Genomic DNA, 72,089 nt, shown 5'->3' with positions numbered 1-72,089 from the left:
CAGATCTTTCTCCCAAGTCCCAGACTTCCCTTTAAAACTTTATAGGGCTAAGCTATGAAAGACCATGGCTAATTAATTTTATTTGAGCCCAGGTGATGTTAAACATTTTTCTCTTTATACTCGGGATTTGAAATCTAAAATTAATTTCTGCTAGTATTCACTGACAGGCAGAAAACAAAAATGTAATTAGGTCTTGACAAAATGTATACAAGGTAGACAATGTGACTTTTTGCTTAACATACACACACAATTTTATAATCCACAAGCTATAGCTTCACACACCCCTGGAATCCTTTTGGACACCTAACTGTTGCTGGAATCTCAAACAGCTGATACTAATGATAGCCAAAACTGGTTAAAAGAATGCACCACATCTTACAGAAAAACCCCAAATCGTCAGGTGAGCCAGGTCTTTGGAAGCTCCGGGTCAGAATAACTGCATTGTACTATATACCTAGTCACAAGCATAAGTTCCATAGGGAAGACTGAGTTGAGTTTTGCATGCAAGAGGGACTGAACCACTTCGTTACGTATGAAGATAAGGTATAGCATTTTCTTTCAGCACAGAATACATTTTCTGAAAATCTACCTGATTTGCTTGTAAATTATGAGTTTAATTTACTGTAGTGGACTTGAAGAAAAAAAAGTCAAGTGTCTTTAAATCAGTTGAATCTGAGATTTACAAATACTTGTGCACTAATCATAATTGTATGGTTACTGGAAAGTGCAAATACAAGGGAGAGTTCTTGGGTGTCTTGCCTGGGTATTTCCATATGTTAATATACATGGACTTCTCACTACACTGGCTCTTAACAGAATAATGTGTTGAGTTCAAAAGCTGCAATCTTAAATTAAGGCCTTCCATCATACCGGCCCAAGGTTGTTTTTTTGGTTTTTTTAAGACAAATTCTGTGTACGATGACAGTCCTTAGAAACTATGATGCTGCCAACATCAAGGACGAAGCTACTGAGAAAGAGGAAACAGAGCATTCTCAAGAACAGGACCAAGGCTTCAGAGTTTACTCCACCAGAGACTAAAATTTTCACAAATATTTTCAGAATCAAGTGAAAACTCAATTCAGTTTCTCTCTCCTACAGCTGCAGTAAAAACCACAAGAAAGACGACAAAGAAAAAGGTATAGAAAAAAGGAAGAGGAAAATCAGAAAATGAATAGTACAACAGAGAAAAGAGAACATTCACAAACACAGTTTAAAAAAATTCACGTGACTGACAGATGGGAAGGCAAGGAGGAAAATTAGGTCTAGCTGTTTAGATTTGATTTCAAATTCTTTGGGAGACACTCATAACTAAAATGATGGGCACTATTATAAAAACTATAAGAGAGAAATATTAGAGGGGCCATAGATAAAATTGTTCTAAAAGGCAATAAAATTATCCAGTTTTGTCTTCTTGTCTCTGGCACCAGCAAATACAATGGATTATATTCTAAGGCTGAAATTTATCCTCATGCAGGAGGCCAACACAAAGCCTTACATGTCTCTTATTCCCCATTTTAAAAGACTTAAACTGTACCTAAGTTTCAGAGTAGCAGCCATGTTAGTCTGTATCCGCAAAAAGAACAGGAGTACTAGTGGCACCTTAGAGACTAACACATTTATTTGTGCATAAAGTACCACAAGTACTCCTGTTCTTTATACTTAAGTTGTCACATGAAACAATGTGCAGAGCATCTTTGTACTGAGGTGAATACTATGTGAAGTAGTATTTTCTTTAATTAGGTTTATATTTACTGCCTTTTCATTTTGTCTCTCCCAAAGTTCTGTATTCTATGACAATATTAAAAGGCAGGGGTGACGAAGACCATGCATGTAACTAATAAATTAAGTTTTAGCAAACCAAAAGTTGATGAATTTAGTTTTTATAAAACTGAAGATGTAAATTAAATGAGACCTCAACACACACTGTTTCAACAAATAAAGCGAACAAAGTATCAAGGAAATAAGTGCAGTTTTGTGTTGGGTTTTTTTTAAAGATTTTCTTTAGTTTAGCAATGCTTAAATTGTGATTGCAAAGTTGCTTCTGTCAAGCCTATGCTTTCCAACTGCTGTAGTGCAGTCCAGGACCTGTTTGGATTTCCAGAGGCTAGCTGACCAGTTACAGTAAAAGGAAGCAACTTTTTGCATCTGCTTCACATCTGCTGGATGTAAAATTTTGGATGGCAGTTGAACTGGACGAATAGTAAACACATAGAACAGAACCAAAGTTCAAAGTGACCTGGAGATGCTAGCCCAGGCAGCATGGGGATACTTGGTACTAATAAATATAAAGTCAACGAGGAGAAAAAACCCAAAAGATTCAGAGAGATGTGATCAAGCAGCCACACCCATCATGCTAAAACGTGCTTATTTTTATTTTGTCATTTTAAATGTTAGGACAATATTAACAAAGTGCTATTGTTATGCTAGGGAAGGTGCAGAATCAGGATTGAGAGGTTGAGCGTGGAGATGCCTATCACAAGGTCTGTATTTCAAGAAATGATTCACACTACAATCCCATTTGAAAAGCCCTGCCATATCTTTTTTTAAAAGTAAACTAAATGCAATTTGAACAATGTAAAAAAACCAACCAACCTTAGATTCTTTTTTTTTTTTTTAAACTCCACAAATCAGGAAGCCAGAACTCATAAAGAACATATATGGAGGAGTCATACTTACTTTATTCGCATTGGAAGAGATAGTGTTTTCCATTAATCCTTCTAGATAACTGCTGACACTGACACCTTTCACAGAGATTATTGCTTCTTGAGTCAAAATGGTTCTGAGTAAAAAAAAAAAAAAAAGTTCCCTTTATTTTTTCACATTATAAAAACAAATATTCTTTATAAAAATAGCTCCTCCCCCCACTCTCCAAATGCCCTTCTTCCACAGATCTACCTGGCAAAGCTGTTTCTCTCTCTTGCTTCTGGAATGCTGGAACAGAAAAGCATGTACACACTCCCCCCAATGACTAATTGTTTTGAAATGGGATATGTTGCTGTGAGGCTGGGTGTGCATGATTCTCTGTTCCAGCATTCCAGAAATAAGATACAGTAATCCCTACCCACCCACAAAAGTCCCTTACTTCTTCTTGAATCCTAAATTCTCCATAATAAAGGGTAAAAGGGAGGGTCAACATGGATCTGCAGACGGACTACATTCAAAGAACAAAAGTCACCTTTCTCCCTTATGACAATGCCAGGACATATTCCCACAGAGAGACTCACTAGCAGCACCAATCTTCCAGGAGGGGGCTGTGGAATACTACTAGCTACAAAATGATAACACAGCTCTCCCAAAAGGAGCAGCTAATCTGATCTACAATTACTTTAGTTAGTCTAAAAGAAATCCAGATGCAGACAGGTCTATGGTCTGTGTGCACTCAGGTTGATGGGAAAAAAAAGATTAGAGACCCATGAAATTCCTTTTATTTTATTTAACAATTTTTCATTTTATTTTCCTGCAATTTTGTGTTATTTAATTTTATCTATTTTATCAACATGGGGGAGGGGAGATGGGTCTCGCCAAGGGAGGTCACAGAGCAAGCCTGCCCTGCACTCGCCTGGCAGTGGCATCATGATGACAGAGGGGTGGCCGGGCCAAACCTGAAATGGCACTGAGAAACCATGCATCAAGTCGCAATACCCCAGAGCAAGGTGCTGGGCCCAGCCCCATGGGACAGAAGCCATAGCTGCAGGGTGAGTTTTTTGCTTTATATGTTGTTTTTCATTTTATTTCATATTTGTAAAAAACACAGGACTCTGGAAATGAGACAGTTGAGAGATCAGGGATTTTTATAGCCTTCATTTTAAAATGCTGAAACAGGGGCATATGCTCACTCCCTGAGCAGCTGCTTTGAAATGGACTCCACTGTCCTAGGGAAGGGCATGCAATCTCATAGTGGGGATTTGCAGAAGCAATGCCATTAAAGATAATGTAAATTTATTTTACTCTTCTAAGGTGCAATCTTGAAGACAAAATATACATGTGCTTACTTTTCTGGCTCTTGAGGATGTGGTTTATAAATAAGCCTCTCATCTACTGATACCAGATTTGTAAATGAAATCTATGGAATAAAATGAGTTAGATTCTTATCAAATAAATAAAAAAGCTTCATTAAGAAGATGCAGTAAATACAACTAGAACAACCGAATACCTTAACACTCAAATATCTAATTTTAAACACCATCCTTCAATGTGGTATTCTAATTTAATACTCTAAAATTACAGCTGAAATACTATTTAATGAAACTGGTATAAACATACATAAAAGAAATAAATCCTAAAATTCAAGCTTGCTAAACTACTTTTTCTTCTTATGTCCTTCAGCATACACTGTCAAGAACTGTGTGTGTGTGTGTGAGAGAGAGAGAGAGAGAGAGCGCGCGCTCAGGGGTTTAAACACTGGCCTGATAAGGACTGAACTCACAAGCATCGATTTGAGGGGGCCACTTGGGAATCAGGGGCAAAATCAGTACTTGCTCCTGCTAGTGAAGGCAGGGGACTGGACTCAATGACCTTTCATGGTCCCTTCCAGCTCTATGAGATAGGTATATCTCCATATATTAAGATCACAAAAGGATTTTAACAACAACCATGTACAAACGATATACAGTACTGAGCAAAGTACTACACAGTAAGGTAGCAGCAATACGACAAGAATTTTTGAAACAAGGTGGGATGCTTTGTATATGCTAATCACTAATCATTTCTAGTACAGGTGTTTCATAACAAAGCTGGCAAAAAAGTTCCTTTACTATAATGGGCTATAGGAGGTTGAGAATATGAGGTATGCTATTTTCAAGATAAAATTTTCTCTTTCAAACTGTTTATACAATTTAAACATGTCAGTCAACTAGTGACTTTCTAGTATTATTGATTAAAGAAATTACAATACTTACATTACTTGACTTAAGTTCCATTGTTTTTTCCACAGGGTCAACTACAGAGTGTTCTTGAACGTATGTCTTTGTTCTGCAAGCACCGATGAGCTACAAGACAGACACCCAAGATTATACACGCAAACACACTGCAGTAACTATTCTGAAAAGGTTAAAGATTTGTATTTACTTTTTTCCTTTCATTTCAACATACTATGGAATATCAAAGTAAACATTACTATACTGAATAAAGAGTAAGAAATGCGACTAGCCTTAAAATGACAAAGTTGGTATTTATTTCCTGCTTAAAATAGGTATAATTTAATTCAATTTCTTTAAAAGAACGCCATCAGTTTGAAATCCATCAATTTAAAAAAAAGCTAGAAGTCCCACTGTTCTTCCCTCTGACAGTTTTAAAACCACATGCTCCTATTAGAAAAACATTCTCGCTCATTATGCTGCAAAAAAGCTGCAGAATGATTATATGGGGAAAGGGTGAATTTGTCCATAGATAGTTGTCAAATGTGCAGGGAAAAATAAAATAATTTTTCTATAATTCTTTTCAGTTATAGCAACTGTGTTACTTTTAACAACTGCAGGTAAAACAATTTATACTGAAATGTGATTTAAGTTAACATCCTTTTAAACTTTGGAAAAGTATGCAATAGGCTAAACTATATTATCTACTACTTACAAAAACAGAATTCTGTTAATCATTTAAAAGTAACATCACAAAAAATCAGAAGAATGCTGTTCTCTCAACTAGATGAGAAATAAGTGGCATGGTTTCCCAAGTCCAACCTTATTCTTCCAGACCATAAAACAGGAGCACTAGCTATTAAAAGGAAATACTACTACTCCCTTACTCCCAACCTTTGTCTGTCTCGTCTGTCTTGAACTCGAGGCAAGAACAGTCTTTGACAATGTTTATGTTAAGTGCAACAATGGGATCTGATCTTAATTTATGGGGTATTTAAAACTGATGATAAATAAGGAAGCATGTGGTTCTTCCACTAAGCTAATAAAGAAACTCTTATCATGAGGAAAGCCATGCTAATACATTGGGAATGATTTATGTACCTTTCAGGACCAAAGTATACTACAAAACTTCTTCAAGGATCAAACCATAGCAGAAGAATGTCAGTGTACCTGACAATCCAATACAAATTTGCCATTTTTAGGAACGACACCTTAAGAGAACAGCTGTTAACCAGATTACTGCTGCTGCTTTTCAAGTAACCAAGCAATAAGATACAAGAGTTGTTGCTACAAGGCAAGACATGAAAGGTCATATTGGGCTTTACCCCCACCTGCCTATACAAAGCAAGATTTAGATACAAGAGCAGCTTCTGTGCTTGAGGGCAGGTAAAGTTACTGCTCCGACCTAGTGCCACAGGGACATAAATAATTGTAAAGGAGATAGGGACATGGGATGGCACTAAGGAATGGTGCAGTACGTATGATCCCCCAGGCCCTGTGTTGTCCCAAGAGCTGAATTGTAAATTATATAGTGTTTTGATTATTTATAAAAATGAGATAACTCATACGCACTCTCTCTCTCATCTTCTAATAATGTACTTACTGATTTTACGATAGAAGGCATCCCCCATTCTGTACTGAGCAGTCTATGGCTATGCAACTTTCCACTGGGGTCTATGTGTCTGTCTAATACATCAACTCCAATCACACTAGGGTTCATGGGATTTGGGTATTTCTGCATAGCAGCTGTTGTAACTGTTTCCCAGGGGTGGCTGACAAAATAAATCAAAATTAACACATTTATAAATTACATACATTAGTTTGTCATACTTTCTGTTACATAATGAAAAAGATACAGTTTACAGTTTGCTTTAAAAATACAGGTACAAAACATATTCAGTTGAAACAATACATAAACCAAATAATTATTTGTGGAATACCAGAGTATTGCATATTTCTTAATTACTGGCTTTACTGTAACACAGCAGTTCTCAAACTGTGGGTCATGACCACATTTTAATGGGGTCACCAGGGCTGGCTTAGACTTGCTGGGACTTGGGGAAGCCTGAGCCCCACAACCCTAGGCAGCGGGGCACAGGTTACAGGCCCCCTGGCTGGAGATGAAGCCCTGGGGCACGGGTTTTGACCCCTTCCTTGCCCGGGATGGTGAGGCTCAGGCTTTGCACCCCCACTCTCCCCGGAGCAGTGGGACTAAGGCAGACTCAGGCTTCGCCCCCCCCCCCGGGGTCGCGTAGCAATTTTTGTTGTCACAAGGGTGTCGCAGGGCAATGGTGTTTGAGAACCACTGCCCCACCTGCATTAACAGCCATGATAATTTCACCGACGTCCCAAACCGTAGAGATCTTTTTCACTGGACCGACGGCTGCCGGCGGAAGGGACAAGCCTGCGAGCTCCAGAGCTCTCCTGCAGCTCCGCGGAGCTCGAGGCTCATCCCTTCCCCCTCGCCCGCCTCCTACGCCTCGCACCCACAATTAGCTACGGGCCCCTTGGCAAGAACCTTCCCCCCCCGGCCCTCGCAGGTCCCCTGCCACAGGCTGCTGGCGCTGCTCGGGTCTCCGGGCCGCGGCGCTGAGGGAGCCCCCGAGGCAGGGGCTTTGCCTCCACAGAGCGGCAGCTGCTGTGCCGGCGGGCCCCCCTCGTCGCTCTTCACACCGCCCCGGCTGGGAAACGAGCCTCTCCACGCGGGCCCAGGCCCCACCCGGGTCGCTCATCCCCCGCACAGCGCGCGCGTGGCCCCGCGGCCGTTCCCCGCCGCCCTTACTCGAAGACATGCTCCGAGGTCCAGATCTTCATGGTGCCGGCGGTGACTGGCCCGGGGCAGGCGGTGCTGCGGCCGCGCGTCTTCCCCTCACGCGACGCCCCTGCGAATAGAACGGAAGCCAGAACCGGCGGCGGCCCCTGCGCCTGCGCAGTGAGCAGAGGCGCGTTAGGCCCTGGTGGGGGACGGGGAGGGCACTCCCCTCTCCAATCTTACGCTCTTGCGTCAGCGTGACATCAGAAGCGAAGCGCCACTCGTCGGAAGGACACGCAGTTGGCCACGTGCTGCGCTGGCTCCCCACCTCAGACAGACGCGCGGGCAGGCGACTGTCTCGTGACATAATTGCACTCAGGACGCATGCGTACCGTACAGGCGGGCTAACCTCGCAAGACCCTATCCCCCCGCGTGGGTGTTTCTCGCGCATGCGGCTGCGCAGCCTTGGCAGTGACTCCTGCGGTCACAGAGCGTGTTGTTCCCGCGCTGGCCTGGCGGGGGCGGTGTGTGGAGGGAGGCGAGTGGGGCCCAGCGTGGGAGGGAAGACAAGTCCCTTCAGCATTGCCCTGAGGCGGGGGTGCACGCTGCAGTGTAAGGGACTCGCTCGTTATCACCAGCTCGGGCTCGGCGCTGCAGAGCGGGGCAGGCAGGACTTGTCCCGCCCCCTGGCTGCAGCACAGCTCGCTCGCCCTCTTACACAACCAACGCCACTGGCCTCTCGGGGCAGCGTTATGTGCAGACTCGAGGCAAGGGGGTGTGTGTGACCTATTGCAAAGTTAATGGACTCCACCACCCGTGACGCATAGGAAAAGCTGGCGGTTAGGATGCAGAAGGTTCATTTGAAGCATGAAGGGAGCAGATGCTCTCAAAGCTTATATGGAAACATCAGATTGAACGGAGGCAGGGAAAGCACAATTATGAAATTAAGTTTATACAAAAAGCAAACTACTATAGTTAGTGGCAGCACTTGCTTTATTTCTAAAAGTGAATTAACCATTTAAATATTACCTTCAGGACTGAAGCTATTTTCCCCACCACCTCTCAATCCTGAGCCTTAAGACCCCCACTAGTGTTTTTTTTCTTTCCAGCATCACAAAAAGTTCTCTACTTTAGTGTCTAATACTTCCCACTCCTGTTCATTCTGATAAACTGAATTCCTAACTGAATTAAAAAATAAATCCAGCCATCTCAAAAAAGCACAAGTAGTCAATATAACAGAGTGAGAGTGTCTTCTCTTGGAAGCACAAATTTATTGTTCAGCTGCTTTATAAACTGGTGGGAAAATCCTCCTTGAGTTCTTCTTAACCCATGGATGTTTTATTATTTCTTTAAGAGAGAGCCTCAATGAAGGAGTGCGCTTAAGTGTTTTTGAAATAAGGTCCTTGGCACCATCAGGCACCCATGTGGGAAATGTGAATTTAACCTTGAAATTAAAAAAAAAGAAAAAAGACACAATATTAGCTCCACAAGGTAACAGCCGGTATGATGCAAGTACAATGAATCGTATAATATCACTTAGGAGCCTGTGTCATGGACCAGGACCCCAGTGCACTAGGTGCTGTACAAACAGAATGAAAGGGTTGTGGGGAGATTATTTTAGATAACCTTTGCAAGCTATCAAACTATATGACAAATTGACACAGGAGACACCATTAGTCAGTACAATAGACTATGGTCTCAGCACACTAGCCACCAAGCAGTCATCAAGTTTTTTGTAGTCTTCACAGCTACAAAAACTACTGCTTAATGGGTAATGAGTGATGTAACAATACTACCAAAGCCAGGTAATTCCATGATAGTAAATTAGTGTCTTCAAAAAAAGACTACGAACATGCAAGACTGTTATTGACAGTTAGATTTGGAATGCACATAAGTCTGGTGTCGTCATAAGTTATAACCCAACTATACGCTAACAACTGAATTTCAATAAAAAGTAAGATTCTTTGTGTGCTCCAGAATTACATTGTAATATCTCCTATACCAGATCATTGTCACAGCAGCCACAGAATAGATCAAATCACAAGAACTTTATCTGATATACTTCTAACCCTCATTAATGTGCAAAATAAGATAGATATTTCTGACATAATACACTTCCACTTATCTGCGATACAGTGTGCACATTAGAGTCCCCGTCAAGGACACTAGCTGATAGTGTTCAAGGGATAAATTGGTTGGCTGCTTAATTTTAAAGAGACGTTTTGTACTGAGCAGTGTGGAAGACAGAATTAATGAAGGAGAGTAATCTTCATTGAATAAGGCCAGTATTAGAACCAACTGGTACATTTTGTACCTATATCCCTAGTCTTCAATATATTTATCTACATTTGTTCATCCCCCTCCTCCACCATGTCAATTTTGCAGATAGAAAAGAAAAGAAATCACAGACTCAGTCTTGCTCCCATTCAGATCAATGGCAAAATTCCAGTAGATTAGTATGGGTACAAGACAAGGCCCCAGATCTATATCCAAGATGATCCCGTTTACATCTTCTTGTCACCACTTTTTACCCTAAATTCTGTACAAAAAAGGAGCAGCTGTCTGAAACACATCTAATTTAGATGTAACAGTTTTGCCACATGTATTGCCAGTTGAAGTGCCACAGTATGTTTGTGCTATTTTTAGTAACTAGGTAGCACAATTGACGAGTACTTTGTTAAAAGGGAGTGCCTCGCATTACTATTTAAGGACTCTTGTTGATTTAAGAATGAGTCTATGTGCTCTGAAGGCATCTTTATCCAACCCTGCTCAACTACAGACTTTGAAGAGAGAAATGGTAACCAGGATTTTCTCGTAATGAACAATGTTATTTTGACATTGTTTTGAATATTTTAACTGGGAATGTCAGGGGTCCTAATGAATACAGAGAGGGTATCAAACAGGATGCCCAGTTCTGTGTAATGCACTCTGACAGTGCTTTACCAGTCATGTTTGATGCCAACAAAATCAAAACCCAAGCAGTGTCTGATTCTAAAGAAGAGAATTTATTGGCCTGGTTATCAGCGGTGCTGACAGTTGTGAGTTCCTAGTCTAATCTTTTATATGATTAGGATATTTGTAGGCTTCCCAGAATTTGATTTTTTATATAATTCAATAAGTATCAAATGTTTAAGCTTTTTTCCATTTTTATCAATTTAAATTTTCACAGTTGCAGAAAATTATGGGAGGGTGGGAAATCAGACAATTTAATGACAGATGGCAAGATTCAAAAAGTTAAATCTTTATAACCATTAAAACACAATTTGTCAACATCAGTCAAAATATACAAAGTAAATATCCTTAAAGCAGAAAGTTCTCAAGCAGCATTTTTCTTATTTTGCCTATCTGTAAACTTTGATCAATTAAGCTATTATTTCATTAGTTTGTGCATACCATGAAATCAGCTTTCACTGATTAGAAAAAAAAATCCTTCTAAGGCTAATTATTTGTTTGCCTGTGGGAGTAGATTCTTTGCTCTCAAAACCAAGTAACTTCTTCCATGGATTTAGGAAAGCTTACCTCTGCAATTCTTTTATATGTTTCATTGCGGGTGGGTGCTTCAAATGGTGCATACCCCACAAGACATTCAAAACACAGAACACCAACACACCAAACATCAACATTTTCATCATGGGTTCTCCCATCAATCATTTCTGGGGCAAGGTAATCTGTCGTGCCACAAAATGTTGTCCTCCTGTTTAAAAAATAAATCACCAGTCATTTTCTTGCATTAAAATAAGGTAAATTTATCAATAACTGATTTACTACGTACATCCACACCCAGTTTAAGACTTTAGGGGCCAGATTTGGACCCACTAGAATCTGAGCAGTTTTGAAGATCTTGCCCTAGGTAGGATATCAGCTTTGTTGCCTAGGTGTGGGGAAAGTAGATTAACTTCTGTCTCAATCCTAGGAAGTGCTTTTCTTACCCAGCAATTAACTTTGACCAATTGAGGCCCAAACTTTCAAAATTGTGTATGCAAGATGGGTGACTCTGTGTACACAGTTTCTTAAGTTTCAGTCTAAAGGAATAGTTTTGACTGGGGACTAAGACATAACTCCTGAAGCCAAAGATCTAGGTTAGGTCGAACAGAAGCTACATGAGGGGTTGGACTGCAGAGTCAAAAACATTCTCTTAGTGCTTCATGAAAGACAAGAGGCACTTATATGGCTCCATGACAGTAATATTTCAGACTATAGTCTGTGTCGCAAGAATCGTTGGAAAAAAATAAAGATTCTAATACCTAAGAAAGGCCCTATAGATGGTTTTGCATTCTTTCCTCAAAGTGCCAGTCAAGGCATAGAGATAGCCAGCCTTGAAGGAGAGCTTCTCTCAGCTGTTGGTCCTGGGGCTGCCGACAGACCTCCTCTCTGCTCATGCTGTCTCAAGGACCATGTAGTGGAAGCAAAGCAGGACACAAGGAACATACTTTTCATGCCTTTGTGGAGGCCCTGAGGATTCAAGGACACAACCTTGAACCAATCCTGCTCCTCCTTGCTCAACATCAGTGGTGTCACAATCCAGTGATTGTCCACAGTTCATTTCTTTGGAGACAATTATGTGGCATCAGTGAATCAAGATGAGAGAATTAGGATATTAGACAGATTTTACTAAAATGTCAGTGGAGGAGCTGGAAATACAGGACAGTTGAATAGAGACTGAATCCTTATAGTAGTGGTCTTACCACTGAAAAGAGGAGTCAGACTCACCTGAGTGACGGAGCATGCACGGACCAACCAAAGTCTGCTAACTTCAGTTCCCCTTTAAGTCCTAGCAGGAGGTTTTCAGGCTTGATATCTCGGTGGATCACTTTCTGAGCATGGCAGTATATCAGAGCATCAGATATTTCTTCTACATACTGCAGAATGTGCCTCACCCAAGAGAATTACACAGTCAAACACAGTTTATGTAGTGGTTTTCTATAGGAAATACGACTTAGCCTAGTAAGTTAAATACAAACCTTGTTGTGGCTCAGCAGTGAGTGATTTGGTTTGATATTTACCATGGTTTGAGCATAGACCTGCTAAACCCAGGGGTGCGAGTTCAATCCTGGAGGGGGCCATTTAGGGATCTGGGGTAAAAATATGTCTGGGGATTGGTCCTGCTTTGAGCAGGGGGTTGGACTAGATGACCTCCTGAGGTCCCTTCCAACCCTGTGATTATATGATTGTTTTGATATTGCTTGTAAGAGTGGCTTAGAAAGCTAATGGTAGTACTATATAAAATCAGGGATAGATGTACTGAAACTTTGAAGATTAGAAAGAAGCCATGCCACATCTTGGCAATTCCTGGCTCTATCCAGGAACTGGAACATCGGCAGTCACACAAGACACTTTGTGAGCAAGATATTTCCAGCTAGTTTTACTTAGGCAAGATGATTTGTTCTGCATACAAATGCAGCGTGTTATGTCTACAGTGCATACATTATTGTTCCAAGATGAGATTCCATTCCCCTTCACAAAACATAAGCAGCATCAACACTTTACTCACCGTGGCAGTTCTAGTCTCCTCAAAATGCTCATGTTTTTGCAACTCTTTGTACAGCTCCCCTCCTGGAGCATATTCCAACATCAGGTAGATCCGTGTTCTGTCATGAAAGTAGTTGTAAAATCTCAAAATATTTGGATGTCTAAAAAAAGCCAGAAAGGTCATGTTTGGTAGTTGAAAATCAAACAAGTATCACAACACTGAAGCCAGATGTTAAGCTAGTTTCTTGATTCCCACCACCACATTCCTATTCAGTTGGATCAGGAGTGTTATGAAAGCTTGCACATGTGGGAAAATAATAATCCCATGGTTTAGTTGGTCTAGTGATGAATTAAATGGATCAGATATGTAAAAAACAGTCAATACGTTACTAACAGAATGACAATAGAACAAGTGAAGTTAAGTAGCATTGGCTGCTGATTTAACAGGAGTAGAAGCCATGCTGTAGAAATGGTGCTTGTTATTTCAGAGGTCTGTGGGGGAAAGGTTAGAGAATTCCCCCCAGGGTTAGTGTGATGGATTTGGAACAGCTCTGTGACAATTTATGAATGCTGTATGTGACCTGGCTTTTGGCATGTTTACTGCACTGAGTTTATTTGATAATAGGATTGTCAGGAAATGCAGGAAGCCAGGACAATTGCCCAGATGACAGACTTTCAGCAAGCATCCAGAAATATGGACTTTAATGTTACTACTCCCACTCTTCTTGAGCTACCTGAACTGGTTTAACTATGCTCAGAAAACACAGGAGAGCAATAAGACTTGGGGCTGGATAAAGAGTCACTCAAGAGAGGGAGGGTGAAGCCAAGCTCCAGAAGTTGAGTGTCTGGGATATTAGACCTGAGTACAGTCTCTGCTAAGGACGGCAAGCCTTTAAGGCAAGACAGATATGTAGGTAGCCCTTTTGTTGCTTTAACAAACTTTTGTCTTATGGTTTGTTCATGCTGTTAAGATTAAACTCTACTAGTCACAAGCTCCCAAAAGGGAAGAACTGCAGGTACCCAACCCTACTTGGGCCTATTGGGGTGAGCACATATCATACACAGGGTACTGTCATCTAGGAGTTGGTGGGAGAAGGCCTAACACCTGAGGGGGTGAACTCCGCTCAGAGAAGGGCTCAGAGGCAGTTAGCCTTGTAACTGTGGCAGTCAGGAATTAGGTTAGTCAGAGGCATGCTGAGATTGGCACAACTGAACCACGTTAGAAATCAAGACATCTCAGCTTTCCCAATGAGATCCTCTTTAGTTCACAACTGAACAGTGATCAGAATTAGGACCCTCAAGATTCTAGCCTTAAAATAGATGACTGAAAAAGGCAATGGAACAATTTCTTGGGGGCATGAGTGGAGAGTGAGGCCCACCAGCAGCACACCATTTTGTTTGCTGTATATTTCTTAGAGGATAGCAATTATCTGTGTAGTTTGTAGGAATAGATCTCAGATTTTCCTCACTCATATGACAAACTAATGAGGGCACTTCTACCTTCTTTCCCATTTCTCAAGTTCACCAATTCAGGTTAAGTTGTTTTGAAGTAAGATAATCACGTTTTCCACTTTTCTGTATCACCAAAAAGGCAACCCAGAAGACTGGCTCCAGTTTGTTGAGCTTGCCACTAGGGTGGTCTAGAATGAACTGCTGTCTGGCTTTTGCTAAAATGGAGGGTGCGAAGACTAAGTCAGCCAGGGATACCAGCATTCCTCAGACTGTTAGTACATAAAATAACCAGTGAGTGGAACTTTCAGCACAGGTTCTTACCTGAGATGACTCAGAATTTCTATTTCTCTTCGGAGCTGGTGCTCCAGTTGTGATTTCTCAAGGGCAGACTTGAAGATGACTTTTAGGGCTAGGATGAAGTGGGTATTTTGTTCACGAGCCAAATAAACGGTTCCAAATCTACCTTTCCCAAGTGGCCGCCCAATTTCAAAGTCATCAATGCACCACATTTTCCTGCATGCAGAATAAGAATCAGTATTAAATTATAACATTAGTAATTCCCAGTAATGGAGAAATATCAGTCAAATTCAATCTTAGTGTAAAACAGATGTCACTGCACCTGCTTAGCCCTATCATGAGGGTGTCAATATATTTCTACATGCTTAAGTTTCGTATTTACTACATTTAGATATGATAGAATATAAGTGAATGAGTAGACAAAGTTACTGAAGACAGCCAACGCAGCCTAAAACAGAGCCTTTCCCCAGTGTAAGCCCTCCATGCTAAAATAGTCCTACTATTTTAGCAAAGTAAATGTGTATAAATAAAGTCTTGGTAGACTCAATTCTAATTACCAAGTTACTGAAAAAAAAAATAGAGCTCAGGTTATCAAGGTCATACATGCACCTGAATGTGCAGTGTGCTGAATTTGTATATGCAAATGGACAGCTGGATACTTGACTGCCCATGTATGCTCACATCTGCCATGATTTCACATACAAGTGTCTGCACTTTTGCATATGCTCATTTCTGAAAAATATAGGCCTTAAATACTATTCTCTGCAATGTAAGATATAGTTCTGAATATCTTAGGGGAAAGGCCCTTGAAATATCTGTATCTTTTAAACCCAACTCAGGAAATTGGCAAGACAATTCTTACATAGAAAAAAAGCTAGTAGTTTTGTAGTATCTAGAGGTTTGGGATGATCTGGAGACTTCTACAGCAAACAATATTAATGCTCCAGAAGCAGCATACTGAGATATTTTCTGAATAGTTACCTGGGCAGCTGAGAAACAGAAGTACGTTTGGCATCCATTTTTGAATCATTTTCCTCATCTGTAAAACAAATGCCTCACCTTTAGAACAGAAATTGTGTCTTTCTATGCTGTAGCTTGTACAGTGGATCTGAGAGCTTTTGGATGGATGAATGGGGGAAGGAAGTCTTCACTAAGTAGGAATTCTACAATGAAAACAGCCCTAGGAATGTTTGGACATAGTGTTAGACAAAACGTCACCCACTAATTGTGGTGGCAATAAAGTGCAATTTAAAACAAAAGGATGAAGATGGAAGGGGTGGGTGAGTAATGACCAGAGCGCAGAGGAAAAACACTGATTGCTATTTCATGATGGAAGGGGACTGAAGAAACTGGCATACCCAGGCAACTCTTGCATCCTTGAATAGGAAGATGATCACTGAAACTACTAGCATGTTTAATGTAAAAGTCAAGGGGGAATATCAGACTGTCTTTAAAGGAAAATTGCACCTAATTTTATTAATCAATCAGTCTAAAGGTGTCTGGAGCACAATAAGCAATTATCTCTGGGCCAATTTATGCCTCTTTGTACATGGAGCTCCAGTTGACTAGGAATAAACACTCCATTAAAAAAGTTTCAAAGGCTCATTTGTATCTTTGTAGAAGGTCCTGTGTCTTTTGTACCATTAAATACTGAGAGTTCTTTTTAAGGCTGAACTGCCCTTTACATATTACTGACATTTGTATTGTTTCTGCCTTTCTTTATAAAATAAGAGACCATGAACTGGGAAGCAACACTTCTTTGCTCAGGAACTAATTGAAACCAAGTTATTGACAGGGTGGAGCAGCCTATCCTTGCCTGGTTTGTTGTAGTTTAGCTAGGCTGCTTTTGACCACCTGAAAAAGCACCATTATTTCAGTTACTTCTGCTGTTGTCACCTGGCTTACAGGTTTTTTTTTAAGCAAAGAAGGCATTTCACAAGCTTCTTGGTGCACATAAACTACTTAACAGTGGAAGTTATAGGACTAGGGGCTACATCTGAAGCTTTCAGAGCCAATCAAGTCTCAACCAGATTTTTAATAGAAGTAGAGAATCCTATTTCACTCTCCCACCACCAAAGTCGTCACTGGCCAAATAACTGCTAGATTACTCCTTGACCAATTTCAACTCCACTACCCTGACTATTTTTTTGAAGTTATGGTTGAAATTGTAAGCAGTTCTTTGGCAAGTGGGTGACCCCTTCAGGATGTCTGGGAACTGGAAAATTCCTATTTCCACATAATCTGTGGGATGAGTCCAGCTATAGTCTGAGTAAGCAACATACCCTTAGACTCTGATCCTGCTTTGGCTTTGCTTATGATATTCTTGATTGTTGGAGAAGACGGCCCCTTGCAGGAAAACACTGAAATGCAGGAACTACTCAAATGTTTTCTCATGTTCTTTTGGTCCACATCTGAGCTGCTTACAGTCATTGGCCTTGGAGACAACTTCAACAGTGAAAATCCAAGAGATAAGAACACCATGAGATTAGATTAAAAATTCTTTGGGGCAGGGACTCTCTTTTTTGTGTGTGTAGTCAGTCCACTGCTCTCTTCACCTGGCTGTTCTCCATTTCCCCTCTGATTTAAATGCCTGCCACTGCCCAGCCCCCATCCTAACATCTCACTTTCAGGAAGTTTCCTATTAGCATGGATATAATGGGGTAAGAGAATGAAACTAGAATTCTTTGGCCTTCATGCTGTTTCAGGAGTGGTTACTGATTTTGGATACCTAATTTTAGAACAGCCCCAATTTTTCTGCACCCTCCCTCTGAAAATAAGGCCCTTTTAAAGTGTCCCAAGCTAGGTACCTATAATCACATCAAAATCTTAGGCTATCCTTTGCAAGCTGCTATGTTCCTCCATTAGTCATCATGAGCATTTAGCAATTTTACCCAATCACTTTCACCTGGTAAGATAGACCAGATCTCATTTAATCAGACACATGCATTTCACAAGAGCTGAGGCTTTAACAAGAAAATAGGCACAACAGTCACACATAAATCTGCTCTAACAAGCACTTTATAGATATCAAATGGACTAAAGCTTGGCCAGAAACTAAGCTGCACTTCTGCAGTTTTAGGTAGACAAGTTATTATTTAAGAGCATTTTATAAGAGACTGCCCAAAGGCATTAAAACCTTCTACATGAGTATTTTAGGATTCATTAACATATATACTAAGTGAATACTAAGTTTTATTTCCAATACAATAGCAAAATACACCTATATTAAAACATGGATGCCCACAATTAAGGGTTTTTGTTTGTTCTGGGATCCTTGATAGCTTTTTAATGAAACAGCTAAAGTAAAATAAATAGACCAGATTGGCAGCACTCCACTGGATCTCCATTCTGACCTTCAGTAGATTTTTCTCCATAGATCATTCCCCTCTCTTCCACCCTCACCAGCTAGCATTGGAAACACAAATTAGTTCTAAAAGCACCCTTTATATAGAAGGCCAGGGTCATGTGACACTCCTTAGGTCTTAAAGTCAGACTCCCCACATCTGATTTCTAAACTGTGAAACTGAGGCACAGAGAGAAGCAGTGACTTGCCCAGGGTCACACAGTAAGTCAATCACAGAGCCAGAAAAAGGATCCAAATCTTGTTCCAGGCTTGTGCCTAATGTTAATATAATATAGTTAGATTTAGAAATGGGCCAAGGAATGGACAGCGCTTTAGGGAAGATTGCTTTCATTTATTACAGAGAATACATTACAGATCTTTACACATGCTTTGAATCAACACACAACTTAATGTACTATATAAACCTAAATAAAGGCAGAGAAATTCCTTTTCTGATGAATGAATTAATATTTTGCAAAGTGCTTTGGGAATCAGTGTGACAGGTTAAAAGCTATTGTATTACTCATTATTATTAGCAATGGACCAAAGCCCTGAATCTCAGCATCTCAAGCAGCGTAGGGGTAGGGTTGGAATCTGAACCCAGAACTAGTTCTCAGTTTTGAGGCCAGCCTTGAGTTCTACAGTCTCAAATCCCAATTCTAAACTTTAAGGAATCAGAATCCAATCCTGGATTTGAATGTCACAGTTCATCCCTCACTCTAGGACAGGCAAACCCATGACATCAAAACTGAAAATCCCAGTATCTGTTGATGCCTGGGCACATTTCTAATCACAATTATATTTATATAACTGTGTTAGGCAGCAACTGCCTGGGAGTGAGGAGACCTGGGGCTGTTCCTGTCTCTGCTACTGATTGATGGTGCGACCTTTGTCAACTAACTTTCTTTCTTTGTGCCTCAGTTTCTCCACCTGCAAAATGGGGATAATGATTCTTACCCATCTTTGCAAAATGCTTTGAGATCTACAGGTGAAATAAGTGTTATGATTATAATTAAATGTAGTGGTTTCTCCAAGTGGTCACAACTGGGAAATATGACAAACCGGAATTACCTGGGGAAAGACACCTCTCCAGGGGCCAGTTATAGACTACCTTGTGTATATGTTAAGGTCTTGGCACTGCAAAAACTTGTGCACACACTTGAATAGTCCAGCTGAAATCAATGAGACTGCTCCTAAGCTTAAAATGAAGAATGTGCTTAATTTTTTGCAGGGCCAGGATCTAAGTGCTGTAATTTTAGATAATATATATTTTTTAATATTATTTTTCAGTCCTGGGCAAATTAATTGCAGTATTAACAATCTTCATGATTTTATTACAAACCTTGTGATATTTAATGTTTTTTTCTCAAAGCTCCAACTTCTGGAGATGTTATTTCATGAGAAGCTCAGGGGTGGGCTTTGTTTTGTTTAAGCAAGTTTCTGTTCTTCACAGTTGCAGGGAAAGGCCAGAAGACATAACCCGAATGCACTCGAAAGTGCAGAAATCAAAAGAATGTCACATTTATCATTTGTTAAAAATCCCACGATTTCTAAGACTATCTCATGATTCTTCTGGCCCTAGTTCATGATTTTTGCCTGCCTGGGTTAGCAGTACAGAAATTGCTCCACATAACATACTAAATATTGGCAAAACAGTTTTTAAAAATGCATTCGAAGAACAACATTTGTAAGGCTACCATGAACTGAAAACACCAAAACAATATTTCCTTTCAACTTGAAATGGCTTACACCTGGGCTACAAGCCCATCTTTTCATAAGGACGTTGAGCAGGTGTCACGGAGTGTGGGGGAGTCCGGCCCTGCACCCCTCTTCCTGGGACCCACAGTGACTCTCGGCCAGCCAGTAAAACAGAAGGTTTATTGGACAACAGGAACACAGGTTACAGCAGAGCTTGCAGGCACAGTCAGGACCCCTCCACCGAGTCCTTCTGGGCTTTCAGGGTGCTTGGATCCTAGCTAGGATACCCTGAATTCCGCCCACACAGCCCCAAGCCCAAACTCAAACTGCTTCCCTCCTGCCGCTCCCTTCCTTTTTGTCCTCCTTCCCAGGCAAAGGTGTTGACCTTTCCCCTCCCTTACCTAGCTCAGGTTACAGGCCCTGGCCTCGTCCATCCCCTAAAGTCCTCCTCTGCTCTCCCACTCCCCACACAGACAGTCCCTACTGCATCACAGCAGGGTGTGGGGTGAAATGGAGATATGTATGGGCAGTCCTTTGTTTATGTGAGCTCATTTTTAATTTATGGAATAGGTGCCCAGAGCACTGGATGGGCAATTGTAGTTGTATTTGGTACATATAAATCAATACAGATACCAATCCATTGCTATGTAATCAAGCCATCTATTTCCAGCATTGCTAGAGCACCTATATGGAGCCTGCAGACTGTTGGAAGCTAAGTCTTTCCTATCAAATATAAGCTTCTAACAAGCGAGAACATTACAAGTAAGTTTAATAAGAAAGTCTATATTTGGGTCTCTGCTCCTGACTGCACATCACCTTTATGAGCAGCAATGTTAATACTGAATGAAAATCACCACAGTTGCAAGGAATCTTCTCAGCTCTTCAGCTGAGCTGGATTTTTGCATGGAAAATCCTTCACTTCTTCAAACCCATGGTGCTGGGCTTGTCACTGAGCACTGCTGTTCTTTGTATCTGCATTCTGTGTTGAGGGAGCCTGAATGCCAAGCCAAAACATTCTGTGGAGGAGAGAGGCTCCTTAGACAAGAGGATGGCAGAGGGCTAGATCTTCTTCTGCTTGTAGCACAGTATTGTTTTCTGAAACAATGCACTGTGTCCTGGTTCATGGGCCGTATTTACTCCGAGGAACACAGTCAACTACAGGGTCACTTGTGTAATTCCTAAAGCTTTGTTCTCTACTTTGGGATGGGGTCACCAAGCAAACAGCCTATCTCATTGCACAACTGTATTTTTCATTCGTGACAGGGGAAGGTTTCCTGAAGAGTTGTCCTCTGTCTCTACCTGGCATTAAGCAGCTGGCACTAGAGTTCCAGCACTCAGCAGTGGGTTTTATTTGCTGTTCACAAATGGGAGAGCTACTAGAAAGGTATTGGAATTGGGACAGAGTATGGGAGTTAGGTAGCGGACATATATTAAATGGATATTGATCACCTGAGTGATAGATTCCTTCCATGTCAGGTATCTGTGATGCTAGAAATGCTGGATTTCTGAACAGATATATACAGATACATTTCATTAAAAATGATACTAAACGAATGTTATTTAGGTTTCAGTGTCAAGAATTCAAAAGTTAGGAAATGCCAGAGTTAGTATTGCCTCTTGATTGTGTCCAGTCTGTGCACTGAATGAGGCAGGAGTATAGGATCATGTCATTGATGACAGCATTACAATGTAAACACATAGCAGGGCTGAACAAAGGTTAGATACAGGTGTTAAGGCTTAATTTAGTTTCTGAAGCACACTACAATTAAAATGTGCTATAGAACATAGTGTCATTACTGTTTCTTATGCTGTTCCTGTTTATTGCACTTTACTAGCTCGAATGTCTGATGTTGGTTTTGCACATGTAAACACATATAAAACTGCAATCATTACTTAGTCATTGAGGACTTTGTTTTATTGACATAGTTTCAGTTTATTAAAACATAATATATTTAACAAAGTATAAGTTAGCACTTTAATAGTGCTTTACATATCCAAAGCACTGTACAGATATTAACCACTGAATCTTCCCTCTAATCTAAAATGGTTTCATGATATAGTTAATTAGACATTCGGTCTTCCTAATGCATAGAGAGTACACTTATAAAGTTCCCAAGCTGGGAGGGGTTGCAAGTGCTTTGAAGGATAAAATTAAAATTTAAAATGATCAGGACAAACTGGAGAAATGGTCTGAAGGAAACAGGTTGAAATTCAATAAGGACAAATGCAAGGTACTCCACTTAGGAAGGAACAATCAGTTGCACACATACAAAATGGGAAATGACTGTGGAAGGAGTACTGTGGAAAAGGATCTAGGGGTCACAGTGGATCACAAGTTAAACATGAGTCATCAGTGTAAACACTGTTGCAAAAAAAGCGAACATCATTCTGGGCTGTATTAGCAGGAGTGTTGTAAGCAAGACACAAGAAGTAATTCTTCCACTCTACCTCATGCTGATTAGGCCTCCATTGGAGTATTGTGTCCAGATCTGAGTGCCACATTTCTGGAAAAATGTAGACAAATTGAAGAAAGTCCAGAGAAGAGCAACAAAAATGATTAAAGATGTAGAAAACATGTCCTATTAAGGAAGATTGAAAAAAATGAGTGTTTAGTGTGGAGAAATGAAGATTGAGAGGGGACATGATAACAGTTTTCAAGTACATAAAAGGTTGTTACAAGTAGGAGGGAGAACATTTTTTCCTCATTAACCTCTGAGGATAGGACAAGAAGCAATGTGCTTAAATTGCAGCAAGGGAGGTTTAGGTTGGACATTAGGAAAAACTTCCTAGCTGTCAGGGTAGATAAGCACTGGAATAAATTGCCTAGGGAGGTCATGGAATCTCATCATTATAGATTTTTAAAAGCAGATTAGACAAACACCTGTCAGGGATGGTCTAGATCAGTGGTTCTCAAAGCCGGTCTGCCACTTGTTCAGGGAAAGCCCCTGGAGGGCCAGGCTGGTTTGTTTACCTGCCGCGTCCGCAGGTTGGGCCGATCGCGGCTCCCACTGGCCGCGGTTCGCTGCTCCAGGCCAATGGGGCCGGCAGGAAGCGGAAGCCAGCACATCTCTTGGCCTGCGCTGCTTCCTGCAGTCCCCATTGGCCTGAAGCGGTGAACTACGGCTAGTGGGAGCCACGATTGGCCGAACCTGCAGACACGGCAGGTAAACTGGCCAGCCAGGGTCTTTCCCTGAACAAGCAGCGGATCAGCTTTGAGAACCACCAGTCTAGATAATATTTAGTCCTGCCTTGACTAGAAGGCCTCTCATGGTCCTTTTCAGTACTAAGATTCTATGATTCCCTATTTCAAGTTCCTTGTATTCCGGTATATCACCATGTATGGCTTCCTTTCTGAGTCCAATCTTGACATGTGTCCAAATCACTGCAATTATCTTTCTTAAATCAATTTCTTGTCCTAGCCATTTTCTTATCACTTCATTTTATTTTCTGCAGTTATGAAAGTCTCAATATTCCCTTCAGCCAGTTCATTTCTACAGTCAACATCAGTTTTCCTCATACTCCAGTATTCTGACTGTACATGAGTATTGCCATGACAATTGTTTCATTACACTGATTTTTATTTGTATCTAAATGTCTTTAGATTTTCAAATCTTACAGAGTTTTCTAAATGCAACAGCAGCTAGTCCAAGGTTCTTTTTTATGTCATCTTCACAATTCCCATTCTTTGATACTAAACCTCCAATGGGCACAAATTTTTCCACTGTTCTATTTCTTTGTCTCCGACTTTTATCTATGCCTCTTCCTCGTCTTCCTATTGCAAAAGACTTTGTCTTTGCCACGCTGATCTTCAGTCTGAATTTCCTGCCTTCTCAGTTTACCTTGTAAGTTATTCTCTGTAAATTCTCCTTGGTCAATGCTATGAGGCCAATATCACCTGAAATCTGTGCTTATTCACTGTCCTCCAACATAACTCATGTCATGTCATGTTAACTAGGTGTACTTCATTTAATTTTTACTGTACAGCATTTGAAAACAGATTTGCCTATCAGCCACTAGAGGGCATAGGGATGCTGTGAATCCCATTGACAGAGCTACAATGATGTTTTTGGAGCACTGATAACATGTATAAACATTATTTATACTGGCTTATTCATGATCATTCCAGACTCTACCCACAGCAACTTTTTGGTATTAGCCAATTTGTTTTGTAACCCTGCTGGCTGGGAGTTGTTTTATAACTAGAAGTTATAAAACAGCGTCTTTCATTACCTTCTCTGACAGTTTCCTCTTGTTACACAGCACCTATTCCAGAAGATAATTGCTTTCTGTTGTCCGTTCTGGCCGGTCATTCCTATATATTTCTGGAGTGAAACAGAAGTGATTTATAATCATAATAAAACATATTCTTACACACAAAAATCCAGCTGTAGCCACAAAAAAGGTCTCCCAAAGATTGTTGACGTGTGCTTTTATCAGCATTTCCCTTCACAGTTATAAATACCACATGAAATAGGAAGTGACTTGATTTGTGCAAAAATGAATCCAATATTTTTTTAAATGGGAAGAATATTACAGGCCATTATTATAGTGCACTCTCTAAATGGCCGAGATAAGAGATCCAAATGTATGTCACTGGCTGTTTTCATTTCTGAGACTTAGGGTTTTAAATAGAAATCATATGAAAAAAATAAACAACCACCAAAAACAACAGGATCTCATCTTTAATTGTTCTGGGACAGATTCTGCCACCCTGACTTATGCTGAGTAATAACTTCATCCGTCATTTCAATGGGACTATTCATAGTGCAAGGTATTAATAGACAAGAGTAAGTGACAGCATGGGGCTCTTACAGCTCTTGAAAGGAGCCAAACTGAGAGCTCTGGAGAGTGAAGTTCTTTTTCCCCAGAGTACATGTAGCATGGGCAGCAGAAGTACAAGCTTCCCCACAACAATGAGCCAATATGTCTCAAAGCTGCATTAGGGAAGAAAGGATATTTCAGTCTCAGTGGCCCTGTCTCTCTGGCTTCTCTGCTGAGACTGCCACAAAAGGCCTAAGCAGTGCCAACTGAGATAGTAGCTGTTTCACATGGACAACCCTCAACTAGGAACTGACTGATAACTATTAACCTGTGCGGCATTGATGACTTATCACTAGTTGACACGGTTTAGGAAGGAAATTCCGCATGGACTGGTTATTCCAGAATTGTCCAACATGAAGTTTCTAGCACCTTCTTCTGAAGCATCTGATACTGGCCATTCCGTTGGGAGTCTTATATCCAGTTATTAAGCCGGCTTATTTGTTATGGTCCTGTTGATAGTAAGGGTCAAATACAGCAGTCCTTACTCAGAAAATTGCCATTGTGCTCAAGTTGAGTGGAGTTTGGGGACTGCCTGGCTTGGCCCTGAGAAAATACCCATTATAGCTGGACCCATATTTAAAAATGGACTCAGCTAATGCCATTTAAAAATGCTTTTCCTACTCAATATGGACCAAATTAAATTCACTTTAAAAGGTGCTCTAAATTGACTAGGGACCTAGTTACACAGTTTAATACACAGATACATAGTTTACAGGACCTCATTTTTTGCTAAAGGCTAGGTAGGGATAGAGGGATTGGATTTAACACACTTTTGCTATGTCCAGACAAAAAAAACTAGTTCTTGTCAAAACATATTTTCTTAGATCCTGATTCTGGGAGGTATTAAGTGTCGGAGTTATCACGCTAACTGCATGTCTGACCTCTTTGGGTCTTTGGAACACCACCCCTACTGCCCTAGGTTAGAACGCTGAGCTCAAGCAGCAGCTGGTGTGAATCAGCATAGCTCCAAATAAATCAATAAAGCTAGATAGATTTATACCAGCAGATGATCTGGCCATTGCTCTAACCTAATTCCTCCCTTCTTCCTGTGTCATTAGGGACATATATTGCCTTACTTATACTGCAATCCAGCCTTTAAACAGTGTTGAAGCGCTATAGAATTAATCTCTTATTTCAGAAGAGATATTATAGGTTTGCCAATTTTGGTTGGACATATTCCTGGAGGTTTCATCACATGACGTAATCTTTAATTGAAGATTAATCTTTAATTCCTGGAGACTTCAGGACAATCCTAAAGGCTTGACAACCTATGATATTACCTTGAATGGGAGAAACTTGATAACAGTTTAAAACTGATTTGGAGATTTGGTCAGATTCCTAGCTGGTATAGGTCAGGATAGTCCACAGACTTCAGGATTCTGGCCTGGTATCTTCTTAAAGTGCAGTTCTAATCTGAAAAAACATTCTGTAAAAATGACCTTGTCGGGCTCCATGTTTCCTGTACGTCAGTGATTTATGTATCACATGCTCAGTTTACAAGTGACAATAATGTTTTTCCTAACTGCCAGCTTTGCAAATTCAGCCTGGGCTCTCAGCATAAAGTGGGTCTCTTTCCTTCTTATTTATCTTCATCAATAATGAAAGGTCTGCAGACCACACTGGGCTCTCAGTTACCGCTGCATAAATCTGCTGCCTTTGAATGATGCCCTCTGACACATGTGCAAATCCATTGTCTTCAGTGCGGTTGCACAGAGATGACTGGAATTTTGTAAACAATTCTGTTGATGATGCACAAGAGCTCAGTTCCTTCTCTTAGCCAATTGGTGGAGCCAATACAGCTAAGAGGTAAAAGTAGCAAAAACTGAAGCCAGTAGATCTGATGTTGAATGCACTCCGGGGGCAGATCTGTTGAGTAAAGAGCTATAATTATTTATTGTTATTTTTCAGAGCAAAACTGTACTTTAAAAGATTCTTCAAAACCTTCTGCCTAGAAGCATTTGTGATCCTTAGCAATTCCATGTGCATATTTGCATATGTTGCTAAATGAAGGTGAAAGAAAATGGTAGTCTTCACAATTATATCAGTTTAGTTTGAACATTGCCAGAGGGACTAAAGAAAAGTAGAACAGATAAAAATCATTATATACTATCAAGTCAAGAGAAGAAAAAATGATTCAGAATGTCTTATGAAACATCTCTGGTTGAATTTTAAATTGTTCCACAGGATCCTCCAAAGACATTTGATTTGAAAAAAAAGCAGCATGTTTAATCTGTTCCATCCACTCACTTGTAAATTTTATTACATTTCTCAGATTTTTTTATGTTTATAAGTGATTGGTTTTCTTTTCTTTTCTTTTTTTTCCATTTCAGGCAATTCAAATTGTAATTCTTACCCTCCTTCTCCCCTGAACCATCACATTTTATTCAACGTGACATTTCACTCAAGCTGCCTCATTTTCCTTGCTTGAAGTGAGCACTAGGTTGCAATGAAATACATGTCAAAACTGTTCCAGGGAGCCAAATTCTGTGCTGGAATGCAGGTATGTGGTCTGAACATAGAGGTGAACCAGAGCTGTACACATGCTTCAGAAGATGGTTTTGTGGTTATTCAAAAGTATGTGTAATAGCTATTAGTCCATTCATGGCTCTTGTGTGGAAAATCAATGGCGGGGGGGCAGGGGGAGTGGGAGAAGTAGGAGGAAATCTCTACGAAGTTTTTCTCATCGAGAATTGTTGCTAGTCATTCCACAAGGAAAAGGACAGGACTTGCCCGCAAAAAACAGGCTACAGGACTCACTCCAAACACTGTGTATTCCAGGGGATCAGTCGGCACAGGGTCATCTGAAGGAATGGCATCACAGCTGTATTGGTGCTTCCCTTCCAGGGCTCCCACAGCCAACAGCTGCCCCAAGGTAGCCTGTCCATGGAGTCCACAGGAGGTTTTCCTGTAGAGGTGGGTGAGTCCTTACTTCCGTGTGTGTGTGTGTGTGTGTGTGCGTGAGAGAGAGAGAGAGAGAGAGTGATCCACAGATAGAGGGTCCCCTCTGTAAGTGGACCAGGGAGATAAAAGTAGGCCTTTTGTTAATAGTTCATAACAGGAAATAATAAAAGACTTTAAAAATAACCAGAAGCCACCAAAATAAAGAACCAAGCCCTGGAATGACCCTTAGTCATGTCAGTTGCCACATCTATGTCAAGAAAACTATTCATGCAAGTAATCTTTACTCCTACAAGGAAGGGCTGCAGCATCAGAGCTTAATACTTCCCTTGAAAAAAAACATGAATGCTCTCTGCTGTGCATGTACTATCTTGTTTAGATTCCTGACTTCATATTAATTATCTGCAAAGCACCTCAGTGCGTCTGCATACCAGGTAAACGTGATCATCCCAATTTTACCAGGCTTTTCACACACAACACTTTCATAGAATCATAGAACTGTAAGACACCTCGAGTCCAACCATCTAGTCCAGTCCCCTGCACTCAAGGCAGGACTAAGTATTATCTAGATCAGGGATCAGCAACTTTTGGCATGCGGCCGGCAGGGTAAGCACCATGGCGGGCCGGTTTATTTACCTGTCGCGTCTGCAGGTTCAGCTGATCACAGCTCCCACTGGCCGCAGTTCTCCGCTCCAGGCCAATGGCGGCTGTGGGAAGCGGTGGCCAGCACATCCCTTGGCCCGTGCCACTTGCCATAGCCCCCATTCGCCTAGACCATCCCTGACAGGTGTTTGTCCAATTTGCTCTTAAAAATCCCCTATGATGGAGATTCCACCAGCTCCCTAGGTAATTTATTCCAGTGCTTAACCATGCTGGTAGTTAAAAAGCTTTTCCTAATGTCCAACCTAAACCACCCTTGCTGCAATTTAAGCCCATTGATTCTTGTCCTGTCCTCAGAGGTTAAGAAACATTTTTCTCTCTCCTCCCTGTAACAACCTTTTATGTACTTGAAAACTGTTACGTTCCCTCTAAGGGTACATCTCCAGTACAAAATTAATTCAAACTTATTTTATTCGAATTTTCGGAATCAATTTTATACATTCAGTGTTGTGTGTCCCCACTAAAGCACATGAATTCAGCAAAGTGCGTCCACAGTACCGAGGCTAGCATCGAATGTCAGAGCGATGCACTGTGGTAGCTATCCCACAGTTACTACAGTCTCTGCCGCCTATTGGAATTGTGGGTTAAGCTCCCAGTGCATGATGGAGCAAAAATATTCTCGCGGGTGTTTCTGGGTGTGTGCCATCACTTGCTCCTCCCTCCGTGACAGCTATGGCAGATGCCATACTACAGCAGATGGTGCAGCACGGTGCACCGCCTGTCTCCTGGTACTATGAATCCACCACGCATGTCCTCTCGTCTTTCTATCTACTCTTTCACCTAACCATTTCCCGCCTTTTTTCGGCTACCATGAACAGTGCTGCACAGCTTCCGCTGCTTTTTCCAGATTGTCTTTCCTGGGCTCCTGTGGAAGCTACAGAAGGCAACAATTCTCTGCTGTTTTTCGGACATTGTGAACAGAGCCGCACAGCTTCTGCAGCAAATTCTGCTCATGTTTCTGCTGCAAACTCTGCTCTCCTGCTCTTGCAGCTCTAACAAGCTTCCCTACTCCATGAAAGCTACAGAAGACAACATTTACTGCCTTTTATTGGTCATCTTGAACCAAACAGCTTGTTTTGCACCCTTGTTCCAGGATTACCCATGCAGGCACCATAGCGCGTCAAGCATGGAGCCCGCTCAGATCTCCTCTGCAGTTTTGACCATTGTAAATACCTTGCGCATTATCCAGCACTATGTGCAGTACCTGCAAAACCAGGCGAGGAAGCAATGACAATGCAATTACTATACTGATGAGGACATGGACACACACATTCCTAGAAGCACGGCATGTGGCAATTGGGAGATCATGGTGGCATTGGGCCTGGTTCATGCCATGGAATGCCAATTCTGGGTCCGGGAAACAAGCACAGACTGGTGGGACCACATAGTGTTGCAGGTCTGGGATGATTCCCAGTGGCTGCGAAATTTTCGTATGCGTAGGGCCACTTTCATGGAACTTTTTGCTGTCCCCTGCCCTGAAGCGCAAAGACACCGAAATGAGAGCAGCCCTCACAGTTGAGAAGTGAGTGGCCATAGCACTGTGGAAGCTTGCAACGCCCGACAGCTACCGGTCAGTCAGGAATCAGTTTGGAGTGGGCATATCTACTGTAGGGGCTGCAGTATTGTAAGTAGCCAACGCAATCATTGACCAGCTGCTATCAAGGGTAGTGACTCTGGGAAATGTGCAGACCATTGTGGATGGCTTTAATGTACTGGGGTTACCTAACTGCGGCAGGGCGATAGACGGAACGCATATCCTATCTTGGCTCTGGCACACCGGGGCGGGCAGTACATAAACCGCAAGGGGTACTTTTCCATGGTGCTGTAAACACTGGTGGATCACAAGGGATGTTTCACCGACACCAACGTGGAATGGCCGGGAAAGGTGCATGACACTCTCATCTTCAAGAACTCTGGTCTGTTTGAACAGCTGCAGAAAGGGACTTGCTTCCCAGACCAGAAAATTACTGTTGGGGATGTTGAACTGCCTATAGTTATCCTCGGGGACCCAGCCTACACCTTAATGCCATGGCTCATGAAGCCGTACACATGCACCCTGGACAGTAGTAAGGAGCAATTCCCTCCTTGCAGGTGTCCACGGACAGTAGTGGAGTAGTGGTGGTGTCACCCCCCCATAACTGCATGGAGCTCATGGTAGAAGCGGAATGTATGGAGCTGTGACCCAGAGCACCCATTTGCCTCCCTGGCTTTTTGGTATGCTTGCCTGAGCTCCTTGATTTTTGTACAATACTGCTCTGCGTCCCTGGAGTAGCCTCTTTCCGTCATGGCCCTGGAGACTTTAGCGTATGTATTTGCATTCCTTTTTTTGGAACGTAGTTCTGCCATAACAGACTCGTCTCCCCAACATGCGAGGAGATCCAGTACCTCCCATTCGGACCATGCTGGAGCTAGTCTGCAAATCCGGGACTGCGTGATCTCTTGTGATGGTGGACGCTGCATGGTCACCTATGATGGTGGACTGTGCCGACGGTCACCTGTGCTGATGGTGACCAAATAGAAAATGAAATTCAAAAGTTCCCAGGGCTTTTCCTGCCCACCTGGCTAGTGCATCGAAGTTGAGAGTGTTGTCCAGACCAGTCACAAGGGAGCATTCTGGGATAGCTCCCGGAGGCCAATAACGCTGAATTGCATCCACAATACCTTTAACCCAGGATTGTAATCTTGATTTAAGTGCTACTCCACTTGCCGAGTGGGAGTACAGAAATCAATTTAAACAGCCTTTTAAATCAAAAAAGCCAGTTTGTTCACGTGGATGGAATCTTTTTTTTATTGAATTAACTCGGCTAATTCCGAAATAACTAGTGTAGACCAGGCCTAAATCTTCTCTTCTCCAGACTAAACAAACCCAATTTTTTAAATCTGACCTCGTAGGTCATGTTTTCTAGAACTTTAAATCATTTTTGTTGCTCTTCTATGGACTTTCTCCAATTTGTGCACAGCTTTCCTGAAATGTGGCACCCAGAACTGGACACAGTACTCCAGTTGAGGCCTAATCAGCCTTTCAGCTATTTAACTAGAAAAAGTATAGACGTACATGGGACTTACACATTATTTTTTACAGAGTGTATATATTAAGTATGCCTGATTCTCCACTGCCCTGCACAATTACATCTCTGCAAAATGGGCATAAAACAGTACCAAATCATTGTGGTAGCATTACACATCACTTTGACGAGGTTTAAATGACTACACAAGGTGCAAGGCAGTGGTAGCATGTAATTCATGCTGAAAACCTAGGCCTGATTCTTAATTGCCCTGACTGTTTACATTAGAGGAAAATGAGTACAATCAGAATGGCAATGATTCACACCCACTTTGCACTCACCTTGCACTGGTGTAAATGACCACAGAGGATGCAGAGTAACTGAGACTCTGTCTCCTTATGCTGGTAATGTGCAATGAATGCTTAACACAAAGAAAAAAAATCCATTGCCGTTCTTCTACAGTGTAATCCCGCCAATGTCTCGCTGAAGAGATTAAAAGAAACAGAAGAGCTTCAAGTAAAATAACAATCTACTAAAACTTGTACAGCCTCAACCCTGCATCTGCCTTGATCACAGTGTGTCAGTGGAGATATGAAACATACTGTAGGACTCCCGTGAGTAAGCATTACTCAGAATATGTGATTTGGGGACACTCTGGGCAGAAGCTATAGATTTATTTTCCAAATATTTTCCTTTAATTTTCATGAAGAAATACAGAATGGAAACAAAGTGCTCAAAAGCCTGTTGCTCATTGGACAGTACCATACTTATGGCTCACAGAGTTTGATGCTCTGCTTTACATGTAGCTTCATCTGCATTATTAATGTACTAAAGTAATAGACTGCATTGGAGCTCAAGCAATAAAATATGACTTTCCCCTCCCTCTTCACTTCTTGCCTTTTAAAAACACAAAAGAAGAGGGAGTGTATCACTATTATTCTAAGCTATGGTTTTTCTTGTTTCTCTGACCGCCTCACTGGGGGAGCTAGACATTTCCCCCCATGGGTAACAAGGCATAATGGGTCTTTTTCAATGGTTGATAGCAGAGTTCCAGGAGGGATTGCAGTAAAGTGTTGTATGCTGATCATCCCATAAGCCTTGTATAGTAGCATGATTTTCCATTACCAAGAGTTTGTAATATCAAGGCAGCAGTCAAACCTCTGCTTTCATGAATAGTAATCTCATGTGACACTGAATCCCCCCCCGCACTCTATTATTACATTATTTTTTGTTCCAAAAATGACAATTTTCTTTTTAGGTCATATTCAAGCTGTAAAATTCCCCACATCACTGAGCTCAAAGATGGCATGTTATCTTTGTAAGACTCCTGGGATTTATTTGTGGAAGGGAAGGAATTTGGAACGGGTATGTCTGTGATCTGATGTTTTCACTTAATTTATTTACTGATAAACCAGGACAGTTAAGTTAACAACACATCAGCCTTGTTATTAGCTGGCAAAAATTACTCTGATGCAAAATAAATACAAAAGGTTGTCACTTAGGGGGTGTCTGTAGCAGGGTTTAAGCCGAAGCTTTTTGTTGCATGCCTGGTAGCCCACGGTACACGAGTTGCACCAACAGTGTGCACACAGAACTCCTGGTCTGTTTCCAGTTTGCAGTGTGTAAACAGACAGCAGCAGTTTGCTGCAATTTGAGGGGGTAGTGCTTTTTGGAGGTGTCCCATGGTCCTTTGCTTTGCTACTGAGCAGCTTGCATCCTGGTATTGTTTTTGCTATGAATTGTGGGAAGCCAGGAGGATTCAATTAAAAAAAAAACAAACCCTTTGTAACCACTGTCTCCACCCTATACTTCCTTTCTGAGCTGGCTCATGCCATTTTTGAATGTTTATCGGCCAGCATGGCCCCACAATGCTCTGCACTGCTATGGTGACAAGCACGAATACACACGGGCTGTATTATCACGCTTGGAGCCAGTTTGGACTTTGGCTATTGCACCATTGAGCAGATGATGTTGGAGCAGACTATTCTATGACAAGAGCAACACCTCCTCTGGCAGCAGGAGAATACTCTGAGGTGGTGGCAGCAGGATGAGATGGAAAACTAGTAGGATGCTGAGCTGTGGGAACAAAAGGCCCAGTTCCTGGAACACCTACACAACAGACAGAACTGTTTTTGGGCCCAGGAAACTAGTGTGATTTGGTGGGAGATGATCGTTCTGTAGAGGTGGGATGACGAGCATTGGTAAGAGAACTGGTTTTCTTTTTTCGAGATCTGGGTAGAACTGACCCTGGAGCTTCAGCCACAGTGTACCACTATGTGATGCCTCCTACCCATGGAGAAGTGGGCCACCATTGCTATCTGGAAGCTGGACACCCCAGAATGTTACTGGTCCATGGCTCACCAATTTGGCATGAGATCAACTGTTGGGGCCCATTCTCATGCAGATCTGCTAATGCTATGGATCAGGTGCTGTCTAACTAGGTCACCAAACTGGGTAATGCTCAGATTATTGATGGATTTGTATGCATGCGGTTCCCAAGCTGCATTGGGGCAATTGATGGAACCAGTTTGCTTATCGCTCATCCACCCCCCCCACCCCACGGTGCACAATTTATAAACAGAAAGGGATAGATCTCCATGGTGCTGAAAGGACCAGTCGAACACTGTGGCAAATTTACAGACCTAAATGGTGGTCTGAGAAGGTCCATGATGCTAGGATCTTTCAAAAAAAAATGTAGTGCTATTTAAAATAATGGGAAGAGGACTGTTTAGTCCCAGGATCCTTGTGGACATTAATGGTGTGGAGGTTGGTCCATTTATTCTGGAAGACTCAGCTTATTCCTGATTCCCTGGTTAATGAAGTCATAGACAGTCATGGACAGAAGGAAGAAAAATTTTAACGATCACCCAAGTAGTTGCACAATGGTAGTCGAGTGTGAGTTTGGCTGTTTGACAGACAGAGGGTGCTGTTTATGGAAGCAGCAGAAAAAAATGTTCCAACCATTGTAACTGCACGCTTTGCACCATATTTGTGAGAGCAAGAGTGAAAGCATTATTGATGGGTGAGAGGGTGAGATGTGAAGATTTGCTTGGAGGTTCAAGCAACCAGCAAGGTGTCCCACGAAAAACACAAATGCCTAAGGGAATGCTGTCAGGGATATCTTTTGTTTGTCTTTGAGACGCATGCCTGAACACGTTAGCCCATATGGTATGTGTTGGGATGCAGATGTAAGCACTGGTTTACTGGGGGGCTGGGGGGAGTGGATGAAGTTTAACGTTACCTATGTGCTTTTTTAAGACTTTAGGAGTTCTGTTTTTAGTTAAATGATTTTCTCAGTTAAATGCTAATGAAGACTCATAATGGATGTCCTGTAAACAATTGTATTATGAAAGGAGAAAACTTGTTCACCTTAGCCTCTAAGGATAGAGCAAGAAGCAATGGGCTTAAACTGCAGCAAGGGAGGTTTAGGTTGGACATCAGGAAAAACTTCCTAAATGTCAGGGTGGTTAAGCACTGGAATAAACTGCCTACGGAGGTTGCGGAATCTCCATCTCTGGAGATATTTAAGAGTAGGTTAGATAAATGTCTATCAGGGATGGTCTAGACAGTATTTGGTCCTGCCATGAGGGCAGGGGACTGGACTCAATGACCTCTCAAGATCCCTTCCAGCCCTACAATCTATGAATCTATGAAAGAACAATACAAAAATTGATAATAAAGTTTAAGTGAAACCAATGTTTGTACTTGGAAATACATTTAACCAACTAATTTTCTTAAATAACCAACTATACACAAACCTTTAATTACTGCAACAGTGCAAACAATACTCAAAGTGAAACAATAAGAACATTTCAAATATAACAATTTAGGGAAGGGGGGTTTGCATACACCTTGTCTCTGGCTCTTCTTGTCACCATGGGTTGAGTGCTATGGCTCAAAATTCTCAGGGGCACTGCAGGGCTCAAAAGAACTTGACTCCCAGGTGCAAGTATTGTCACTGCCCAGAGGTTGGATCTCAGAGGTGAATGGGAGCCACTGAGAGTACGGCTGTGGAATGCAGAGGTTAGGAGTTGTTGCTGGTCCCAGTAGCCAGCCTTGTCCAGGAGCTGAAGAAAATGGTGAGATCCCAAATTACAGGACAGCAGGGCCTGCTGACCTAGCAGTTGCATGTTTTGCAGGAGGGGATTCTGGCCTCGGATAGCGTCCATGAACTCTGAACATCTCTGCAGTGCCTCTGCATCTTCCTATCTTTTTTCATGCTCTCCTTCACCATGGTGATGATGTCGTTGGCCACAGCCATGCTTTCCCTGGCCACTGCAATACTGATGGCAGATACTCCCAGGATCTCCTTGGAGAGCCACTTCTCTTTCTCTCTCTCTGTGTCCCCATGTTCAGCCTCCACCTCTCAGCCAGCCTGGTTTTCCTTTCCATGTGACTTTGCCATGAATTCTGCAAAGATCTCATCCTGAGTCTTCCTTTTTCTCCCAGTCAGGTTGGCCAGCCTGTTAGCAGTACAAGAAGACTCTGTTCTTGATGGGTCTGGCTGTTGCAGGTGTTGTGGCTGTGGGAGTAGGGGGCAAATAACAGTTTATTGTTCATATCCCAGACATGTCATGATAGCTTTTTTCATTATGTATATCTGACTTTACCTCTCTGACACTCTTCCCATTCTTTGGGGGAACCTCAGAGATGGAAAAAGTGGTCTGCATGTACAGAAAGCGGTGGGTGCACCTGGATCTCAGTCTACTTAATCTGTTTTCATACTGTTAGGGGTGGGGCAGGGGGTAGTGGCTGGAGCCATGTTCCAAGTTTGTTTTTGCAGTTTTGTTTGTGCTCTGTAGGCACTTCTATGGCGTTGGAGGTGTAAAGAGCATGTTAAGGGGACATGGGGGCAAGCTTGACAGTAATCCCCTCTTCATCCCCTTTAGTTGGTCCTCGCTACCCATGACATTACACTGAGGTGGATGATTAGGAGGCAAAGAATAGTCTTACTCAGAAAGGCAAAGGGGAGACCCCCGAGACATTCTTTGAAGTTATGCACCAGGATGGTCTCCTCAGAAGCACTGCAGGAGTGGAAGGCGTTTGCAAGATATAGCGGGGAGCATGGTGTGTGGGATAATACTTTTTATGGGACCAACATCTGTTGGTAAGAGAGACAAGCTTTTGAGCTTTTGAGTCAACTACAATGCATGTTACAGCCATTTACTTCAATGGGCAGCATTATTGTTTGTGCCTTAACCTGGCACACAATGTGCACTTTCATCTTATGGAAACTAACCACATTTCTTTTCCTATAAGCACTATCTAAACTGTTGAATTTTGCATACATGAATGTTTTCACTATTCAAATCTGCTGCAGGAGGGGGATGGGTAGAGATTGCGACTGCATCATCCTGGCGGACACCTTTCTGGAGCAGCAAAAGGGGGATGGGTGGGAGGGAGTAGGGAGCTTGTAGTTGACATCCACCACCAATAAATAAGTACTTGTCTTTATAATTTATTATGTGCCCAAGTTCCTTCCAGGGGATCTGACTCTTTGGTCCAGGCCTGGGTTTATGGTGAGACTTGGGCTCAGCAACATAGGGCAGAAATCGGGGTCCACTGTAAGAGGGCAGGACTGGAGCAGACTTGCCAGCTGGCTGTCATCAGCTGAGTCCCAAAAAGGGATCCTCTCTGAGATCCTCCTGCTCATCTGCTGATGGGTCTAGCTAGCCTGATTCTGGGTGTGAGGGAGAGTGTGGGCAGCAGTCTCCAAATAGTGCCTTGAACAGGGCATACTTTAATTTTGTAGAATCCAGTCCAGTTCATCCAAAAAGGGACAGGTTGCGTGTGCTCTTCTGGACTGTCTTCTTTTATTCCTCATTTCAGTGCACTTTCTCTTGAGCAGCTTGCTCTTTATCTGGCACTAGTTGGCATGCTGGTCATTAACCACAAAAAGGTTTTATTCCTGTGGCTGGTCACAAGAGCTTCCTGAATAAATGCTTCTCCCCAGATAGCAATGAGATCTGGGGTCTCAGCACGACTCCAGGCAGCTGCACGAGGCATATTGTGGAGCTTCGGGAGGGCTACTGCAGTTGTATCACCGGAATAATGATTCACTGGGATTCAGGAGCAGTTAGGCAAAATTTGGCTCTGCACCACCCTTTAAAGAGTGGAAGGGTCATCCTGGAAAATTGACACTGGGGCAGAAAGGGCACACAAGTAAACAAACAGGTATGTAATGGTTGACCTGCACAGCATTGTGAGATAACTGTTGGAAGCATGCAGAAAGTGTTGTGCAGCAAAAGCGTGCACACACAAAAGACTGAACTAATTCAATTTGAAAAAAACAGTACACATTGCAAGTGGACTCCACAGCTCCTGATAAATGTGGAGTTAGTGCGTAATGATGGGTTGCACTGTGTATGCGAAAGTGTTTTCAAACCAGATTAACTCAATTTGATCCAGTTTAAAATCCCCATGTAGATAAGCCCTTAGTCTTATTTGCCTATGATGAAATTCACTCCTGTGCAGAGGGCCTACACAGATACAGCAATGTTTTCCCCATCTCATTAGCCTGCAGCTCTGTATCTACCAGCTCTGTACCATCCCCAGTGCAGGGGTGTATCTAAACGGCAGTTTTATATTAATATGCATCTTTCCTACAAAAAAGGTTAACAGAGTAGAAGAATCAATTTGCACTGTTCTTCCCTGCACCTAGTTTTGTATTCTAACTCATTTGCACCCACAGCCTTCCACACACAATAATATGCACATACAAATCACAGACTTTACACAACTACTATTTCTAGTGAGACATCTAAGAATAGAATGGCCATACTGGGTCAGACCAATGGTCCAGCTAGCCTAGTACCCTGTCTTCCAACAGTGGCCAATCCCAAGTGCTTCAGACGGAATGACCAGAACATGTATTCATTAAGTGATCTATCTTATTTCCATCTACAAATGTTGTTTCTACCAAGAGAACAAATGCTTAAATGTCAAAATTCTATTATTTGAGCCCACAAAGAATTGTGAATGCAAATTTATTTGCCTGGAAGTAATACAATGGGTACATCATGAATACCACAGATCAATGGAGAGTCATTTTGGAGAATATGGTTTTAATGGCTTAGTTTATCTGATAAGCATTTAACTACTGAAAAAATAAGTGACTTTGTAGCAATGCATCATTTCAGCAAACAAATCTTTGGGTGCCTTTCTTACAATCAGTACGAAAGGGGGTGAGTAATTGGCCTCTGACTTAGTGTTGTCAGTGATCTTCCATCAGCTGCACTAAAAGCTCCTATGAACCGCACTGGATGTGTTTAATCACAAGCTGAAAATGGAGCTGTTACCTGAACTGTATAAATTCCTGTTTTTTCCTAGAATTAAATAATTATTGTCAGGGTTGAACATACTCATTTGCATACACTGCGAGAACACAGTGGAAAGTAATTTTTTCAAATGAACAGAACTCTATCTAGAATTACTTTCTCTATTCAGCTAATGAAGAGTGAAAGCTGGTTCTACCAACAGGATATTTGTCTATCAATATTTCTGCAGTGGAATAATCATAGTTCATTGATCAACAAAAACAAAAAATGGCAACATTTTTCCTTGCAAGTTGCTTTCAGATGCCAATGCTGTGATGTCCTGGTGGTTTTTTTAGTAAAACATCTTGGGTTTTTCCCCTCTAACGCATACATTTTTCTCTATAATTGTAGTTTTCAACACATAGACAAAATTCTACCCTCACTTACACTCTAGGACTCAGAGTGTAGTCAATTATGTGGGCGTAAGCCAAGGTAGAATTTGTCACACCATTCTTTTTCTTTACTATTACAATGCTAAATAAAACAAATATTGAGGTATGGAAAACAGTTTAAACCAGCAGAGGTTATTAGTGTTCTTCTCACTTTCCACCCATAAAGACCTTATCTTGAATGCTGCCTTAGGACACAAATGAAAAGGACAGTGGTCTCCTTTTTAGATCCCTTTTATGCACATCATCAAACCACAAAAAAAGTAGCATGACTGTCAGTCTCTGCTCAGACAAGAGTCAGGACTTGCAAATAAGTGGATTTGCAGGTCAGAGCTACTATACACTCAGAAGCCTTTACTTCACCTGGATGAAATCCTGTCCCCTTCCCTCTTGTGGCAGCAAAATGGCCAAAGTGCAATGGAATTGCCATGATTCTGTTAACACTGCAAAGCCAAAATGTAGAAGGGATGTGGAAAGGAGTCATATGGACCCATGCACTATAGAATGCTCCATTCTGCAGCGTCATGTAGGGAGCGTTGTAGGTGGACTGCAGAACTGACAGGGGCACAAGTAATGGTTCTGTGACCTGCACAGCTCCACCGGCACAGCATAAAATCCACAGAGAAAATCATAATGGATGTCACCTCACAGCCCATATCTGACTGCGGTAGAAATCAGTGTTATGTGACTTATGTATACTAATACTCTCTTCCTTTCATCATCCAGTCTCAAGCTGATTGTTAAAGCTTTAGGAAACTTGGTTTCTCTGCTGTTAATCAACAAGCAGATTTACCAGGTAGGGGCTAAATTCGACCACCATATCTATAATTGTAGGAACTTTTCACTGACATTTAGATCCAATTGTGATGAGTATCACAGAAATGTAGGTAAAATAAAATCAAATAAGCTAATGGAAATTGTTCAATAGTATGTGAAGACAGAAATTGGCTTTAGGTCACCTTCTGGTTAATCTCAAACCGTAAGGGGCCCATGAAGGTATTAAGGATTTACTACTAGCTCCAGTTCTACTCAATGAGTTCAGAGTGCCACAAGCAAACACTTCAGCCTCACTGTCTGAAGTTTAAAAACTCAGCAGAATGTCCCAACAGAAGTTGGACTTCTAGTACCAATTCTTTGAGTGCTCCCCCAAAATATGCTAGGAGTAGGTACCTCACAAACCCCGCCCCCCCCACAACCAAACAAACCCACACGTAAAAGCACTGTCTCTGCCTCAAAGAGCAAATAGTTTAAATTAGAGATGACAGTCTTGATTAGGTAGAATGATCTGGTGACTAAGGCACAGGACCAGAAGTCAGAAGACATGGTTTCTGTTCTCAGCTCTGTCATACTTCACGAGTGGCTTTCCCAACCTCTCTGGAGTATCATTTCCTCACTTGTAAAATGGGCAGAATGCTTACCTCACAGAGGTATTGTGAGACTACAGTAATTGATGTGTGTGAAGTATGCTGAGACCTTTGCCTGGAAAGTGCAATATGAGTGAAAAGAATTATTTTTCAATCAGATCTCTTCTCATCCTAGAATCCTACAACATCCCAAAAGTCAAAGGATACTTCTTTGGCCACCTCTGACCCCCTTCACAAGTGTTGTATGCCCCTAGCTCTTTGACATGCTGTCTGCAGAGTCCTCTTCTGCTTTAACATATTTAAACCACCCATGATTAAATGAGATGCCATGTTATACAGATACAATCATATTTTTTTACATTTTGCAGATAACCAGAATGTCAGAAGTAGGCGATACACAACTGTCTTAAATGGTTTTCTGCTCATGAATGATGCATAATTTCAATGTAAAAATGACTCAGAATTTGTAACAAAATATACATATTGTATGACTCACATCATTGGCACTCTTCCTTCCGACAGATTTTTAACAATAACGGAAATAAGCCTAACTTGTATCGTTCTGAGAATTTTGACTATGACAGTACTAAATAGGTCTCTTTATGATTCCTATCCTGTTTGTGCTTTAAATGAGGCACAGCTGTAACCAGCTATTTCAACCAGTTGCACAACTGGTGGCATAGAATCCTACTGCATGTGAAGTGAGCGAACTACCCCCCAGCAATGCAATCTCACACTTCCAATGTTTTATTTAAAAATCCTTCAGGTTATGACAATTATGAGTGAGCTGTCCAACAATTCATGCTCACAATAATGACAAATGTGCATAAGAATTGCATAATTGTGAAGACATATGCTAATCACATGAATTTGCATGTGTGTCCTTGAATAATCATAGTAACTACACAATTGCCTACCTTAATCTGTTTGAGAGGTTGTTGTCTCTTAGTTATGCAATAAACAAACATAATACTCCCAGACTTTGATTCTTGAAAATTCTGAATCTAATGATTCTACTATTTATTATAAAAATGTAATGGGAAGTTCCATTAATCAATATATGGCCTTGGAGAGTTACACAGAAATGTCTGATCACAAGTTCATGAATGGCTGCCTGACTTGGCCCATCCTGCCAGTGGCCACATCCTGCATATGGTCTTACCCTATATATATGGCCCCTCAAAACACACTCCCTCATCCATCAGCTGGGTGTCTCCATGTTCACACATCTGATGCAGGCTTGAAACCTGACTTTACTTACCACAGCCATAGTTCACAGTCCTAAACTTGCCGAGAGGTGAGAGTTTCTCCTTTCTGTTTAAAGGGCAGATCCTGCATAGGGGCCATGAAGCTGTCAATTAAGGATTCCTCCTGCATTGCCCTAACATAAGGACGGATAGAATGCCTTTGTGCTCTGTCAGTTCCTATTTGTAATAGACTCTGGGGACTATTACCATCTTGTGCAAATTAGAACTGCTTTGAGGCTAAAATAACTTGTGCTGGCCCTCAGCTAAACTCAGGATAAGGTGGAGGGCAAAGCATAAAGCAGTCTTTGTTTTCTACTCCTCTGGGTCCTATACCCAGTAGAGATCAGCCAGATCCACAGATCAAGCCTATCTATACTGGACTTAGTGTTGGAACCTCATCTGTTATCTACTATTTATGCCACATTAACAAAATGCTTGCTCCACAAAATAAGAAAGAGAACTATTTAAAAGTTTTGATACCTTATTATGACACAGATAAAACTCAATTTTTAGTGTTTAATTTTGTGGAACATTGCTATCCTTGCCAAGTGTCTACTGAGGGCTGTTTTAGAAGTTTATTTTATCATGCTTCTGGGGTAAAACATACAACCATTATAAACACTGAAAACCGTAATCACAACTAGTTAGAATTTTCTCTATTTATACAATCTCAGACAAAACACAATTAAAACAGATTAAGTCTGAGTTTATAGTACCCTTAAATTATTAGCAACAAAGTTATTAAAAACTCTGAGCATTGGCTATCTAGGAGATTTATATCTGAAGTTACCACCAAAGTGAATTCTTCTTCACGTCAAGGAATGTGGGAATACTGAATAAGACCAATGGTACAACCAGTCCAGTATTTTGTCTCCAACAGAAGCTATTACCAGCTGCTTCAGAAGAAGGGGCAAGAACTCCTACAGTATTCAGTTCTAGAATAACTTGCTCAAAGGAAAAATCTCCTCTTAACCCAAATGGTTAAGAGGCTGGTTTAAGCCCTGAAATATGAAGGCTTATATGATGTTATTTTTTAAATGTTTAGTTATAACTGGACATTTCTATGAATCCTGCTAAGTTTCACAAGGGTACTTAAAGTATTGCACTGCTCAGCATTGCAATATCTAACTCCTATGTCCCCTGCTTCTTAATGGAATTATTAGCTCCAAGTTGGGTGCCCAGGATTACATAGGGGAGAGACAGGGGCCAGATTTGCAAGGTATGTAAGTCTAACATTTAGGTGCCAGAGACATTCTCAAAATTGCTGCTCAGCTGCCACCTAACCTTTATGGGTAGCAAAGTTTCCACTGATAGGAATGCACAAAAAATCAAAGTCCTGATGCTACCCCACAGCTAATGAGCTACTTGGTGCTATTGCTCATGCCTATTCCCTGACAGACGTCTCAACCTCCCGTCTATCTTGGCCTGTGGAGCCTGATCTGGTAGGTGTGCTTTAAGCATGTCTACCTCCAGATAAGAGAACTGGGGGCAGGCTGAGAATTTGGGGGGCTGGTTTGTGTGTGTGTGTGTGTCCATTTAGTAATCTACCTCTTGGTTCATATAGCTGAATGATAATCCATTGTTGTGACCTATACAGGGTATAGGTGGGGGCCGACTGTCACACATGAGCAGGGTGTGAAGGGACGATTAAGGGTAGATCCTTGTGTTTTTGGATTTGGACCACAGGCTGGGAGGGGTTCCCAAACTGGTCCAATATACATATGATTAGGTTTACACAATTTTAAGTGGAATAACAATATTTTAAGTTTTGCACTCTATTGTCTGTTTTAGTAGAAAAATATATCATTATGGAGACTCATAATTTTAAAAGAATTATTGCAAGTTACCAATGTGGCATGTGCACAAAAACAGATCTCATGTCAGTGTTAATGGTGAAACATTCTTTTCTTGTTTGCTGTATTTTCCTATTAGTAACTGTTACACCCAATATCAACTGTTCTAACCCTCAAAAGTAAATAGCACAAAATTACAATAAGTTATCTGATTAGGTATGACAAAAGTGCTTTTTTTAAGACCTCAACATCTTTAGGTTATTTACATAAAACACCATCGATACAAATCCCAAGATCAGAGGTTATTTATATTCAGCATTTTAAAAAGATTAAACATTCTTCAGTAATGTTTTAAATTGATTACAAAACAAAATACAATCTGTTTCTAGCAAAATTCAAGACATCTAACTGGGTTTTACTGATTCGTAAACCACATCTGGCTACGATGATTTGAACACTATTGTCACAAGGAGAGCCGTCCCTTGGGTGTGGGAAATCAGGGCAACCGTTCCAGATCCCACACTTTGAGAGGCTCCAGGGTCCAGTGCAATTAGCTGATGTGGTCGGTCCCGGAAGTGACAGGTTAGTCCCGGAAGTGATGGATTCATCACTTCTGCCCTGGGCCCCACAGCCCGCTAGGGACAGCCCTGGTCATAAGGTACAATAAGCTTTGCAAGACTGAGTCAGTGACATGAAATGTAATACTGGATATTAGAATTCTGGAAAGACTGAGTTGGGGAGCTGGATTAATTATTACCAGCTGAACCCTACCACCACAGAAACACCATTTTAGAGGACAGGGAGTGTGGTTCAGGCTTCTCTGCATCCCAATGATCCCTAGCTACCACGATCACCTCTTTAGAGCTGTTGGCAACCCACAGAAATTAGAACAACTTTGGGCTCCTCTCACTAAAACCAAGGGACTGGACTGAGGCACATTGAGGCTAGTCTTTGACTACTCAACTTTGACCCCATCTCTTCCTGAGTTCTGCTGTGTGTTCTTTGAGCACATCCATAAATCTGGACTATATTTAACTTGTTCTTCTGAGTTTGTGCAACTGTTACAAGAAACAATTTATTGAAAGCAGTTAGGAAGATAAAGCACTGGAATAAGTTAGAATAGCGGTCTACAAAGATTTGAAGGACGTAAACTTCAACAAAGGAGAGGCTGACCCAAATGAATACAACTAGAATCAATTGGGGGGAAAGGGGTGACTGAGAGAATGAAAATTTAGTTTGAATAGTAGGAGAATTGTCCTAATACCAAGGTCTATCAGACTGTGCAATATTCTTCCCAAGAGAAGTGGTGGAGCCCTATTTTAAGGGCTTGTCTACACTTAGCAGGGAATCGACGAGCAGAGATTGACCGCAGATCACTCTCCTGTCGACTCCTGTACTCCACCGGATCAAGAAGAATAGGGGGAGTCTCCCATCAACATCGTGTAGTGCAGACCCTGCGGTAAGTAGGTCTAAGCTACGTCGATTTGAGTTACGCTATTCACGTAACTCAAATTCTGTAGCTTAGACCTAATTTCCCCTATAGTGTAGACAAGGCCTTAGAGTGGACAAGGAACTCAAGAAAAGAGAAAGAACAATCCAGGATTGATCTTCAGGGAATTAGTTTATAAGTATTTTCCATTTCCAATACCAGGGGTCCAAGTTGAAATGTACCACAATATTAGTCACCCATTAAGAGGCAAAAAGATTTACAGCAATTAAATATTCTCCAGTAGATTCAAAATCCTAAATCTGGCTTGGCTATAAGTGCAATTGAAAGGTTGTTATTTAATCCATCCAAAGAAAGCCTGAGATTAATTATGCCTCATGTACTTAGTAGGATGTTATTATGAGTCAGTATTTTGTAAGCATCTGGATAGTTATTTCTATTTTTAGACTGAAATAAGTGGTATATTTCAGTCTAAAATGTTGGTCTTGAAATCAAGATTAATGATTAAAGTGGCAGATTAATGATACAGCTGATGTTTAAGCCCCCTGTAATATTATTTAATAGAAGACTGTTCTAACAAATGTTGGACATAACGTAGTGATCCTAATACGGTTCTTGAACTGACCCTGGGAGAAAATTTTAACTTCTTTGAACATTAAAATCCTAAAGTTGGCCAGAACCAGATCTTCTTGGGTAAAAAATGCCAAGCATTCTCCTGGCCTGAATATATATGTGCATGTGTACACACAGAGATACAGGCAGGAATATATATGTAAACCATTTTTTCTATATAACGAGTGGGAGTTTGTTAGAAGCACTGAAATCTTGATTTTTAGCTTTTTTCCTTATAGACTGCTTGACTGCTTATCGGTATAGAAATATTTTTATTGCTTTGAACAATATAGTTGAGTGATGACTGAGTATATTTCAGAACAGTGCAAGTTGGCATCTCGATTTAAAAATGCAATATGTTCATAAATGAACTTGCACTTTTTGTGACCTATTTTCAGCTTCCTCTCTATGCTTACTTCTTATATTTTCGAAAGTCACCTGCAAGAAAGGAACAAATTAAAATTAAGTAGTGTGGACATTTCAATTCTGGCCTGCATTTCCATTGGCGAGACTCTCCTAAGTATAGATTTCTATTCCTTAAGAATTGTTTCAAGCTGTCTAATGGCTCTATATCAACTAGAGACTAAACTGAGGCCATTAAACTCATTCTCGCTTTTAACTCAAGCACAATTTCATCCTAGATTTCCAGAGATGAAAACTGCACTGAAACAGCAGATATTTACTTATTAGATACAATCAATCATTCAAGAAATGTATGTTCTATGGAAAGAGATGAGAAAGCTCTGTGCTGACCAATGTGGTGAGGGAAAAGTTTAGACAGAAGATTTCTTTGCTAACACACATTTACTGTCCTTATCCCAATTAAAATCCTGTATCAATTAATATTCTCTGCATTGCTTACCCCATAAGAACTTTGTTAGATGCTCTCCAAGTAGGTAGAATCCTATCATTACAAGGTAGGAAATGCTAAAAAGTACCGCCTTTCCAGGTACACCTAGTACTTCTAAAATTGGGTACGCCCAAATTCCTGATGCATAATTTACCCATAGTACCCTAAAGCAATGAAAGACAAACAATATTAAGAAACAGAACTAGACATATCTACATTTTAGTTTGCTTGAAGATTATAAATTGGCTTTATTTCTAAAGCCATATGAAAATCTAAATTCTGTCAGTTTTAATTTTGCATTTAAAAGGAATGTTTGGTAAATTAGTTAAATTTTCAAGCAATTTTTTTCCGAAATGTTCATAAATATTTACATTTTTCAGTTAAAATTAAAATAGCTTTGTTTTTATGTAAACTTTTCTCTGCAGTAACAGAAATGTAAGGGGGTTTAATGGAGTGTAGTGGGGATAAATTAATATTTATAAAGTAATCTGAGATTAGTGATGAAAGTCTCTAACAGTCAAATGTAATATAATTAATATCATTTAAACAATGACATGTAATAATGGTTTCAAATTCTCTTGCATCTCTGAACAGAGATTGGCAAAGCATTTTTCAGCCATTGCTTAAAGTCACAAAACTGCAGATTTGCCAGACAAGTTACAGTATATATCATATGTGCACACAAGAAAGAATCAGTGCAGAATTCTTCATTGTGCCAACCTGTGCTACTATCAGATGTTCTTTTAAGTGTGTGTGCATTCCAACTGTCATTTAAACACAGAATATTAAAATAAAACAATATTGAAGGCTACATATTCAAAATCTTGTGCAAGACAAGCCCACAAAGATTGTGCAAACACTTCTGTATTCACAACTGAATTGTCAGCACAAATCAAGGTACCTGAACCTTTAACTAGGTTCTTGTGGGTGCAAATATGCAAATTTGAATTCATATTATGAAGTGTAAAAATTAGTCTGCAAAATGGGAGGCTGATTATGAGTGCTTCTGAAAATGTATCCATGTGAAATGTATAGAGCAGTGATTCTCAAACTGGGCGGCCAGCACATCCCTCGGCCCGTGTCGCTTCCTGCAGCCCCCATTGGCCAGGAGCGGTGAACCACAGCCAGTGGGAGCAACGATTGGCTGAACCTGTGGAAGCAGCCGGTAAATAAACCGGCCTGGCCCGCCAGGGGCTTTCCCTGAACAAGCGGCGGACCGGCTTTGAGAACCACTGGTATAGAGGACCTTCAACATTGGATATATGCAGCTAACCTCACTTGGGCTAACAGTGGGAATTGAACCTGTGCCTAAAAACACAAGCCTCTGTCACTTGTTCTCTAGGTGTAAGCAGTAGCACATTCATAAAACTCTGTCCACTAGAAGGTAAGTAACAGATAACTGAATGGTGAATTACACATCCAACTGTTTGTGCACAGAAAACCAAATTCTATGTGTATGAGCAAACAAAGCATTTCTGAATGAAAACTGTCATCACTGAAAGCCTATCCACTTCTTATGATTGGTAATTAAGCAATGCTGTTTTTGCATGAACAAGTTTTGCATGGGTATGGACTGGATGTCCTTTGAAAATGTGACCCTAAAGATGCAACACCAATCCACACAACCAGAGAATTCTGAGTTACAATTGGCACAGACATTACAGCAGGTACAGAACTGCCTCAACCCTAGGAACATTTTATTGTCACTGTTGTTTAAATATTTTATGCTGTTCCACAACTGGAAAATGTATAACTAAAGATTTGCTAAGATTTTTAATAAAGCCTCCATATCCCATTGAGCACAGAATCATCCATGTTTTCTTCACTCCCACCTTTGAGGCACCATGTAGTAGCTGCCAGTCTTCCATCTGAGGACTAACCGACCTTCATTCCCAAACAATGTTACCTCATAATTGGTCACAGAAGTCACGAATGGACAATTGGAAGGATTCCATGCCCCAGGGATAAGGTGCAGGTTTTTACATATGTTTAGATACTTAACTCTCATTGATTTCATTGGGAGTTAGGTACCTAAATACCTTTAAACTCTGGCCCTAAGTGCTCACAATGTCTGTTGGCCCAAGCAACAAGGTCTTGGGAATCAAAACTACATCTGTTACTCTCCAGAATACTAGCAATAAATCTGAGAATCTTATGTCCTCTCTGGTTTCTGTGGAAGGCAGCGGAGGTATGATAAAGACAGCGCTTTCTGGAAGGGACAAATAATTACTTATGAAGTGCTGCCTTGTTTCAAGTAACTCTTTTAATATTTCGAATTAATCCTCACAGCTGTCTTTGCGTGAGGAAGATATTAATACCCCCATTTGATGGAGACAATGAAGTTACTTGCTCAAAGTCACAGAGTAAATAAGTGTCAGCCCAACTAGATCTTTTGGCTTACAGATCAAATATTGCATAGAATGGAACTGTCACTTGAAATAGAGGATGGCAGATTCATTTTTCTGCATCCTATTAGCAGCATCTGCTATCAACACTTGGGACTGATGTCACCAGATAGTTATGCATTGCTACATCATCCTTCCAGTGAGAAGTCTGAAACTAAAAAAAGAGAAACTTATCAAACAAGAGTGTGTTATGTGGGAGAATTTGTAAACCAAATAAGAGGAAAAGCAGAGCTGCACTGAAATTTACACTAGTTATAAAATAGAAATCAGTAACAGAAAGAGGGTCTGAACTTTATTGTAAAGCCTTTCAAAATAACATTTCCTAAACATTCATTCTTTTAGCTGTTGTCAAGGCTGACTCCCCATTCTGTCACTCTGAGTGGGGGCCCACAAAGATTCTAAAAATTAATACTTGCCACTCCAGGCTTGCAGTAAACTCCCAAGGTTACAGCTTTTCTCTGACCTTGGCTTGGTAAATGCTGCCACCACCCAAATGCAAAAAATACCCCTTGGATCCAGGAAGGAACACTTGAGAATTCCTCCTTGTGGCGTACCCTCAAGCCCTTTCACACCCCCGCCTCCCGGGGAACAGCTGAGAAAGAAAAGAAAGGAAATTAGCTGTGCTACCAGCTAATCAAACAACATGCACAAACCTCGTAGACACCAAAAATCCAATCCTGTTCTTTTTAAAAGGTACATTTTATTAAAAACAAAAAGGAAAAAAATACATCTGGAACTTAGCTTTTGCTAGATTTTAAAAGAGCAATTTCAAAAATTAAGCACCCAAACTAGCTTTCTTGGGGGTTCAGTTTAAAGGTTACAAGCAAACAAAAGCATCAGGGGTTAGCACAGAGGAATCCACAAGCCAGTAAGAAATAAAAGAAATAACCCTAATTGCGTCTTTTTAGACATTCCCTAAGACATATCTGAGGCTCCAGACAGTAGGTTTGAGGTATGAATTGATAATCTATAAGAACATAAGAATGGCCATACTGGGTCAGACCAAAGGTCCATCCAGCCCAGTAGCCTGTCTGCCAACAGTGGCCAATGCCAGGAGCCCCAGAGTGAGTGAACCTAACAGGCAGGGCCGGCGCTACCATTTAGGCAGCCTAGGCAATTGCCTAGGGCGCCAGAATAATTGGTGGGCGGCATTTTGCCGGAGGGGGCGGCAGGTAGCTCCGGCGGAGCTGCCGCAGTGGTGTCCGTGGAGGGTCTGCTGGTCCGCAGCTCCAGTAGAGCTGCCGCAGTAGTGCCTGCGGACAGTTGGTTTCTCACGCGGTTCCGGTGGACCGCCCGCAGGCATGGCTGCGGCAGCTCCACTGGAGCCGCGGACCAGCAGACCATCCGCAGGCACCACTGCGGCAGCTCCACCGGAGCTGCGGGACCAGCGCGCGGGGCAGCAAAATTGCCATGTGCCTAGGGCGCTCAAACCCCTAGCGCCGGTCCTGCTAACAGGTAATGATCAAGTGATCTCTCTCCTGGCATCCATCTCCACCCTCTGACAAACAGAGGCTAGGGACACCATTCCTTACCCATTCTGGCTAATAGCCATCAATGGACTTAACCTCCATGAATTTATCTAGTTTTTTTTTAAACCCTGTTATAGTCCTAGCCTTCATAACCTCCTTAGGCAAGGAGTTCCATAGGTTGACTGTGTGCTGTGTGAAGAACTCCCTTTTATTTGTTTTAAACCTGCTGCCAATTAATTACATTTGGTGGCCCCTAGTTCTTATATTATGGAAACAATAACTTTTCCTTATTCACTTTCTCCACATCACTCATGATTTTATATACCTTTATCATATGATCCCCCTTAAGTCTTCTCTTTTCCAAGCTAAAAAGTCCTAGCCTGTTTAATCTCTTCTCATATGGGACCCGTTCCAAACCCCTAATCATTTTAGTTGCCCTTCTCTGAACCTTTTCTAATGCCAATATATTTTTTCTTAGATGAGACGACCACATCTGTATGGAATATTCAAGATGTGGAAGTACCATGGATTTATATATAAGGGCAATAAGATATGCTCTGTCTTTTTCTCTATCCCTCTTTTAATGATTCCTAACATCCTATTTGCTTTTTTGACTGCTGCTGCACACTGCATGGATGTCATCAGAGAACTATCCACGATAATTCCAAGATCTCTTTCCTGATTAGTTGTAGCTAAATTAGCTACAATCATACCTGGCTTAAATCTTACACAGCATTACTTTGCCATGTGCCTGCAGCCCAGAGAACCACAAAGAGAAAGTGTCTTTCCCAATTTAAAAGTTCTCGCCTTCCCATTGGCTCTTTTGGTCAGGTGCCCACGCCTTTTCTTTTACCTGTGGACTTGTTAACCCTTTACAAGTAAAGCGATCAGAGAACAGACACCAAGAGGGATTTTAAAGCTAACTGGCTGTCTGGATGTTTATAAAAGGGAACTCCCTCCCACCCCCGCCATCTTCATTTATCAATGCCCCACAAATCACAGATGGTGCTGGCCAGCCTAGTTTAGGTCAGGTCCACACCAGCTGAGATTTCTTCCTGGAGGTTTAGGAAACAGAGTTGATAAGACACATGCACCTCTAATTTTACTAATAATTACATGAAGAACTAAACAGTACTTTTTACATTTGAAGAACTACAATGACTTAAGAATGCAGAGACATTTTTACCCAGCTGATTCTGGGAAACCTTCCTGGGAGAGTGCATCAGCCACTTTGTTAGAGGCTCCTGAAATGTTTTGTACCTCAAAATCAAAGTCTTAAGAGCTAAACTCCACCGAAGTTTTTTGTTAGTCTCTTTGACTGTGTGAAGCCCCTTCAGTGCAGCATGGTCAGTCTGCAGGTGGAAACACTGTCCCCAAATGTATGGGCATAGCTTCTCCAGAGCATACACAATGGCAGAACATTCTTAAAGCTAGTTTTGGTGCTTAATTTTTAGAATTGCTCCTTTAAAATCTAGCAAAAGCTTAAGTTCCAGAGGTACTTTTTTCCATTTTGTTTTTAATAAAATTTACCTTTTTTAAGAAGAGGATTGGCTTTTTGGTGTCCTAAGAGGTTTGTGCATGTTGTTTGATTAGCTGGTAGCACAGCTAATTTCCTTTCTTTTCTTTCTCAGCTCTTCCCCGTGGTGTGTATGTGTGAGAAGGGACTTGAGGGTACCCCACAGGGAGGAATTCCCAAGTGTTCCTTCCTGGGTCCAAGTTTTTTTTTTTTTTTTTGCATTTGGATGGTGGCAGCGTTTACCAAGCCAAGGTTAGAGAAAAGCTGTAACCTTGGGAGTTTACTGCAAGCCTGGAGTGGCAAGTATTAATTTTTAGAATCCTTGCGGGCCCTCCATTTCTGCACTTGGAGTGACAGAGTAGGGATTCAGCCTTGACATGGTGTTAGCAGTGGGATGTTTATAAAAGGGAGCTCCCCCCCTTCTTTATCACAGCTGTTAAGACTTTCCTTGTTTTCTTCCAGACTATAAGGATGTTTGTGATAAGCAGAAAACATCAATTACAAATGCCAGCATAAGACACTGTTGTAAACAGAAGAAAAAAAAGCAAATATATTTCTTTCATAGTGCTGAATATCTGCCTAGAACCAATATCAGTTCCTCCTTATTACAAGTTCCATGGCTGAAGAAACTACGACTAAAGATCCACAGGGAGTTTAGACATAAACAGAACTTCAGAAATGTTAGAATTGTTTATCTGTATTTTGATGAAACACTCTGAACTGCAAAATGGGGGGGCTGGGGAGGGAGTAGAGGATGGAATCCAAAAATAACACTTAAAACCTACAGTGTATAGGCCTTATACAAATAATGTAATACCATAAGCAAACTCTTATACTAAACTGCTGTAGTGTTTACTAGACCTGTAGCGTTTACTAGACTTGACTGAATTAAGGACCAGATTGCTTCTCCCATCTCAGTGAGTATTCTCCATACATCCTCCCTAAATGCATCCTTGGCAACAAGGCTCCATCACAGGCCAGGCTGCCAGGAAGACTGGAAAGAGCCATCGGGGGAAGAAAACTACAAAGGCTCTGCACACATAGTCCTTTCCTTTACATATTCCCCTGACAGCCAAGCAGATTTTGAGGGATCCATTTGTTTTGGGCATCTGACTCACCTTTTAGTTTGGTCAGGTAGGAAGAGGGGAGCTCTGCATGAGGAAATGATAACAGAAAAAGCTGCACTGGGAAGGGAATTCAGAAGAGTTTCCAGCGATCTGTGCAGGTAATTTGTGCATAGGGGACACACTGATCTTATGTTACCAAGCCCAAGGAATATGACATTCTAGCTATTCTTTAGTTCAACTTTTTTCATGTTATATACATCTACATGCAGCAGTACTTTAACTATACATTTATTAGAGGTTGTCATTTCAATTCAGGTGTATCACTAAATGTTGTGGTCATACAGTAGCAGTGTACTGTGATGAATTCTTCTGGATGTGGGGCTTGCTTCTGTAATCCATACCTTTTCCATTTGAAGATTTTCTAATGCAGTGCATCCTACATGGGGCTACATTGTAAATCAACGTAGAAGCTGGTACAGGATGTGATGGCTTATTTATATGTGATCCCCTATGGGATGTGCATTAGCTATCTGTTGTTTTCCAGGTGGAGTTTAAAGTGCTGGTTTTGAGCTATAAAGTTGAATTGGATTGGACCAATGTATTGAAGGATACATGCACAATGCAACTAGAGGTATGACTACAGCTCAGACAGACACATCTAAGTAGCACAGCTTAAAAACAGCAGTGTCGATGTGACAATGCAGCCTTCAACAAAGTGAGTATCCAGGGTCTTCGGTGTGCTTATACAGCCTATGCTGAAGCCCACACCCCCACATCTACACTATTTTTAGCCATGCTAATACCGGTGTAGCTAGTTTAGGTACTACAGTGAAGACATACATTAAGGCTACGTCTACACAGCATTTTCATCGTTAAAACTTTTGTCACTCGGGGGTGTGAAAAAAACACCGCCCTGAACGACAAAAGTTTTAATGACGACAGCGCTTTATTGGCGGGAGATGCTCTCCTGGCGACAAAGAGTGGCGACACTGCGCACCTTACAATCCTGTGGGTGCTTCGGCACAGCCGTGCTGTTGTAAGGTGCGCAATGTAGACCTAGCCTAAGAGACTACAGTACTCCTCAGGCTATAGTACCACAGTTGCAATAAACACAAGTGTTTGAACAGTAGTCTCCTCTATGCAACAGATAAGAGCTCCCTGCAGGGCATTCTCCGAGGGGCCTTCAACTTTGGAATTTACTCCCCTCTCCAAGCCAAAGTAACTCAAATGTGCCGATCAGGGCAAGCTGCAAAGCCCACCTCTTTACCCAGGCTTTTTGATAAGAAATGGTGTATTAAGGGCTCATACTGGTGAGTGTAGTGGAGAATATTTGGATTCAAGATTTCTGGTTATTTTCTTATCGTTTCGGCTACCTATGGTTAAAATACTAGTTTCATATTCATGTAATTATATTTATAATTAAGTGAAAGGAGATTAATGTTCAGGATAAATATTTTTAATGTTAGGTTTAAAATGAAATACATAAATAAAGATACACTGACAACTTGCCTGTATCAGATGAATAACCATTTGAAAGGTCAGTGACTAAATTTAAGCAGTTATTTTATGACAGTTGACTATTCATACTGAGCAGGGTTACAGGGAATTTGAAGGAAAATTTGCAAGGTTTTTTTCTTTGAGCCGGTAAAATTTTGGGGGAAATCTAGAGAGGTTTTTCTTAAAGCACATTTACTCAGAACAAATGAAAACAGTTAAGGTGTCTAATAACAGATTTGTATCTTTTAATCGATAAAAAGACTTTAAATTTAATCTGCTTTGCTTTATTTGAATCCTTCCAGCTTCCTGACATCTTTCATTTTCCTCTGAAATCTTCTTCTTGCACCTAGTTATCTGTTTCCCTTCTAGTATACTATGTGGAGGATCAGACACTTAAACAGAATATTCAAATGTTTGGTATATTCTAAACTTGAAACCTATTTTTATGGAATGTCTTTTGACGGAATCCAACCATACTCGATAAATATTTTATATGGATGTTTTGCTAATACACTAAGCAGTGAAATAGTTCACTGTGTTGCTATTCAAATTGTCATTATTAGGTTTCAACATTATCACTGACTTTGAATAAATTAAGTAGTTCAAATCTCTCTTTGGGTCATATTTACTGGTCATAAATGTTCTGCAGCACAGTGGGGCACTCCACGTAAAGGACACACACGAAGATTTGCTACTATATCTACCATAGAAGAGTGCTCTGCAGCAGCTCTCTCCAGAGCACACATGGAGGTAGTAGTTGGAACCATACTGGTCATGAATCAGGAGTGTGCCCTGTGGGACCACACTATTGTAGTTTAAAAAAAAATGTGACTCCAGCATGCATTTTTATTACCTCTTGTAAAGTATTTGTATCTGATTATACTGTAGTGTAAGAACCAAGATACACTATGGTAATTTCATCAAGAAAAGCAATAAATATTATGCCAAAACACACACACACACACACACACACACACACACACACACACACACACACACACACACACACACATTCTGCTCTTTATGCTTCTTGTTGCTGTGTTTCTGAGAAACAGGGAATGCCTACCATGTGAGGTATGAAGTACCAAAGATGCTAAGTCCTATCATTCCCTTCAATTTAGAAAGATATTTATGTGGACATGTAATCAGCTCAATAAGAAGTAGTGGCAGTATAGTGGTATGCTGAAAATAAAAATCAAATACAAGAGTCAGATTTGGAAATATACAATATGAACAAATAATATCGTAGAAAATGGTATGACAGAAACATTGACTGTGAAAATATCAGAAACAGCAATGAAATCTTTTGTTTGGTTGGTTTCTGTTGAACTATTAATTATAACAGATTCCTTCCATCCCTCACAAATGTAATCTCTACTTTGTAACAGCTGCATCCACTCCCCCAGAAATTAAAAGCCATCAAGAGATGCAATCAAAATTAAATCGATGTTTTAAAATCAGGAAATAAAATGCCCATAGTTGATTTTGAGTACTATGGACTTGATCCTATATTCACTGAAGTCAATGGCAAAGCTGTCATTGACATGATGCTGGATCAGGACCAATGAGACAAATTAGAGAGTCAATAACTAAATCATGTAATTGCATTCAACGTGCTTTGAACCTGGCCCACAACACATAGGACAAGTTACTGTGCTATTTACAGATTTATCTGTGGATATTCTACAAGATTTAAGGAATTCATATATCTAGATTGGGGTAGGCAACCTATGGCACGGGTGCCGAAGGTGGCACGCGAGCTGATTTTCAGTGACACTCACACTGCCTGGGTCCTGGCCACTGGTCCGGAGGGCTCTGCATTTCATTTAATTTTAAATGAAGCTTCTTAAACATTTAAAAAACCTAATTTACTTTACATATAACAATAGTTTAATTATATATTATAGACTTATAGAAAGAGACCTTCTAAGAACATTAAAATGTATTACTGGCACGCGAAACCTTAAATTAGAGTGAATGAATGAAGACTCGGCACACCACTTCTGAAAGGTTGCCGACCCCTGATCTAGATAGATTAGATTTACACTCCATACAAAAACAGATTGAGAATGTTCTGGTTGCAACGTGAAGTACCCAAATATCAGAAAATGAAAAAGACGTGTGCAGCCTTAATTCTGCCCCCTTCCATGTATATATTATAATACAGTATTTAATTACATGCTACATACTGTTTTATCCATGCACCCTGCCTAATTCCGTGCACAGGACAGGTGATATTCAGTGAAAGAGGCAGTTAGCTGTTCATATGCAAAACTAAGGATATGTCTACACTCAAAAACCAAAACACCGCCCACCCCCACACTACCCAGCAGCAGCAAGTCTCCAAACCTGGGTCCGCTGACTTAGCCCTGGTCTACACTATGAGTTTAGGTTGAATTTTGTAGCATTAGATCCATTTAACCCTGCACCCCATCCACACGATGAAGCCATTATTTTCGACTTAAAGGGCTCTTAAAATTGATTTCTGTACTCCTCCCCCGATGAGAGGATCGGCACTGAAATCGACCTTGCCGAATTGAATTTGGGGTAGTATGGTCGCAATTCGATGGTAATGGCCTCTGGGAGCTATCCCAGAGTGCTCCATTGTGACCGCTCTAGACAGTGCTCTCAACTCAGATGCAGTTGCCAGGCAGACAGGAAAAGGCCCATGAACTTTTGAATCTCATTTCCTGTTTGGCCAGCATGGCGATCTGTGGGTGAGTGCAGATCTCATCAGCAGAGGTGACCATGATGGAGTCCCAGAATCGCAAAAGAGCCCCAGCATGAACCAAATGGGAGGTACGGGATCTGGTCGCTGTATAGGAAGACGAATTCATGCTATCAGAACTCTGTTCAAAAAGAAGAAATGCCAAAACATTTGAAAAAATCTCAAAGGGCATGAAGGACAGAGGCTATAACAGGCATCCGCAGCAGTTTCGCGTGAAACTTAAGGAGCTGAGGCAAGCCTACCAAAAAAACAGAGAGGCAAACAGCCACTCCGGGTCAGAACCCCAGACATGCTGCTTCTATGATAAGCTGCATGCCATTCTAGGTGGTGCAGCCACCACTACCCCACCCCTGTGCTTTGACTACGTCAATGGAGTAGCACGCAATAAGGATGGGGTTTTGGGGACGAGGAAGATGAGGAGGAGGTTGAAGATAGTTCACAGCAAGGAAGTGGAGAGACCATTTTCCCCAACAGCCAGGAACTGTTTCTCACCCTGGACCAGGATTCAGTACCCCCTGAAACCACCAGGTAGAGAAGGGACCTCTGGTGAGTGTACCTTTGTAAATATTATACACGAGTTTAAAAGCAAACATGTTTAATGATTAATTTGCCCTGGCATTTGCAGCCAGTACAGCTACTGGAAAACTCTGCTAACATGTCTGGGGATGGAGTGGAAATCCTCCAGGGACATCTCCATAAAGCTCTCCTGGATGTACTTCCAAAGCCTTTGCAAAAGGTTTCTGGGGAGAGCAGCCTTATTCCATCTTCCATGGTAGGACACTTTACCATGCCAGGCCAGTAGCATGTAGTCTGGAATCATTGCATAACAAAGCACGGCAGCGTATGGTCCTGTTTGCTGGCATTCAAATAACATTCGTTCTTCATTTCTCTGTGTTATCCTCAGGAGAGTGATATCATTCCTGGGCACTTGGTTGAAACAGGGTGATTTTATTAAGGAGACATTCAGAGGTGCCTGTTCCTGCTGGGCTGTTTGACTGTAGCTGAACAGAAATGTTTCCTGCTGTTAGCCATGCGGTGGGGGGAGGGGTGAAGCGATCATCCCAGAGAATTGTGTGTGTGTGTAGGGTTAACTGGGTTTGTGCTGCACGTTAACCCGAAAACCGCAGCCCCTCCTCCTTTTAAACAGCCAACTCATTTTAAATGGCCAACCCAATGGCTGCTTGATGTGGAAAATGAGGGTGCTGCTGCTTTTTGAAACCATTCCCACATGTTATGAAGGTTAAGGAAGCCAAATTCTGTTGCCCGGCCCTGCTTGAAAGCGCTCTCACACCAAACTGGCATAACCTCAATAAGAGGCAAAATGCGACCTTGTACCGAAAGCACATGTGCTATGTAATGTTAACAGCAAGCTTTACCATGTAACAGTCTACCCACTGTTCTCTAAAATGTGTCTTTTTAACTATCACTCTCTCTTTTTTTCCCTCCACCAGATGCAAATGTTTCAACACTCACATTATCTTCTCCTTCCCAGAGGCTACGCACTCACAATGAAATGTTCTCTGAGCTCACGCAGTCTTCCCACACTGAATGAGCCCAGCAGAATGCGTGGAGGCAGACAATGTCAGAGTCCAGGAAAGCACAATATGAACACGAGGACAGGTGGTGGGCTGAAGATAATAAGTGGCGGGCTGAAGATGATAGGTGGCATCAGCTTGGTGACAGAAGGCAAGAGGCAATGCTGAGGCCACTGGAAGAACAAAGTGATATGCTCTGGTGTATGGTGGTAATTCAGGAAAGGCAGCTTGAGCACAGACCACCGCTACAGCCCCTATGTAACCAACCACTCTCCTCCCCAAGTTCCATAGCCTCCTCACCCAGATGCCCAAGAACACGGGTGGGGCCCTCTGGGCACCCAACCACTCCACCCCAGAGGACTGCCCAAGCAACAGAAAGCTGGCATTCAATAAGTTTTAAAGTGCAGTGTGGCCTTCTCCTTCCCTCCTCCCCCATCCCACCCGGTGCTTCCCTACTCCCTCACCCCTCCCAGGCTACCTTGGCAGTTATCCCATTTATGTGATGAATAAAGAATGCATGAATGTGAAGCAACAATGACTTTATTGCCTCTGCAAGTGGTGATTGAAGGGGGGAGGGGAGGGTGGTTAGCTTACAGGGAAGTAGAGTGAACTGAGGGGGGGTTTCATCAAGGAGAAACAAACAGAACTTTCACACCGTAGCCTGGCCTGTCATGAAACTGGTTTTTAAAGCTTCTCGGATGCGCACTTCACCCTCCTGTACTCTGCTAACCGCCCTGGTATCTGGCTGTGCATAATCAGTGGCCAGGAGATTTGCCTCAACCTTCCACCCCAGCATAAACATCTCTCCCTTACTCTCACAGATACGGTGGAGTGCAGGCAATGGGAATATTGGTTTCACTGAGGTCTATCCAAGTTAATAAATTGTGCCAGTGTGCTTTCAAACGTCCAAATGCACATTCTAGCACCATTCTTCACTTGCTCAGCCTATAGTTGAACAGCTCCTGGCTACTGTCCAGAGTGCCTATGTATGGCTTCATGAGCACTGGCATTAAGGGGTAGGCTGGGTCCCCAAGGATAACTATAGGCATTTCAACATCCCCAATGGTTATTTTCTGGTCTGGGAAGAAAGTCCCTTGCTGCAGCTTTTCAAACAGACCAGAGTTCCTGAAGATGTGAGTGTTGTGTATCTTTCCCGGCCATCCCCCGCTGATGTTGGTGAAACGTCCCTTGTGATCCACCAGTGCTTGCAGCACCACTGAAATGTATCCCTTTCGGTTTATGTACTCACTGGCTTGGTGCTCCAGTGCCAAGACAGGGATATGGGTTCCATCTATTGCCCCACCATAGTTAGGGAATCCCACTTCAGCAAAGCCATCCACTATGACCTACACATTTCCTAGAGTCACTACGCTTGATATCAGCAGCTCTTTGATTGCATTGGCTACTTGGATCACAGCAGCCCCCACAGATTTGCCCACTCCAAACTGATGCCCAACTGACCAGTAGCTGTTTGGCGTTACAAACTTCCACAGGGCTATTGCTACTCGCTTGTGAACTGTGAGGGCTGTTCTCATCTTGGTATTCTTGTGCTTCAGGGCAGGGGAAAGCAAGTCACAAAGTTCTATGAAAGTGCCCTTATGCATGCAAATTTTTGCAGCCACTGGGAATCGTCCCAGACATGCAACACTAGGCGATCCCACCAGTCTGTGCTTGATTCCCGGGCCCAGAATCGGCGTTCCACAGTATGAACTTGCCCCATTACCGCCATGATGTCCAAATTGCAAGGGCCCATGCTTTGAGAGAAGTCTGTGTCCATGTCCTCATCACCGCGCTGCCATTGCCTCCTTTCCTGTTTTTGCTTTTGCAGGTTCTGTTTCTGCATATACTGCAGGACAATGTGCATGGTGTTTAGAGTGCTCATAACTGCGGTGGTGATCTGAGCGGGCGCCATGCTGGCCGTGCTATGGTGTCTGCGCTGAAAAAAGGTGCCAAATGATTGTCTGCTGTTGCTCTGATGGAGGGAGGGGCGACTGACAACATGGCTTACAGGGTTGTCAAACAGAATGGCCCCCTCAAGGACTGCACTCTAAACCCTGGGTTTAGCAGGCCAATGCTCAAACCACTGAGCTATCCCTCCCTCCACTATTCACGGGGGTGGTGGTGGTGAGGGCAAATGAATACAAATCAAAACAAAACAAATCTGGTCTCTTTATTGTTTTGATCCACTCCATCTCTTTTATACATCGTAGGCTGGCAGCAGATGGTGCAGTACAACTGCTAGCCATTGTCATCTCCTGGCTGCTTGCCAGAAGACGGTGCAGTACAACTATTGGCCGTCATTGTCTCCTGGCTGCTTGCCAGAAGATGGTGCAGTACGACTGTTGGCTATCGTCGTCTCCCATTTATGTTCAGGCGCCACTGACCGACCTCACCGAGGCTGGCAAGGAGCACACGTCTGCCCAGGTGCGTCCAACTGACCTCACTGAGGTCGGTTAAAAGAGCACCCAGGAGACGATGACTACCAGTCATAATGCACCGTCTGCTGCCAAAAGGTAATGAGTGGCTGCTGTGCAGCAATGCAGTACCACGTCAGCAACACCCAGAAGACATATGGTGATGATGAGCTGTGCGAGCTCCATGCTTGCCGTAGTATGTTGTCTGCATAGGTAACCCAGGAAAAAAGGCAAAAAATGATTTATTGCCATTGCTTTCAGGGAGGGAGGGGGGCCTGATGACATTTACCCAGAACCACCCACGACAATGTTTTTGCCCCATCAGGCATTGGGAGCTCAACCCAGAATTCCAATGGGCGGCGGAGACTACGGGAACTGTGAGATAGCTACCCACAGTACAATGCTCTAAAAGTCGATGCCAGCCTTGGTACTGTGGATGCACTCTGCCGACTTAATGGTCTTAAGTGGGGACACAACTGACTGTATAAAATAGATTTCTAAAAAAATCAACTTCTATAAATTTGACCTAATTTCTTAGTGTAGACATGCCATTAGGCTCACACTATGAAGGCTAAAATAGCAATGTAGACATTTCTGCTCAGGTTGGAGCTTGGGCTCTGAAATCCAGAGAGTTGTTGTAAGGTTGGTTGTTTATTTTTTCAGTGTAGCTTTACCCTACAGCATAGAATCCTGGGTTGGGTCTACACTAGTCTTTCCCCCCCATTCTTGTTACTACTGGTGCATCTCCACCAGTGGTAGAGAAGGTAGGAGTTACAGTTTAGAGAATGCTCTGGTAGGGCTACAGGCCATGACCCTGATATCTACACTTGATGCAGTGCGGAATACCAGAAGATAAGTAAGAAATTTGTAAGCTAAATTGTCTGCAAGTTATTGTTATGTTCAAACTGCATGTATTGTACATATATAATAACGAAAATACCATAAAGTGAAAAAACATCAAACCCAAGACCTCAAGAAAGAAACACTATCTGCTTACCATGGTATGATTAAGCCAAGGTGGATTAATCTCATCCAGTTCTTTAGGGTATACCAATTCTCTGTCATATGCATAAAGGGTCCAAAAAGTAACAGCTACAAACTGAGATAAAAAACTGTATGTAAATAAAACTAAATACAGTAGAACCTTGAGTTACGAACACAAGAGTTAGGAACTAAGCAGTCAACCACACACCTCATTTGGAACCGGAAGAATACAATCAGGCAGCAGCAGAGACCGAAAAAAAAAAGAAAAAATGCAGTCCAATATTGTGTTAAACGTAAACTACTAAAAAAATAAAGGGAAAGCAACATTTTTCTTCTGCACAGTAAAGTTTCAAAGCTGTATTAAGTCAATGTTCGGCTGTAAAATTTTGAAAAAAAGTAACGTTTTGCTCAAAGTTACCAACATTTCAGAGCTACAAACAACCTCCATTCACGAGGTGTTCGTAACTCTAAGGTTCTACTGTATTACTAATCTTTTTGCACAGGACTATTCAGATAGAGTTTTTCCTTATCAAAATAGTTGCTTTGAAGAGAAAATGTTTTTTAACGTTTTTCTGTTTACATGGTGGATGTTAAGACAGTCAAGTACTAATTATCTCCATCTTTTTTTTTCTGTCAAATTCAGAAAATGTATACTTCATTGAAAAACTACTATAAATTATTGCATAAGTAAAGGAGAATTTATAGAATTAATTCTGCTCTCATTAGAGTCCAGGGGAATTTTACCATTGAGGTCAGTAGATGCAGACAGGGTGGGCGGTCTGCACTCCATTTTGGTTAGCATGTACTGAAAGAACGAGGGAAATATTAACAGTAACTTGCTGTTAGTGAACTTAGAACACAAAGCAATCCTTTGAAAAATACAAAATAAAATATAATTGATAATCATTAACCAAGAACAAAAGAGTTCGTAGAAAGATAAAGTGAGACATGTACAGGAACTACAGCAGCAATTTTATAATCTAATGTTTCCTTAATTCCTAAAATATGCATATTTTATATTTTCTAAACTGTAGGAATTTTTTTCTTAAGCTCCATTGTTCATAGAACTCAAGACAATCCCAGGCCTTGTTCACACAAGAAAGTTCCATTGATTTAATGGACCCAGTTTAGAAACCAATTCAGTTAAATTAGTGCAAAATCCTTTATGTGGACACCTATTTCAATTTATCTGTGCCTTTTCTTGGTTTAATTTATGCTCATTCCTTGCCGACATAAGCTAAATCAAAATAAGGTACACTGGATTAAGAAAGTCCACCTAAGGAAGCTGAACCAATTTAGTTACATTGGAGCACCTCTCTCAGGTAGACAAGGCCTCAATCTAGGAATCTGATAACACAAACTCATATTCATTTAAATAGTCATTATTCATATGAGTACCCCCATTCATAAGGATTACTTATGTGAAGAAAGGTAGGCCCCCAACAGACCTCAACAGAAATACAGTTTCTCTCTTTCGTTGTGTCCATACGTTTCAAAAAGCAGCTGGTAACACATTAGATGAAATGATCTTTTCCTATTCGGTATACATTGAGAGCAAGTCTTCACTATCCGCCAGATCGGCAGGTAGAGATCGATCTATTGGGGACTGATCTATTGTGTCTAGTGTAGACACGATAAATCAATCCCTGATTGCCCTGTCGTTGACTCCGGAACTCCACCACTGCCGAGAGGCGGAAGTGGAGTCGACGGGGAAACAGTGGCAGTTGGCCCTGTGCAGTGAGGACATGAGGTAAGTCGATCTAAGATATGCAACTTCAGCTATGAGCACAGAGTAGCTGAAGTCAACATATCTTAGATCAATCCCATCCCAGTGTAGACCAGGGCTATGAGTCAATTGAGTCAGGGATAAATTAGACCTGTTCTTATGTCTGAAACTAAACAAAATGGTGTATAAAATATTACAGCTTTCAGCTGTGTCAGTTTAATCTGGACATGCCAAAATCTTCTGTCTTTTCTGAAGTTACTTGAGAGGGGTCCTGTTTGTAGGAACTACTTACTAAGCCAACAGGGAATACTAGCACTGAGAAGATGAAGTCTCTTGGAGGCAACAATCTGGATGACACACTCTTCTTTGTGGCAGGGATGAACATATGAGCAAAGTCAATTATGACACATATTCCAAACAACAGAGTTTGCAGAATCTAAATGTATTAAGAAATGAAGAAAACATATTAAGAAATTGTTTTAATACAATCATTTTGGTTACAAATATACCACTTTACTACTCTTCTCTAGTCTTCCAAAGAAGAAAACATTTTAAGTGAATATAACGTGTTTGCCCTGGAAGTTATTCATGTTTACCTAGCCTGTGGCCTCACTATTCAATCAATATACTTGTTTTTGTTCACATACACATTTACTGGCACTATAGTGGCTTTAAACTTCTTTTGACAAGAAAGTAAAACACTCACTGGTTAGTGTTTCTAGTCTATCTACTATAAGGACATCTTACCAGTTCAGGATAAAGGGCAAAAATCTGTATTTCTAATATAGCCAAAATTCCCAATGACTCAAAAGAAGTCTTATCCTACCTTAGTTTGGCTCAGGCCTATAAATTTCACTTACTCCTTGCTTTTGGAAACTTTATCCTCTGACTAATTCTAAACATGCATTTTAGTAATGGATTTTCAAACTTTTTAAAGTGCAGGCATCTGATCCTAGCTCTATGTGCACATTGTCCGTGTACAAAACTGTTGTCAATGGGACTTCTGTGAGCAGCAAGAATTGCAAGATCAAGTCCCAAATTATTGATGTGAACATCTATCTCCATTGTCCCTAAATTTCGCATTTGATACAAGCTATTTTATTTGGTTTCTTGTTATAAAATTAAGTTGTTTAGAATTAATCATCTGCTATTTTTTCCTAAGCAAAAACAAAAAAAAAAAATTTGAAGAGAGAAAAAAATTCCTTGAATTCTCTACAGAAGTTAGGTGATAATATATTCTCAAAATACTATTTGATTTTTTAAATTTATGATTGTAAAGGACTCCAAAGAAGACAAGCACAAAGGAGGAGCTGGATATTGTCATTATTGCTTTTACATTTCCAGTTACTTTTATCTGAGATAATTTAATTTTCAAAATTATTTTAAATTTAATTTCTCAAGTAACAATGGAAACATAGATCAAATTACGAGAGGTCAGGTTCCCTCAACATGACTCAATCCCTTCCTAACACCGGTCCTTCTCCCAAACTTTGGCTCACACATGTCCCCTGCAATCATCAAGACAGGCTTCCCCCTTGTGTCCTCTTTGGCTCACACCTACTTCTCCCCACAAACCAGGCCTCCCTCTTGCACTTCCTTTGCCCCACACCTGTCCACTGCAACCTTCAAGCCAGGCCTCCCTCTTGAGCCCCGTTTGACCCACACCGACTCCCCTTCCAGCCAGGCCCCCTCTGCCTCATTCAAGCCACCTCTCCTTCTTGCCCTCCTACCGCCCCCAGGTGAGACCTCTCTCTTACCCCCCCTTCGTAATGGGCCTAGCGCCCTCAGCCGGTCTCCTCCCTCCACCCCCGCTCAGGCCCGCCGGCACCTGGTTGATGAAGGTCAGGTATTTCCAGCGGCCGCCGTAGGTGTTCTCGCTCTCCCTGCGCAGGGAGTGGGGCATGCCCACGTTCTGAGAGAGTGAGAACGAGGCCCACAGGAAACAGCACAGGTGGACCAAGCTCATGAGCCGCGCCGCCATCTTGGGAGGGCCACACAGCCGCCACTCCCCCTTCCCTCACAAGGGGGTCCTCCCGCACGCGCGTGTGAGGCGCGCTGCGCATGCGGGACACATGCCCCCTTCTTCCGAGCGTTCCGCGCAGCAAGACATCCCGTCGCCATCTTCTGTGGGTCTGCAAATGAGGCGCGTTCCAACGCCGCCTCCTCTCACTGGAGGACCCGTGTGATGAACTCTGCGCGTGCGTCATCGCGCCCGCCGCCATCTTGTGCGACCTCGCTGAGTTCTGTGACGGCGTAAGGCCGCCCGACGCCATGTTGCGAGGCGCTTTGTGGCGACGCCTCTTCATTTCACAGTAGGGAGGAATGCGCGTCTCTGCGGGGAGTGGGGGTTAGGGGAGCGGGGGATGACGGGCAGCCTAGAATTACTCCCCCTAACCCCATTCAGTGGAGTAATACAGGGAACAGTGGGATTTACCGAGAAATAACGTGGTCCCTGCGTGATTGTGCCCACCCACGGGGACCTGGTGCTGGCTACCCATGGATGGGAGGGACCAGCCTTTAGTGCAGGACTTAGGTGTCCTGGATAAAATGAGGCTGGAGGAATCCCTGCCTCAGCTGTAGAAGACCGCAGTCTGTGGGGCTTGGGGTGGGTTTATGCCTCATGAGATAGGCATGACATCATTCTGCATTTGCACAATGTCCGTACACCATCCTTAGTGTACGACTGAAACCAGAGTCCCCGATATTGTCATTTAAGACACTTTATAAGAGTTGTGGAGTCAATGCGAGTGCCCAGATCGGATTCCATTTTAGCTAATTACATATGCCAACCTAATTTATTCACTGCCTGTCTTAAATTATTGCATCCAACTGGAATTGTCACACTGAACCCCAAGGGGGTTGTATTTCTATGGTGAGTGAATGATTTCTGTAAAATAGTTTGGCATGGAAAATAAAGTATAAATATATTAGTTTGATGATAGTGGTTTGAGATTACAAAGCTGTGTGCTATAGGGAACTAAACACTTCTAACAGCAAGTGCTGGAAAACCACCTGATAGGCAAAAAGAATGTAAGGGATGAATGGAAGTCCTTACAATTCTAGTTCAGAATTAACACTTGAAATCCTTTCCCAGAGTACAAATCTACTTTTGTTGGATTTTGTTTATTATTTTTATTATTGTTTCTAGACTAGATTTAAATACAATTTTTGTTTACTTTAGGAGAGTAAAGGTGTTACATTAACGAGTCAAAAGAGATTTTAAGATAAACTGGAAGATCTTTGCAAGTACAGTAAGATAGACATAGGTCCTGTTAAACGATTACAAGAATATTGATGAGTGACTGTTGGCTTTAGGAGAGCAGGTGATTGGTTTCATAACTGAGGTATCTTAGAGTGGTTTTTGCCTTCACACCTCTTTGAAGATGTGTCTGGGTAGTTGTGATTTGGCCACTGATTCATTCTGACTGACTGGCATCTCTACCTGCTACTCTTCTCAACATCTCAACTGCAGCTGACCTTCTCTCTCCAACTTTGGAACATTCCAATTACAACTACTACTAGCTAGTATTTTGTGGGGAGAATATACAGATGAAATGTAGGCTTCTCTTTATAGTTATACAGATGATCATTACTTCAGGGATTTCTTATCTAAATGAGTCAAGGGTTTTCACCTGTCCTGTCATTATGACTTGTTTTCTGTTTCATTTTTCCTTTCCTAGTGTACAAACACATACATTTTTTTGGATACAAAAGCAGATGGGATAATTAAGCTCTTATACAGTTGACAGAATTGTACCCATTTAATTGTTCATACTAGAGGGTACTAAATTAATGCAAAACAGTGTTCGCTTTACTGATTAAAAAATCACTTTTGTGAAACTTCCAGAATGGTAGCTTTTATATGGAGTTCCCATGTAACATATGATATGCTGCTTGACAAGTCACCCATTTGGCTTTGATTTATATCTATTTAACTATCTGAATAAAGGCTACTTACAGATTAGTAGATCTCTCTGAATTCAGCACTGTCCTGCTCAAACTGAGACGAATGACTAGCACATTACCTGATACTGCAATGTTTTAGGAATTATGAAAATGTGAATTTTTCTTTCTAGACCTTTAATCATTTTTATTGCTTTCCTCTGGACTTTCTCCAATTTGTCCACATCTTTCCTGAAGTGTGGTGCCCAGCACTGCACATGAGGTCTCAATTGGAGCGTAAGCAGTGCTGAATAAAGTGGAAAAATGACCTCTGAGGTCTTGCTTAAACACTGGTGCTAATACATCCCAGAATTATGTTTACTTTTTTGCAACAGTGTTACATTGTTGACTCATATTCAGTTTGTGATCCAATATAACTCCCAAAGCCTTTTCTGCAGTACTCCTTCCTAGGCAGTTGTTTCCCATTTTGTATTTGTGCAATTGATTATTCATTCCTACGTGTAGTACTTTGCATTTGTCCTTATTGAATTTCATCCTGTTTATTTCAGACCATTTCTCCCTTTTGTCAAGATCATTTTGAATTCTAATGCTGTCCTCCAAAGTGCTTGCAACCTCTCCCAGATTGGTATTCTTTGTAAACTTTGTAAGTGTACTCTTTATGCCATTATCCAAATCATTTCTGAAGATACTGAATAGAACTGGACCCAGGTCAGATCCATGTGGGACTCCACTTGATATGCCCTTCCAGATTGATTATGAACCATTGATAACGACTCTCTGAAAACGCTTTTCCAACCAGTTGCACACCCACCCTATAGTAGGTTAATCTAGGCTACATTTTTGTAGTTTGTTTATGACAAGGTCATATAAGATGGTATCAAAAGCCTTACTTATGTTATGTTAATAAAAGTATTTAATTTTTAAAAAGTTAGTTAATGTTTTGTAATTTGCTTTGAAATTCCTGGTGGAAAGTTTTAGAATGGTCTAATTTTATATGATAACCGGCAAAAAGCGATGCAAAACAAGAACATCTCCCCCACCCCTACCCCCAAACTTCCGTCCCTCCTACTGTTCTGGAAGAGAATCCAAATTGCTTTTCTTTATTGATAATTCTTTCCTAGTCTAATGTCTGCCTTTAGAGTTCCTCAAGTCACTCTCTATTGCTCCCTTACCTTTTCTCCCACTGTTTCAACTCTTAACTACTTTTTATAAATCTTCAGTAATCCTTTGGATAAACTAAAATTAGACTGACTACCTGCTTCTGATTTCACACCTCTGAAATAATTCCTTTGCAGTAAGTAGAATTTCACTGAGGTAAAAGTTGAATAAGATCAGAATCACACTGTTATGCCTGATTCTAATCTTACTGACACTAGTAAATCTCTGAATTTACACTTATGTAATTAGGAACAAAATCTAGTCCCTGTATTTCTGTTTTGTAAACTGACTGTCCCATTTATATTATTAATTATGATTATTATTTATTTGTATTGCTAAGGCTCCCCAGCAGCCCTAGTAATGCACCAGGACCCCATTATGCTAGGTGCTATACAAACACTGAACAAAAAGAAGGTCCCTGTCCCAAAGTGTTTACCATCTAAGTATACGACAAGAGACAGCTAATGGATGTAGTTGGGCAGTACAAGGAAGAAACTTCCCTCAACCTAGAGTGTCAGTTCCCATTTTTTGTAATGGGCTTGTGTGCATCCTTGAGGTTAAGACGTTCCATTACCATAGAAACGGTCCTCTGTGTCATCATGGACATCACTGCAGTTGTGTTGTTATGGCAACATTCATCACGGCAGCTGCCCTAATGTTAAGTATTTAAATTAATTGCAAGATTTAGCTGTTTGGAAACATGGATCCAATACTAACCCACTTTTTGAAGCAAAATTTTAATAAAATAAAACTCTGTCTCTTTCTTATTTATTTATTTCTATTTACAGGAATGCTATAAAAGGCATCTCTCTATATTTCATAGCTGTTCTTGTCATAATTTAATAATGCATCTTAAATGCAGCAATACAATTTAATATGACTAGGGCCCTAGCAAATTCACGGCTGTGAAAAATGCATCATGGACCATGAAATCTGATTTCAGTTGTGATATCTGGCTATTGTAGGGCAGGGACAGGGCTGGGGGTGCCTAAGTTCTACTGTGTGCCAGGCTCCAGCTACTAATCATGGCCCGATCTGGGGAAGGACGGGATTTCCTCTTCCCCTACAGGGGCCACTTCCAGAGCCAGGTCAAATCCACCTCTGGGAACCTCTTCCAGATGCAGAAAGCTCTGCAGCTGCTAACTGGGAGCCAGCTCTGTAGGCAGCACAGAAGTGAGGGTGGTTGTTGGTCTGCACCTCGGCCAGGAGGCTGGAGCTCCACCTGTCAGCCACTGACCCAAGCGGGAGGCTGCGACTCAAGCTGTAACCCCCTCCCCATCCAGAGAGGCTGTGGCTCCAGTGGTCAGGCCCACGAGTCCAGCTGTCAGCCCCCAACTGGGCGGGAGGTGACTGGGAAAAACCTGGGCGTATGGTGACCCATACCCCACAACCCTCGCTTTAGAGTTACCAAGTGTCTGGTTTTTTACTAGAACACCCAATTGAAAAGGGACCCTGGTGGCTCCGATCAGCACCAGCAACCGGGTCGTTAAAAGTCCAGTTGGCGGTGCTGTGGCATTAAGGCTGGCTAGTCCCTACCTGTCCTGGGGCACTGCACTACACCCTGGAAATGGCCGGCTCCTAGGAGGAGGGGACCAAGGGGCTCTGCACTCCCATTGGCTGGTTCCCGGCCAATGGGAGCTGGGGAGGGCAGTGCCTGCAGCCAAGAACAGCGTGCGCTGCAGAGCCTCCTTCCCCCGCTGCCTAGGAGCTGGACCTGCTGGCTGCTTCCAGGGCGCAGTATGGAGCCAGGACAGGCAGGGAGTCTGCCTTAGTCCTGCTGCACCACTGACTGTGAGCCACCTGAGGTAAGCCCACACCCTAACCCACTGCCCCAGCCCTCAGTCCCCCACAAACCCCTCATCCCTGGTCCCACCTCAGAGCCCCCAGCCCAAAGCCCATACCCCCTCCTGCACCCCAGCCCTGCCCCCCCAAACAAGCCCCCTCCTGCATGCCAGAGCCCGCACCGAGTCATCACCCCCCTGCACTCCAATTCGCAGCCCCTTCCTGCACTCCAAATCCCTTGGCCCCATCCCCCCAACCTGGAGCCCATTCCTGTACGCCAACCCCTCATCTGTGGCCCCACCCCAGAGCCCTCACCCCTCCTGCACCCCAACTCCCTGCCCCAGCCCAGAGCACTCTCCCACACCCTGGCCCCCTCCTGCACTCCAGCCCCCTGCAAGTGAGGGTGGGGGAATATAGGGAGCGGGGGGCAGGACCTCGGGGAAGGGGCAGGACTAGGGTGTTGAGTTTTGTGCGATTAGAAAGTTGGCAACCTACCTCACATCTGTGCTGCTGCTGGCATTGGTGCTGGCTTTAGAGCTGAGCGCCCAGCCAGCAGCTGCTCTCTGGCTGCTTGGCTCTGAAGGAAGCGCCCCTGCCAGCAGCAGTGCAGAAGTAATGGTGGCAATCCCATGAATCCCCTACAATAGCCTTGCCGAACACCCCAGCCCCCGACACACTTTTGTGACTGGACCCCTATGGTTACAACACCCTGAAATTTCTGATGTAAACAGCTGAAATTGGAATTGACTATTTTTAAAATCCTCTGTCTGTGAAATTGAGCAAAATGGACTGTGAATTTTATAGGCCTCTAAATATAACCCACTGCTACTAAGTTAAAAACTAAAATCTACCTCCCTTTTTTTGAAGTCTGGGATCCCTCACAGATAATGTCCTAGTCATCAGCCTCCTCTTGTTTCTACTAAAGAGGCTCCATTGCAAGTGCCTCTGCTGATCCCAACTCTGGCAATATGACATGCATAGAGGTGATACCTCTTTAATGCTTCTGAATCAATTTAAAAGGGAAACTTTGTCCCTGATGAGAAGAGTTAAGGGGAATATAAGAAAAATAATTATTAGATGTATGGTACAAACTTTCTATAAGAGCTCAAAACCTCATATCCTCCATGAAAAGATTTCTAAGGCCTGGTCTACACTACGCATTTAAACCGAATTTAGCAGCATTAAACCGATTTAACCCTGCACCCGTCCACACAATGAGGCCCTTTATATCAATTTAAAGGGCTCTTTAAACCGGTTTCTGTACTCCTCCCCGATGAGTTGCGCTGAAATCGGTATTGTCATGTCGGATTAGGGTTAGTGTGGCTGCAAATCGATGGTATTGGCCTCCAGGCAGTATCCCACAGTGCACCATTGTGACCACTCTGGAAAGCCATCTGAACTTGGATGCACTGGCCAAGTAGACAGGAAAAGCCCCACGAACTTTTGAATTTCATTTCCTGTTTGGCCAGTGTGGAGAGCTCACTAGCACAGGTGACCACGCAGAGCTCGTCAGCACAGGTAACAATGCAGTCTCCTGAGAATCGAAAAAGAGCTCCAGCATGGACTGCATGGGAGGTACTGGATCTGATCGCTGTATGGGAAGAGGATTCCGTGCTAACAGAACTCCGTTCCAAAA

At 41.9% G+C, this 72,089-nt stretch overlaps 3 protein-coding genes across 6 annotated transcripts in view; all 3 read right to left on the bottom strand.

Moving 5' to 3' along the window:
- Positions 1–7,879, bottom strand: part of PRELID3B (PRELI domain containing 3B) — a 10,607-nt gene extending 2,728 nt beyond the window's left edge. The window contains exons 1-5 of the mRNA XM_030533157.1: positions 7,639–7,879; positions 6,460–6,628; positions 4,899–4,988; positions 3,993–4,063; positions 2,677–2,779 (exon numbers count right to left, since the gene is read on the bottom strand). Coding sequence (XP_030389017.1) covers positions 2,677–2,779; positions 3,993–4,063; positions 4,899–4,988; positions 6,460–6,628; positions 7,639–7,670 — 465 coding nt within the window. The 5' untranslated portion in view covers positions 7,671–7,879. The remainder of the gene's footprint in view (positions 1–2,676; positions 2,780–3,992; positions 4,064–4,898; positions 4,989–6,459; positions 6,629–7,638) is intronic.
- A 978-nt stretch (positions 7,880–8,857) lies between these two features.
- LOC115634987 (aurora kinase C-like) lies at positions 8,858–17,256 on the bottom strand. Its single transcript, XM_030533156.1, has 7 exons — positions 17,109–17,256; positions 15,808–15,865; positions 14,851–15,042; positions 13,100–13,238; positions 12,319–12,467; positions 11,128–11,302; positions 8,858–9,052 (listed from the first exon to the last, which is right to left on the bottom strand). Exons 1-7 carry the CDS (start codon positions 17,254–17,256, stop codon positions 8,879–8,881), a joined length of 1,035 nt encoding a protein of 344 aa, XP_030389016.1. The 3' UTR covers positions 8,858–8,878.
- A 17,730-nt stretch (positions 17,257–34,986) lies between these two features.
- On the bottom strand, positions 34,987–65,816 carry LOC115635113 (androgen-induced gene 1 protein-like). 4 transcript variants are annotated; one of them, XM_030533404.1, is made up of 6 exons: positions 65,439–65,816; positions 63,903–64,046; positions 61,898–61,999; positions 55,290–55,405; positions 46,282–46,433; positions 45,773–45,857 (listed from the first exon to the last, which is right to left on the bottom strand). In XM_030533404.1, exons 1-6 carry the CDS (start codon positions 65,589–65,591, stop codon positions 45,832–45,834), a joined length of 693 nt encoding a protein of 230 aa, XP_030389264.1. In that variant the 5' UTR covers positions 65,592–65,816; the 3' UTR covers positions 45,773–45,831. The 4 variants fall into 4 exon arrangements, with proteins under 4 accessions (XP_030389266.1, XP_030389267.1, XP_030389264.1 ...); XM_030533406.1 differs by lacking the exons at positions 45,773–45,857; positions 46,282–46,433 and adding an exon at positions 34,987–35,773 and having other exon boundaries at positions 65,439–65,814; XM_030533405.1 differs by lacking the exon at positions 61,898–61,999.
- Between the last annotated feature and the right edge of the window lie 6,273 nt (positions 65,817–72,089).

This window comes from Gopherus evgoodei, chromosome 14 (genome assembly GCF_007399415.2).
Source record: "Gopherus evgoodei ecotype Sinaloan lineage chromosome 14, rGopEvg1_v1.p, whole genome shotgun sequence".
NCBI lineage: Eukaryota > Metazoa > Chordata > Testudines > Testudinidae > Gopherus > Gopherus evgoodei.
Note: the sequence above shows the minus strand (reverse complement) of the source record. Positions and strands in the feature narration are given on the sequence as shown.

Bases quoted from the DNA above. Each gene is read 5' to 3' on its own strand.
- LOC115634987 (XM_030533156.1), bottom strand. From the start codon at position 17,256: ATGACTGTAAGCAGCTCAGATGTGGACCAAAAGAACATGAGAAAACAT. The intron at 15,866-17,108 runs GTATGTTGCTTA...TTTGTTTTACAG, and splicing joins AGCAGGATCAGAGTCTAAGG to ATGAGGAAAATGATTCAAAA. The intron at 15,043-15,807 runs GTAACTATTCAG...TTCTGCATGCAG, and splicing joins TCTGTTTCTCAGCTGCCCAG to GAAAATGTGGTGCATTGATG.
- LOC115635113 (XM_030533404.1), bottom strand. From the start codon at position 65,591: ATGGCGGCGCGGCTCATGAGCTTGGTCCACCTGTGCTGTTTCCTGTGG. The intron at 62,000-63,902 runs GTAAGTAGTTCC...TTTTTATCTCAG, and splicing joins TAGTATTCCCTGTTGGCTTA to TTTGTAGCTGTTACTTTTTG. The intron at 46,434-55,289 runs GTAGGCATTCCC...TCATTGCTTTAG, and splicing joins GGTACTTCATACCTCACATG to GGTACTATGGGTAAATTATG.